The following is a 71,159-nucleotide window of genomic DNA, read 5'->3' on the forward strand; positions in this document are numbered from 1 at the left end:
TGTATTACAGTTTCTGTTCAGTGTCTAGTCTGTCTCTCAGTGTCATGTCTGCATCCGGTTTAGTAATTCTTGTTTCCTGTTTTATTGTGAAAGTCTTTGTCTTAGGTTAGTGTGTGCAGCTTAGCTTCCCCGTCTCGTTAACCCTGATCTCTCCCAGCTGTGTCTCCCTCCTGTTGCCCATTCGCTGATTACCACCCTGTGTATATTAGCCCTGTGTTTTCCTGTGCTCGGTGTCGCGTCGTACCCTCAGATTATGCCTGTGTGTTTCTTTGGTTTTTGTAGTCACGTCACTTCACGTTTGGTTTTCATGTCAGCAATAAAGCTGAGATTCTGATTTACAATTCTGTGTTCGAGTCCTGCGTTTGGATCCTCCTCTCCGCTTGCCCGCACACAGAGCCCTGACAGTAATAAAAGTTATTGTTTCAGGTCATGTTATTCTTTGCCGTTGGTTATGATTAATCATTCTATGATAGAATGTCTTTATAGTTCCAGTCAATCAGCAATGGATTTCCTAACTGAAACATTGCATCACTGCCAAGGAAAAAATGACTTCTGCGAAATCCAGTCAAAAGGAAATAACACACAGTTTATTTGACTGGTTTTACTGCTTAAATGTCCATGAACCCAGAAACAGATTATGTTTTTCATAAACAGATCATTGTGCTCCAAGTAAATTTGATGTTTGAGTATCATGTCTAAAGTTTAGAGTTAGCACTAAGACCAGGTTTAGCTTCAGATTTAGACCACTGGTTTTGCAACTGTTCCACTAATGTTATTTGGTAACTAGTCCTCTTCATATGTCATAGCTTGTGTATATTTTGAAGAACCATAATTCATTGTTGTTCTCTGTTTGTTTGTTTTTGTTTTGACAGATCTATCTGATCTTAGTGTGAAAAAGTCCTGTGCTATATTGTAATAACATGAACGTGTCTTTAATGTCATTGTTTAGTAAGACTGATATGAACTTATTAAGTCTAATCTGACTTTGTGTCGATCTTGCTTAATGACCCACGTTGATCAGAACAGTGTTGGAAGTTATTCTTTTCTGCCCCAAGACTTGTTTTTGTCCTGAAAGCTGACACTAAATTAGGAACAAGGGTGTTCCGATGCAAAATGAACTAAATCTAAAGGAAGTGCTTTCACTAAAAGGATTTCAGGTAGTTTTTATATGTATGCAGTTATACCCAGCTGCAAATGTTTTGCCTGACTATTACTGCCCCTGTGGGGTTTTTTTTTTGTTGTTTTTTTTGCCTGAGATAATGACCTTTTTTAGCTTCATTAGTGTGGAAGTTCATACATCATAGTTGTTTTTGTGTTTTGCTCTTTGTTTCAGACACATTGGTAGACTTATTTTGTTTACTTTTGCTGTCTGTGTATTTGGTGTGTTGGAAGTCTATGCAAATAATGATTAATAAATAAAATACACATAATCTAAAAGCTTACTGTGATGTAGGCTCAAAATATATCAACCTGGTAGATATCTCAGATCTAAGAGCTAACATGATGAAATAGCTTTCTGAATTTTACAATCTGGAAGCATTTTTACCCTTTCATGCATGAATTATGACAACCTCAGTCAGGATTTTTATTCATCTTTAGGCATGAAAACATGAATAAAAATACTTCTATCCTGACTGAGGTCGTCATAATTCATGCATGACAGGGTAACAATAATTACAATGAAACACGTCATACATCTGTGGTAACATTAAACGACCAGTGGGTGGCAGGGTATGGAGTTACACATCAGTGTCCAATGTAGTGGTTTATGTTAAGTATACCATCAATACTGACACAAATACAAGCAAACAGCCTTCGAGTAGCCGTCCACTGTAGTGACCATTATGCGCGAAAGGGTTAAGACGTTTCTTTTCCCAATTGCTTAAATAAAATCAAATTCTGTGACACTTTATTACATTGATTTTCATTTAAACATGTCTAGACTTTAGAAAAATGCTCAGTCTGTGCTTTTGTTTCTGATTTGGACCTTTTACTCTGCTCTGATCATTTCATACCTTGTGATCTTCCTTTTCTTTAGTCAGAAAGGGCAGTATGGTGCACTGCATTTCCACACACTCCAAACCGTTTGAGTTAAAATTAACCCTAAATCAGATCCAGAAAGCAATACTGAATGTTTTATTAATGTCACTATCTCTGGTACATGCTGTTAACAGTTAAAACTTTACTTTTAATACACAAACACCCTGTTTAAATTCCTGATTTACTGCAGAGGTGAGCAGCATCAGGAATTACGATACTCAAATAATGCTAGCCCTCAAGGACACGTATTTCTTTAACTGTAATAGTGATAGGAAAGAATAACATCCAAGTTAGAATATGAGGAAATGGTGTGGTTTGTCTTGGTAACTATGTTGAGTAACAGAACAGCTGTAGTATTTAAGATGTAGTAGTGGTTCATGTACAGTTTTATGTTTTAATACAGTTTTAATACAGTTTTATGGCAGTACCAGAATAACGTAGAAGCAACCGTTCTGGATGCCTTTTCTACTACAATATCTACAAATGTCTGCTCTTTACACTCCATTAAATGGTACTTTTGTTGAATATGAGATTCATGTCATTAATTAATGTCATCATGCTTACTGAGAGTAAATTGATAAGTAAAAATACATTTTCGAGACAATGAAGTTTGCAAAAAGGTTTAGGGTGTCATTAACTGGCGACCACTATTAATGTTCAGTTCATCTCAGTTCAATTTTGTTTACTTCAAGCACAATTTTTGCTACTGCACCAGAAAGAAGACGGCAGAGTCATTTCATGACTTATTTGTCATTAAATTAGTGGTGCAGATTTAAAAATTTACCTGAAATATAGCACAAGTGTAAACTGTTCCTATAGTGTGGAGACTGTGTCAAAAATGTTAACTAATTTAGGCTAGATCACTACAAATTGGTAGCTACTTTTAACTTTCTGAGCCACTTTTCTGCTGCCATTTTGCTTGTTGCCAGTCAAGGAGCTGAATTCTTAGAGTTTCTTAATGATTTCTATTCCTGTTCTGCTGGGATTTGGTTTCATTATTTGAAACCAAATCCCAGCAGAACAGTTAACATGATATTAATTGTTAATCTCATATTAACAGTTAAACAGTTAATATGAGATTATATTTTCATGTTGTCTAGTCAAGTTGTCTAGTTGAATTTGTGTAAATCAGCTTGCCAAAAATTGTCCTTTAACCTCCTAGGACCTGGCGTCCACATATGTGGAGACCACATTTTGGGTTGTCTAGACCACATTACTAAATTTTGCTCTGTGAGGGCCTGATATCCACTTACAAGGACATTATACTGCCACTGTTCTATCAAAATTTGAAACGAATGTCCTCATATGTGTATATCAGGCCCTCACAGAGCAAGATCAGGTAAAACAATAGTTCTTTGTTTTTACATTCATCAGGTCTCTTTATGGTTCCAATAAATCATTAACGGATTTCCTAACTGAAGTATTGCATCAGCAAGGACTTCAATTAAATACAGTCATAAGGAAATAAGACGGTTTATTTATCTGGTTTTACTGCTTAAATGTCCGTTAACAGTGTTTCATAAATGAATCATTGTGCTTCAAGAAAACATGATGTTTGAGTATCATGTCTAAACTTTAGCATTAACACTCAGACAAGTTTTAAAACTTTAAAGACAACTTTTAAATTTATACCACTTGCCTTGTGATTGCTCTGCTAATATTATTTGGCTAATGTTATTTTTTTATTTGGTAGTCAGTCCTGTTCATATGTCATAGCTTGTGTATATTTTGAATATATCACAAGAACCGTCATTCATTGTTTTGTCCTTGTTTTCATTTACTTGCTTGTTTGAATCAAGTATTGTTACATGCCTATCATGTACAAACTAACAGGTGGAAATACATTTTCAAGACCATGAATTGTGTCATTTTTTGACGACAACTGTTAATGTTCAATAGATTTCAGTTCACTGCTTTTGTATTGCACCAAGTCAAAACAACATGAGGTCATGTATCACAATACATGTGCCAGATACAATTTACACATCAATAACTTCCTGTTTACCAAACAGATCAGAGTTCAAGTACATACCTTTATGTGCACTCTGCAAATATCTTCCTGGCCTGCATACGCCCACAGGAACGTGACCTGATGTGACTCAGTTTACGTATATAAAGACCAGAGAAGTTCCCCGTCATTACTGCATCACTCAGCTGATACTTGAACAACATCTTTACCTGACAGGTAAGAATCCTACTTTTCATTCACTGACTTCATGCCTGTGCTCTTTCTGGATATTCATTGGCTGTTTTTGTTTATTTCATAACAGAGGATCAACATGAAGACTGTCCTGCTCCTCTCCGCTCTCCTCTATGCTGCACTGGCAGGTAATATTCAGCACACACAGACTCAAACAAACCTGCTCATCAGTCAATCAGCCAACCCTGAAGAAGTGATGGGAGACTCACTAATGCACCATTTTTACTGACTGTGTCATTTTTCTCTGCAGTTCCAGCTGAAGACAATCAGCAGACTTCAGGTGAGTGTTGAAAGTGTTTCTTTTAAGACGTACAAAGACAGTGAGAACAGAATCTAACACCAACACACGTGTGGTCAGTGTCCCCTTCGCTGTTGGCTTTTGTGTCATACTTAGCCTGCACTGTGACAGACAAGAGAACCCACAATAAATAATCAAAACAGTCTGACTACAGTTCAACCAGCGTTTCAGCACCACAACCTTAGACTTCAATATGATCTCAAATTTCAAGTGTAGTATCTTCAGTACAGTTACAACTTGAATGTTGCTTTGAATTTCACTGTTACACAGTTTGAAGGTTAGCAATGTGCATCCTTAACCAACTCACACATATTTAACTTGGCCTCATTACAAGGCACATAAATGACCTGTATGCAATTTCAGTTTCTCATGAAGGCAGCTGAAAACATTCACAATAAATAAGGTGATGGTGCCTGACGTAGTCTTTGAAGTCACACGTGCTCACAGTCAGCTAACATATCTAGTTTAGAGTCAGTCACATTGTAAAGTGCTTCACATGTTGTGTGTAGGAACCAATGAGAACATTCTTAAAATGATATATATCTTCCTTTTTATCACTGATTGTGTTAATTTGTTTTTGTGCAGCCCAGGAGTTTGAAGGAGCAGCCAAACCTCAAGGTAAGACTCTTTCACTTCCCTTTTTGACCTTGTTTAGTTCACTGGTAAATAAGCTTTTAATTAACAGCAACAAATAGTCAAATCAAATTCAAACACCTCTCTCTGCAGGCCACAGTAGAGAAGTTTGGATATGTATGAATGTGTAAGCTTATTAAATATAGTGCCCATATTTTTGGCACCCCAACTAAGGATTGATTGGAAAGAATGCTGTGGTGAAACTGATGAGCAATAGGAATTTTACCTTTTGTCAAATGTCTTTACTTACTTTACTTTACTTTAAATACATTTTCTCTCCCATTAAAATGTCATTTTAATATGGTTTTTGAGGCTGTTAAACATGCTATAAAAGCATGATCAAAAGTAAAGAAACAAAAGTAGACACAATAATGAAGTATTCATCACTGTCTGCCTGCAGCTCGTTTTAGCTTCTGTCCAGATGGCTGGTTCAGCTATGGTCCTCGCTGCTTCAAGTTCATCAATAGTCCCAGGTCCTGGTTCTCTGCTGAGGTACTGTCATTGAGCTCAACTATACATTTACACCCGAACAATGAGATGTTCCATGGTTTTTGAATTAGCTGAGCAAATTTTTAGAAACACCCTTTCATGGAAATCATAGAAATGGCGGTCTCTGCTTCACCTGAACTAAAGCTTTGGTGATTGTATATATTTGTAGGACAGTCAGTCTCCCACATGACTCACAGAGCTTTAAGTTCACACTGCAGCTTAATGATACATCTCTTTATGTTCATCTATCCAATAGGAGTACTGCAATAGTCTGGGTGGCAATCTGGCCTCAGTTACCAACCTCAGAGAGTACAGCTTCCTCCAACAGATGACACAGACAGCGGGTCAGATTACTGCTTGGCTGGGAGGTTTCAGCCTGCAGGTAGAGTTTTAGAAAAAAAGAAACACCACCTCAGTCAGTCCAGATCAAACTTTGGTCCTGGTCGGAAGTGGGTCTAGACTTACACAGAATGGATATGAGAATAAATGAAGAGACTAAGTCAACACTCCCTCACACATATGTTCTTTGCATCTCAGAACCAGTGGCTTTGGATTGACCGTGAGGGTTTCTATTACACCAACTGGTACAGCCAGTCCTCTTCCAGCAGCTACCCTTGCCTCTTCCTACGATCCACCTGTGAGTAATATCAGCATCTGAAAATGTTATATTATTTTATTTTCTTACATAGAGCATTGCCTGTAGAGTTAACCTTGATATGTCAGTTCAGATCAAATTTGATACATGACTTCTTTCAAGCTATGAGACTGACACACCCTGTGTTTAAATGTATGCCATTTTGTTAAATCTGATATACAGTGTGTCAGTAAAGTGTATTATTGTGCCCAAACACATAAGGGTTTGTTTACTGGGAATAACGGTGCAGAATTTGTCAGTCTGCTGCAGAGAATGCCAAACTGCTGGGGCACAGGGTAACTGCAGGTGGGGTGTTAATCTAGGTGAAATATTTCAACTTGGATGAAATGAATATATTTTTAAATAAGAATCAATAGGTGCTGACCTCTATTTAAATGCTGTTAATTGCTGATAAAAACCACTGCCTTGATTAATTTAGTGTTAATTTTGATTTGTCTCTTTCTAATTCCAGATGGTTGGGGTAACACTCTGTGTACTTCCAGTTATTCTTTCATCTGCTCTAAGAATCCATTTGGTTGTTAACATTTATGCTAAACATCTGAGGCCTGTGGGTGGACCACATTGTATTTTTTTTCTGTTTAAAAGCATAAACTCTGTTGTATGTGTTATTGAATGGGAGATTTTTTTTAATTTCTAAAAATGTATTCTTCAAAGACTTAAATAATGAAGTGCTAGTAAATTTTAAACTTTGTTGGTCAGTGTAACAATTTCTTTTCTATAATAAAGACAATGTGTAATTTCCTTTCTTGTACCTCTTGTAAGTCTCCTTAAAATTCTTTCAAACCCAAATAACAATAAACAATACCAATACCAGAAATTAAAGGGGCAGTAAAGCCATACATCCCAAAATTAGATTTATGTGATTTGCCTCTGGTCTGTAATGCTCCTTATGAATCTAGGTTGTTTTGTGTGAGAGATTTGGTTAAATTAATAGATGAACACATGCATGCAAGTGCAGAAACACCATCAGGGATGTTCACTGATAACAGGAAAGAGGATCTGGGTTGAAATACCCAGGCAGGCAGGAACTGTTTAGGAGGTTTATTTAAAGTCTAAAATACAGAGGAGAAACAAATGAGCATGAACCAGAGCAGAAATCCAGAACAACAGCTAGGCAGCATGACATTGGTGTGCATAAAAGACAATCAGATTATAAGATGGTAATTCATTTCAGTTTTCAAGTTTATTTACTTTGTGCAAAATCACATTAACAAAAACAAAATGAAACCTTTGGAGTGGTCTAGTCAAAGTCCTGACCTGAATTCGTTTAAGATGCTGTGGTATGAACTTATGAAAGCGATTCATGCTCAAAAACCCCCCAAAGACACGTGGGCCAAAATTACTCCAAATGTTTTTCCAATGTGATATCTGTCCTATCAGCATTTTGATTACAGCACATGTTTTGGCCTGTGAAAATTGAATCATTGCGTAATAAAATAATTGTTAAAAAAAACCAAACAAATAACAACAACAAAAAAGAAAACAAACCCCCCAAAAAACAGAAATGTGCAGTCACTCTAAGAACATCTTTTAGCACCCCTACTAGGTCAAGAATTGTTTATGGTAAAATGGTAAATGGCCTGCATTTGTATAGCGCTTTTCTAGTCCTTAAGGACCCCAAAGCGCTTTACACTACATTCAGTCATTCACCCATTCACACACACATTCACACACTGGCGATAGCAAGCTACATTGTACCCACAGCTGCCCTGGGGCGCACTGACAGAGGCGAGGCTGCCGGACACTGGCGCCACCGTCATAATCCTGGGTCTCTGACCCAGTTTTTTTGAGTTCTGTAAAATTTATGGTTGTTTGAGTATTGTATTTTCCATGAACTTTTGAGTTTTCATCATAGGCTATATTTAGGTCCTTGAATTTTCTGTTTATTTTATCTCCCCTGTGTTCCTTAATGTGTTCCTTAAAGTTTTTCTAGTAGAGATCACAGTCAGACACTAGTAGGGGTGAGGTACCATGCAAAGCAATCCCAAATCTCTAGTACCACAGGCCCTTTGCCCCTCAATCCAGTCAGAATAGCCTGATATGACAGTCTCACACATTAGAACTTTCCACTCTTGGAATGTTGGGTTTGTGGGCAATGTCTCAGTATAATTCTGGCTGCAGAGACAAACCTGACTGTGCACCATTTTTGCAGTGGTGGAATTACTGTTTTATCTCGTAGAAGACCTAAACATAGGGACAGTGGCTTAGTCTTACTCATTTCTCTTGGAGCTTTATATTCTATGCCAAAATAGCTTAACATTGGCACATTCCAATATGAAATGTGTTACACCCCTCAAAACAGGGAGAAAAGAATCACGAGAGTGATTATGACTTGCGTCTCTCATGCAGTCGTTTATTGCAGTGAGGAGAACGCGCGAAAGCCCCCTAGTGGAGAATAGAGACACTACTAATCAATCCCAAAAAAGGCTTACTAGCCGATCAGAGATGTATAGATTGTAGTTCTCTTAAGTAACATGAAAGCCATTAATATAACATGAAAAATAATAAACTCTTAACCATTTTCTTACCATATTTACATTATTTTCGTCCTTATATCAACTGATATGAATTAGTATTAACTGAACAGTTTTATATGCAGTAGTCCTTCAACCTGTCACAAATACAGAAAGGTGGCAGTTTCCTTTTCACATTTACAACAGACATTTTTATTTATAAATCCTGTTCTAAAAAGCCTGCATGATGTCCATGATGTTATGTCTAACATGTCTGTTACTTTTACCATTATCAGCCAAGATATATTCCCAGGTATCTATTTCACAATTCTATTTCTCTCTACTAGATAATTCTTAGATTGTCACATGTGCTGGTGGTCATGTGAATTGAGTTACTGTGGAATAGTAATGCCTTGTGATTAGATGGGGTTGGGTTAACTACTGAATTATCTGCTTTGTTTGGCTGAAAATTTTCTATGCAATGTCTAATCTGCAAATACTTCCAGAAGTCACCCCTATCTCATAGGTTGTACTCTTGAACTAACTCAACAAAAGATTTAAGAATACCATCTTTACAGAAGTCACTAATTGTATGAATTCCATTACCAAGAGTTCTTTTTCAAAATAATATTTGTTTCTCTATTTTTAATTCTGGGCTATACCAAAGTGACGCATATTGCTGTTTGTAATCGGAGAGTTTGTACATTTTGTAGCCTTTGCCCAAACCTCCTGAGAGTGTTCAGTAATTGTGTCTCTTTACCACTGGATTGTTGTGATGACATCTGTATAGGGTGAAAGGGTGTGACAAGAATCTTTTCTATGGTGGCCCACTTTAGGCTTCCTCCCTGCCCAGAGAAATTCTTTAATGAGATTGTGGTATTGTTTTAGTATACAACCAGGTATGCTGTGTAATGGATACATAGTTAAACAGGTAAACTTTTGAAATATTTCAAAAATGAAGCCATAGTCTATTTCTGACTGATTAGTAGACAGGTTGATTATAAAGGGTTGTAGTCCAATGTGAAGATATTCAAAGTGTGATCTTACACAAATGAATTACAGTTATTTGGATAACCAGTGGTGGTCCTAGCCTGTTTGGCGCCCTGGGCGAACACTCCCTCTGGTGCACACACAGACACACACATAAAACATATTAAGGATTGTACATTAACATAAAGCTAAAACTGTTGTCGGAACCATACTGAATTTCACCAGAGAAACACACACACATATGAAGAGAGAGAGAGAGTATGCATTGTATGCAAACGGCTACAAAACAGCCATCAAAATACGTCATACAATGAGAACAGGAGAAATCAACAATTGACAATGACTAATTAACAGTGTTGGTCAAGTTACTTGAAAAAAGTAATCAGTAGCTAATTACTGATTACTTCCCCAAAAAAGTGATCCCGTTACTTTACTGATTACTTATTTTCAAAAGTAATTAATTACTTATTAGTTACTTAGTTACTTTTTAAAAACACGATTTACAACCTGAATAGGTGATAAAGCGATAGATCTTTCAGCCCAATTCTACTTTTTCTGCATAATCCATCATACAAAATGTAATCAAATGGAAAAGTATCTTTTTAAAACTTGTTTTATTAGTTTTAATCTTTTAACTTTATGCATCAAGCAAAAATGTAATTATATGCAACATTCTCTGACTGGAAGAAATTTGTTTAATATTTAAACCTATTTTCTGCACATTCCAGCTCATAATAAATAAAAACACCCAGCACGCCCCTGCGGGCGGTTTATCCTTCAAGCTCGGGTCCTCTACCAGAGGCCTGGGAGCTTGAGGGTCCTGCGCAGTATCTTAGCTGTTCCCAGGACTGCGCTCTTCTGGACAGAGATCTCCGATGTTTTTCCCGGGATCTGCTGGAGCCACTCGCCTAGCTTGGGAGTCACCGCACCTAGTGCTCCGATTACCACGGGGACCACCGTTACCTTCACCCTCCACATCCTCTCGAGCTCTTCTCTGAGCCCTTGGTATTTCTCCAGCTTCTCGTGTTCCTTCTTCCTGATATTGCTGTCATTGGGAACCGCTACATCGATCACTACGGCCGTCTTCTTCTGTTTGTCTACCACCACTATGTCCGGTTGGTTACCCACCACCATTTTGTCCGTCTGTATCTGGAAGTCCCACAGGATCTTAGCTCGGTCATTCTCCACCACCCTTGGGGGCATCTCCCATTTTGACCTCGGGACTTCTAGGTTATACTCGGCACAGATGTTCCTGTACACTATGCCGGCCACTTGGTTATGGCGTTCCATGTATGCCTTGCCTGCTAGCATCTTGCACCCTGCTGTTATGTGCTGGATAGTCTCTGGGGCATCTTTACACAGCCTGCACCTGGGGTCTTGCCTGGTGTGATAGACCCCAGCCTCTATGGATCTTGTACTCAGAGCTTGTTCTTGTGCTGCCATGATTAGTGCCTCTGTGCTGTCTTTCAGTCCAGCTTTGTCCAGCCACTGGTAGGATTTCTGGATATCAGCCACCTCCTCTATTGCCGGTGGTACATACCGTGCAGGGGCCTGTCCTTCCATGATGGTTCCTCGTCTCCCTCCTCATTCTTGGGTTTCTGCTGCCTGAGGTATTCACTGAGCACTCGGTCAGTTGGGGCCATCTTCCCAATGTATTCTTGGATGTTCCTTGTCTCATCCTGGACTGTGGTGCTGACACTCACCAGTCCCCGGCCCCCTTCCTTCCGCTTAGCGTACAGCCTCAGGGTGCTGGACTTGGGGTGAAACCCTCCATGCATGGTCAGGAGCTTTCTTGTCTTTATGTCAGTGGCTTCTATCTCCTCCTTTGGCCAGCTTATTACCCCAGCAGGGTACCTGATCACGGGCAGGGCGTATGTGTTGATGGCCCGGATCTTGTTCTTACCATTCAGCTGACTCCTCAGGACTTGCCTGACCCTCTGCAGGTACTTGGTGGTTTCAGCCTTTCTAGCGGCCTCTTCATGGTTCCCATTTGCCTGCGGGATCCCCAGGTACTTGTAACTGTCCTCTATGTCTGCAATGTTGCCTTCTGGTAGTTCAATCCCCTCAGTTCTGACTACCTTCCCTCTCTTTGTTACCATCCGACTACACTTCTCCAGTCCGAACGACATTCCAATGTCATTGCTGTATAGCCTGGTAGTGTGGATCAGTGAATCGATGTCTCGTTCACTCTTGGCATACAGCTTGATGTCATCCATGTACAGGAGGTGGCTGACAACTGCTCCGTTCCGTAGTCGGTATCCGTAGCCAGTCTTGTTAATGATCTCACTGAGGGGGTTCAGGCCTATGCAGAACAGCAGTGGGGACAGGGCATCTCCTTGGTAGATCCCGCACTTGATGGTAACTTGTGCTATGGGCTTGGAGTTGGCCTCTAGTGTTGTACGCCACATCCCCATTGAGTTCCTGATGAAGGCTCTTAGGGTCCCATTGATCTTGTACAATTCTAGGCATTCCAGTATCCAGCTGTGGGGCATTGAGTCATAGGCCTTCTTGTAATCAATCCAGGCAGTGCACAGGTTGGTCAGTCTGGTCTTGCAGTCTCGGCTGATTGTTCTGTCTACCAGTAGCTGGTGTTTTGCACCTCTGGTATTCTTGCCAATTCCTTTCTGTGTCCCGCTCATGTATTGACCCATGTGCCTGTTCATCTTAGCCGATATGATGCCTGACAGGAGCTTCCATGTAGTACTGAGGCAGGTTATTGGTCGGTAGTTGGAGGGGACCGGTCCCTTCTTGGGGTCCTTGGGGATCAGGACCGTCCGGCCTTCAGTTAGCCATTCCGGGTGTCTTTCATTAACTAGCAGCTGGTTCATTTGTGCTGCCAGACGCTCGTGGAGTGCAGTCAGCTTCTTCAGCCAGTAGGCGTGAACCATGTCGGGCCCTGGTGCTGTCCAACTCTTCATACTGGAGACCCTTTCTTGGATATCTGCCACTGTGATGGTTACTGGACCCTGTTCAGGGAGGTCGCTGTGGTCTGCCCTCAGATCCTCTAGCCACTGAGCATTGCCGTTATGGGTTGCATCCTTCTCCCATATGCTCTTCCAGTATTGCTCCGTCTCCAGCCTTGGTGGTGCTGTTCTCTTATTGTTCCCTTGCCACTGAGAGTACACCTTTGCTGGTTCTGTGGAGAACAGCTGGTTTATTCTCCTGCCTTCTATCTCTCTGGTGTACCTCCTCAAGCAGCTGGCCAAGGCTGTGAGTCTTTGCTTGGCAGTTTCCAAGGCCTCAGGTATGGACAACTTGCTGTATTTCTTAGGCACCTTATTTGTCGCACCTTTCTGCAACTCCGTTAGTTGGCTAACCTCCCTCCGTGCTACTTTGATCTTGCCCTCTAGCCTCCTTCTCCATGGAGGGTACTGCCCCTTGTGGCTGTTCAACTTGTAGCCAAGCATCTCACTGATCACTGCTGCCGTATTGTAGATCAGCTTGTTAGTGTCGGTAATCGTGGTTGTAGGTATTGCCCGTAGTGCTGCATTAACATCATCTAGCAGACCTTCTGGGGGTACTTCACGTAATCTTGGTAACCGGCTACGGGGGATCCAGGTTTCAAGCTTGGCCATGATCCTATTTTTCAGGTCAGTTCCTCTCGCACTCAACGATCCTTCTCCTATCGCACTTGGGGCTATGTACCCAATCTCGGGTGGGGGTGATGATATCTCCCCCCTGACCTGGCGTCCTGACTCCTCCTTGCCGTAGCATTTGTGTTGTACCTCGTCAATCTCTAGCTGTGAGAGCAGTCCCTTCTTTCGAATGTTGGAACACTGAGCTACTAGTTGTTTCGCCGTCATTGTGGATGTTGGGTATCGAAGAATCCATAGGTCCCTCATCCTATTCATGTAGCCCCTTCCGCCGGGGTTACTTGCGTAGTAGCATTCCAACAACGCCCTGTTTTCGTCCCTTGCCCACCGATGCCTTCTTGTTCCAGTAGCCCACTTTTCGTCAGGGTGCCCTGGTTCCTCAACACCTGACGCGGACCTTGTTGATCCGGGCGACGTCCGAGCCGGCATGCCTTCATATTTATCTGTCTCGCTCATGTCTGCGGTAGGCTTGCTTAGCATAGGGGGTCTAGCCTTAGGACCCTTACTGGATACAGACGCCCCAGGCAGGAATCGAACTTGCGATCCTCTGTTCCAAAGGCGTGTAGTTTAACCACTACGCTATCCAGCTATATATATATATATATAGAGAGAGAGAGAGAGAGAGAGAGAGAGAGAGAGTCAGTCTAGAGAGTCTAGAGAGTCTTGTAATCGGAAGGTTGCCGGTTCGAGCCCCGGCTCGGACAGTCTCGGTCGTTGTGTCCTTGGGCAAGACACTTCACCTACCGCCTACTGGTGATGGCCAGAGGGGCCGATGGTGCGATATGGCAGCCTCGCCTCTGTCAGTCTGCCCCAGGGCAGCTGTGGCTACAACTGTAGCTACCTCCACCAGTGTGTGAATGTGAGAGTGAATGAATAGTGCTATATAAATGCAATCCATTATTATTATTATTTAGATCTCTGTCCAGAAGAGTGCAGTCTTGGGAACAGCTAAGATACTGCACAGGACCCTCAAGCTCCCGAGCCTCTCGTAGAGGACCCGAGCTTGGAGGACTGACCGCCCGCAGGGGCGAGCGGTCCTAGGTATGTAATACCTGGCAGGTAATGTCCCAGGTATTTAAGCCCTAGTGGGAGTTGTCCCTTAAGAGGGTTGCTGACCCACTGTTGATTATGTGCCTTATCACAAGGTGTGAAAAAAGGAGTAGTGTGGCGGACCATGTCGTTGTTACATACCTCCACAGTAGTTCATTTTCGATAGAAGTTTGGGGTTAAACCATTGCGAAACCTTGCCTCACCCTATCATATGATCCATTGAGATCATTTGACACAAAATGTGAGTGGGGGTTTTGGGACCTGGGAAGGATGTCAAAACTGCATTGAAGGTGGCAGAAAGCTGTTGTCCCTTACGCTCTGTTTGAGGATGGTCGTTCAGAGCGTAAGGGACAACCCCCGCTAGGATTTCAATCCCTGGGACTCTCCACCATTTGGTTTTAGAACTGAAGAAGCTTCTCAGCTAAGAAGTGAAATGTCTTCAAGCATCTTAAAGAAGTCCAGTTGTTTTCTTTCCAAGCTTCTCTTATCTAACCAGAATATTGATGCTTGTCTCCACAGTGTTAAATTTGTGTCACGTTCAGTGTGTGGAATAAGGAGAGAAAGGACCCAAACGCAGGACTCGCCAGCTGGTTTAGAATATGCACACTGCTTAACCCTTTAAGACCTACCATAGAACCAAGTCCGCCAGAGCTTATATTATATTTTTACATGCTGTGGTGCCATTTTTGGGAGCATTTCAAGTTGCTATACATCAATACAACAATTATAGCCCAGATTTTAATAATATGTATTCATTAAGTGCATAGTAATTACATAAATTGCAAAAAAGTGCAATAAACTACAAAAAAACTGAAAATCGTTTTTGCTTTTTTAACATATATTTCTAGTTAGAGAAATTTAAGAGGCTTATCCCTCAAAACTGTAAATACAAAAAAGTTGCACAAAATGGTTTCCCACCACAGGAAATTTATTTTGAGTGTCTTCATAGTTTTATTTTTGAAATACACCAATTTTTATACACTGCAGGAAAAACGAAAATAAATATTATACTGCAAATTTGCAAAAAAGCAGCATATGCATCAAAATCAACTATTTCCAGCAGTGCAATATGAGTCCTAAGCATCCCAGAAACGACACAGAAAGTCATGAAGTCAAGCATAACTTTTAAAAAGAGCAGTATAGGCCCTGAGGCCCTGATGGTAAAAAAGACTATTTCCGCAAAATGACGTCACTTCCGGTTTCGGGCAGGTAATGGCGGACATGCAAAAGTTCGCGCTGACGTCTATTCCAACATAGGAAGTGTTATGAACAGCTGATCGGATCGGCAAAGCGTGTTTCTGGAATATTATGTTTTTGTTGCTGCAAGTGCTTTTTATGCAGTTTTTGCAAAGCTATATGTGGAAGGAAACCGTGACCTAGGACAAGCTGATGGCATAAGATGTAAGTACAACTCCTCCGGTTTCATATGCAAAAAAAATTATTGCGCTAGCTTACGTGGTTGCAGAGCTACCGGGATTTTAAAATAGTTACGTAAAACAGGGCGTGCCCGCTCCGACCGGCTCTAAAGGGTTAATGACTGAACTAAGAGGACTGCACATGACTGAATGAACAGGAAACACACATGAGGAGTTGACGACAATGAAACAAGGAACTGGGAGAAACTGAGGGCTTAAATAGACAGGCTAATGAGGATATACACCTGGGGTAAATATAACTAATGAAATAGAGGAAGTAGATGTCACGAAGTACAAGGTGGACTCACGCGCTGGACTCCGGGGATGATGCACACAAGAGAATTTATTAAAGAACAATGTCCAACGAGTGTATATACACAGATGCGGGGCAGTGCTATGTACAAAAGGTGAGGGGGGCAGGGCTCCGTGGAAAATCCAGGGGAACACGCTCGTCTCTCTCCACACAATCCAAACACGAATCCACTCGCACACCAGGGAAACAGTCCAGGGAATCTGTACACAAAGAAACGCTTGTTAGATTCTAAACACACACTGCACGGGAAAATACTTGCTGGGACGCTCGACTTTCACTGACACGATTCTCACAACGATCCAGCGAAGAACAGCCGTTGCTTCCTGTAAGCAACGGCTCTCTGTCTCTCTGTCTTTCTTTCTGTAAGTCAGAAAGAAAGACAGAGAGAGATAAGGTGTGGGTGGACATTGTGTGCTTACAAACAACTCGATTGGATGGCCAAAATATGTAGATGCAGCGTTCAGTAGATAAAGCCGGGGTGATTGTGGCTCAAGAGTTCGGAAGGTTGCCGGTTCGAGCCCCGGCTCGGACAGTCTCGGTCGTTGTGTCCTTGGGCAAGACACTTCACCCGTTGCTTACTGGTGGTGGTCAGAGGGCCCGGCGGCGCCAGTGTCCAGCAGCCTCGCCTCTGTCAGTGCACCCCATAGTCCAAAAAGGCCCAGATGGACAAGTTCAGGGGGCCGACCCGGAGGCCGACAGCAACGGCGAGGAAACAGTTCCGGGGGCCGACCGTGCGGACGGCAACGAGGAAGCAGGTCCGGGGGCCGACCGTGCGGACGGCAACAGCGGTGCGAATGCAGTCCTGGAGGCCGGCAATGCGGAAGGCAGTGGCGGCGTGCAGGAGGTCGTCCACGCAGAAGGCGGGGGTGGCAACAGAAGTCCGGAGGGCGGTCACGGTGGTGATGATGCCCAACAAGCGGCCTGACAAATGCTCGAAGATGTTGCGGCGGTAGTTTGGGACCTGAAGGTGGCGTGATCCCTGCGGCACCAGGCGAGGCGGAGGCTGGACCAGGCGAGGCAGAAGATGATGAAGCTGAGGCGGAGGCTGGGCCAGGCGAGGCAGAAGATGATGAAGCTGCGGAGGCTGGGCCAGGCGACGCTGATGAAGCTGCGGAGGCTGGACCAGACGAAGATGCGGAGGCTGGGCCAGGCGACGCTGATGCTGCGGAGGCTGGACCAGACGAAGATGATGAAGATGCGGAGGCTGGGCCAGGCGACGCTGATGAGGATGCGGAGGCTGGACCAGGCGACGCTGATGAGGACGCGGAGGCTGGACCAGGCGAGGATGAAGCTGATGGTGACGCTGAAGCTGGACCAGGCGACGGCGTGGGTGAAGCTGAAGCTGATGAGGAGGCTGCTGCAGGCGAGGATAACGAGGCTGCAGCTGGCGACTGGACGGGCTCCTCGGGCCCTCCAGCTGACGAGGCAGGAAGCTGGCTAGGTTCTCCTGAACCTCCAGCTGATGAGTCTTGGGGCTGGAAGGGCTCCTCGGGCCCTCCAGCTGACGAGGCAGGAGGCTGGACGGACCCCTCGGGCCCCCCAGTGAAAACAGTCTCAGAACCAGTGGGCACTGAAGCCCCTGGCACACACAGAGCAGAACCAGCAGGTGCGGGGATCTCTGGCAGGGACAGAGCAGAACCAGCAGGCGCGGGCACCTCTGGCAGGGACAGAGCAGATCCAGCAGGCACAGTGGCCCCTGGCAAACACATAGCAGGCTGCAGCTGCCCAGAGCATTGACTCTGCTCAGGCAGTGACAGCCGGGTGCAGTCCTCAGCTGGGTTCCCAGCCTCCAGGGGTCCAGAGTGGGCTGAGGGCTGAAACTCAGCCTCTGGGGAGGCCCTGTCCCAGTCTCTGAACTAGCCAGTTTTTTAGGACAGATTACATTATCATTAGGTTTGTCTCTCTGCTTAGAACAAATGGATGAAACACAGTTCCTTACAGATCGATTTGACTGAGCTTGTTGTACCGGAGTAGCAAGTGACACGGGATGCAGGGCTAGTGGCTGCTGAACAGGAGGCTGAACTGAGGGTGACTGAAACAATGGTTGGGATGACGACGGTGGTGGAATTGGAGACTGAGCTTGAGGCCGGGCGGCTAACTGAGCTTGAGGCCGGGCGGCTAACTGAGCTTGAGGCTGCAGTTCAAAAGAATAAACAGTCCTGGTATTATCAGAGCTGGTGTTAATTGTCTCTGGGATATATGCCACAGTTTTAGCAGACCCTGGGTTAGCTGACATGGGTTTAACAGGTTCAGAAGAAACAGAAGAACAACAGCCCTTTGCTTTCGCTGAAGTCTTAAAAATGCCAACCTGGGAGAGATCGGTTACCACGAAGGTAGGTAAGCTTTGCGAATTAGCTCCCACTGACACACCCCGAACAACCCCAGAAGAAAAAGTCTCAAAGTTCAAATCGGAGCTGTTATCCTTTTTACTCACCACAGTCGGCCGCTCTGATGTCCCGGGGTCCGACTGTGGCGAGGGGCGTCGACGGCGTGAGTGCCGTTTCCTATTCGAAGGCTGGACCGACGGGCCGGGCAGAACACTCTCCGTCGGGTCAGGAAGTGAAGCATGAGTTGCAGGGTGGGTGGTAGCAAGGGGGAGAAGATGAAGCTCGTTCAGAACAAAATTCTGTGTGAGCGGGTGAAGTGAGCTGAGCAACCAGGGGAGACCAGAAACTAAGCGCTGTAGCCGAACAGCTATGCCTTGGCGGAATTTTCTCCCCTCATGCTCCAGCCATAAGTTAATTAATTTGTCTACCGAGTAAATAATGTCCTCGCCCGAGGAGTCAACCCGCTCCTCGGGCGGGTTGACTGCTGCTGGGTCCATAGTGGTCGGATCGTGGCTCTGTGTTCCCTCTGTCTGTCCATGGTGTTATTGAGTCTGCCTGTCAAGTTCGTGGCTCAAGAGTTGGGAGTTCGCCTTGTAATCGGAAGGTTGCCGGTTCGAGCCCCGGCTTGGACAGTCTCGGTCGTTGTGTCCTTGGGCAAGACACTTCACCCGTTGCCTACTGGTGGTGGTCAGAGGGCCCGGTGGCGCCAGTGTCCGGCAGCCTCGCCTCTGTCAGTGCGCCCCAGGGTGGCTGTGGCTACAATGTAGCTTGCCATCACCAGTGTGTGAATGTGTGCGTGAATGGGTGGATGACTGGATATGTAAAGCGCTTTGGGGTCCTTAGGGACTAGTAAGGCGCTATATAAATGCAGGCCATTTACCATTTACTGTCACGGCTGGCGGGGTGAGCCGTGTGGTGTAGGAGAAAAAGGACCCAAAATGCAGGCAGTGGACTGGTGATGAGAGCGATGATTTATTTACAGAAGAGGAGCGACCGAACAGGCAGTGAGAAAAGACAAATGACTGAAAAAAACCTAGACTGGAAAAACTAAATGACAAACCTAAGCATGAACCAAGAGCTGAGAATGCAGAGAGACGTAGATACACCGAGAAACACAGACGATCCAACGATGAACAGAAGCCAACACACACTATAAATACACGCTAGGTAATGAGGAGATGACATGCAGGGGTGGACACAGCTGACACTAATGGACATGATGAGAAGCAGACCTACAAAGTAAAACCAGAAACACACAGACTGTTTTGCAACAAAAATGCAGGGACCTGAACAGAGCACAGAGGGGAGACACAGCTGGGAGCAATTAGGCTAACGAAACAGGGGAGAGATAAAACTGAACACACTGACATAAGACATTAACTTTCAGAATAAAACAGGAAACTAACAGACACAGAGAACCAGACAGGACACTGAACTTGACAGGCAGACTCAATAACACCATGGACAGACAGAGGGAACACAGAGAAGTGGGAGCAGGCAGGCAAAGAACAGAAACCTAACAAATGGCAAAATCACAACAAAATACACACTCGGAATGAACAAAAGCATAAGGAAACACAAAACACTGAGTCCTCAGCCTCAGGACCATGACAAAGAGTTTCAGGTTTCTTCTCTGTTGTCTCCTGCGAGATGAACACACATTCCTTCAGTAACCCCTCTTGAGGGTAATAATCGTAGAATCATTGGTTTACACATATAAATATCTGAGTATCTTGATTGATGACTCGCTCGTTGTATTTTTACTCAGTTGTATATAGCATTCGTATTCTATTTTTATCTTATTGTATATTTTTATTCTATTTTATTCTACTGTATATAGTATATTATTTTATTCTATTCTGTACAGCTGTGTACTGTATTTATTCTTATTGTATTCTAATTTTTGCGTCATAACTTTTGCACTGTCCACTTCCTGCTGTGACAAAACAAATTTCCCACGTGTGGGACTAATAAAGGTTATCTTATCTTATCTTATCTCACCTTCAAACCACATGTAAAGAAACTCATGAAGAAACTGAAGTTAAAACTGAGATTTTCAAAATAAGTTCTGTTTTTCTTTTAATACAAAGAAGTTGTTGCTACAACATTTTTACATGTGATGGTAAAAAAAAGGTATGAGCATGTACAGCATGAAACATGTGCAGCATTACAGGTTTAGTACCCTTGGCTTGGAGAGAACTGCAGAACAACTGGAAAATGACTGAATTCATTTCATTAAGTGATTTTAATTCAAAACTAGGCCAAGTCCATAACATGCAACTGTCTTTTGACCCAGTGTTTTGTGTTTTCTATTATTGTGATGTTGGTTGTGGTTTTCAAGCTCTTTGGTTCTGTTCTTCCTCAGTTTGGTGTTTAGTCATTCCTGCATATGTGTTCCTCTGTGTAAAGTCTGAGTTTCTCAGTCTGTGTCTTTGCATGTGTCAGTCCCTGTTTTATTTTGAAGGTCAGTGTCTCAGGTTATTGTATTCTGTTTTACTTCCCTCAGTATCGTCAGCTCTGATTTCCCCCAGCTGTGTCTCCCTCCTGTCTCCCAGTCCCTGATTGCCCTGTGTGTATTTAAGCCCTCTATTTTCTACTGTTCGTTGTTGTTTCGTCTGTGTGGTTCCCCTGCATCTCCGTTCGTATCTTAAGGTTTCAGATATGTTTTATGCTTAGATTTCCCTGTTTAGGTTTTGTCAGTTCTGTTCTCGCCACCCTCGCCTTTTGTTGTATGTCATCCTCCTCAATAAAGCTCACTCACACCAGAAGTGTCTGCATCTTGGGTCCTTCAATAATTCCCACACGGCTTGCATCGCAAACCGTGACAGTTTCAAATAGATTGTCATTTTAATTGAATTTTATTTTTATTTTTTTATTTTGCATGTGTTCTGTTGCTGCCTGTGTTTAATTGTATAATTTTTGTAACCGTGCTGCTGCCTATCTTGACCAGATATCCCTTGAAAAAGGGGATCAATGGGATCTTCCTGGTTAAATAAAAAAACACTGAAGAATGGCTCTAAGAGTTTCACTGTTGACAGTTTCAGATCTAGTGTGCCTTTTCTCTCCAACGATGTGAATAAAATCAGCATTAGCTCAGAGTAGGTTAGTTAAGTATAATTCAAGTTTATTATAATCATTTTGCTTTATTATTATTTTTTATTCTGGTTTGCTAAACTGCTTTAATAAAATATCCTGCTATTAAGGTCTAAATTGTGAACATTCAGTTTTTAACTTAATAGTATTAGTTGTAGTGTAAATAGCTCTTAGATGTTACTCCAGCATTTTAAAATATAAGCCTCTTGGGGCCGACTGTCCAGGCCACTAAAATGAACCCTGTAATTAACAGCTAAACTGGTAAATTATCTAGAAGGGAACAGGTGTGGCAGACATAAACTGCACCTGCTCTCAGGACCACCATTTCCATATCAGAGGCAGGAAAGACACCTGGATGGCCTTGCAGCAGTTTGAGCTGGGCGAGTCCTCTCACCCACATTGGTTCCTGTATATGGGTGCTGGCTCTGCAGGGTGACAAATTTTTAACAGTGAAAAATGACTTAAATCATTTTCTGAACAAGCTCTTAAAGTCATTCAGTTTAGTTTTCAGTTGTTATAGATTTGTATTATCCACATGCATTCTGACAAATTAAGAAATTGGTGTGGGGACGTTTGTGTTTTACTTTTAACCCAATCATGATGAAGCTCAGTGTTTAGGTGCTCACCAGTGTTTCTAATATTTTGTCTACTACACATATACAGAGACTAGAATAACTCACCCGGTGTTATGTGTTGTTTAGTACATTGGAATCTGTTTTTTAAGGGTCATAAATAATGCTAATGCTGCATTTTATTAATAATAACAGAATGATGGTGATAAACAGAGTTCATAACTGTATTATTATTGTTGTAGCTCCTCACTTCGACCACTGGAGGGCAGTGAACACAATATACAGTCAACACAAACACCACAGAGCAGTTTCTCTGCTTATCACATGACATCATACATTCTGCATAACTCAGTATTTATTATGGTGGAAGATACGGCATGGTGATATAATATAGCAAAACCAATTTCATTATTTGATCTGATTTGCACAAAATGTTGACATTAAAAATTAACCAAATAATTAAAAAGCATCATAGCATCAATCCAGTAGCTCTTCTCCACAGTACACAGTTTATGAAAAATAAGATCACACTTGTTTCTGTATTAATGTGATGAGGGGAAAACAGTTACTATGTTGTTTCTGCTCTGATGAGAGGAAATGAGTCTTGCTGAGGCATCTGGTACACAGATCAGCTGTACCAGGATGCTGTTCACTGAAATCAGTCAAATTGAAATCAGTGAATGATTCTGTAATTGTTTAAAAAAAATATCAAAGCTTGTTTGCACACTGCAGCTTAAAATGTAACTAGTAGCTACTTTACTTTATAGTAATCACACTGATATGTTCACACCCAGAGCTCTGTTAAACACCCTCTGAGCATCATCAGCAAGCTGGTTAAGGAAATAACTCAGAGTGAAGTAGGTTGTTGTAAAAGAGAGGCTCATTGATGCTGCAGTTACAAATAGGAAAGAATTTCTGGATACTTTCCCTGCTTCCATTAATGCAGCTTTACCTTGAACTGAGATAAACGTTTTCATGAAGAACTCTGCAGGTATTTTAGCCAGTTCTGACTTGATGACAGCACACAAATCATCATATGACACACCTGAGCTGGCAGCAAGTTTCTTCAGAGACTGCTTATCAAGACCAAACCCAGTTACATAATCTGTGACAACTGAAAGCATCATGCTGTAATCAACATTAACAGACAGCTCAGGAACTGGAACAGCTGCTCCAGCTGCAGACAGAGTAGAGTAGTATTTTATTCTGGACTGAAAATCTTTCTTCTTGTTGATAATCTCCTGGTTGATGTTGGACATGGCACGCAGCAGAGCATCACTCTGGTGTGCAGGAAGTTCTCTCTCTAAGGTCTGTTGTAATTCAGAGAATTCATAAATGTGAGGCTCAAAGCTGGACACCAGGAAGACCTGTGGAGACTCAAAACCTTCTTTCTGAAGACCTGTGTTATAAAAGATAAAAAACAAAAAAGGCTCAGAGTTTAACTTTACTAACTTAATAAACAAAGAATGATGTTCACACTTGTTTGCACTGAGGTATAAAGAAGAGAGAATGAAAAAAAAAATTATTTAAACAAATACAAGGTAAGACAGAGTTCTGTGAAGGCTCTCAGTCATCCAGGTCATGGTACTCTAAGGAGCTTGGTAAGAAAAGGGTATGGACTTCTTTAGGTTTCTTGAAGATGTTTCATCTGAGAAGCCTTTTCAGGGCAAATTGATGGAGAGTCCCAGATTGTTATGCCTTATTGGGAATGTCCCTAAGAGGGTCGCTGACCCACTAATTTAGAGAATTCATAATAGTGAGGCTCAAAGCTGCACACCAGGAAAACATGTGAAGACTTGATGTCTACATCTGAGTCCTGTTTTACAGAAAATACATGCTAACATGAGGGGGAAAAAAATCAAACTAAGTTCTGAATATTTTTAAATAGTAAATTCACAAAGTGATATTACTTTGGTAAAAATGATTAGATAAGAAACTCACCTTGAACAGAGTCGTCTCTGATTTTTCTAAGAGTCCCCTCTTTACTGAAGTCTCTCTTTCTTTCCTCATCACGTATGTTGTTGTCGATCTTTGAGCGAACAAAGTAGAACTTTTTCTTCATCTTCTGAATCTCCTTTGCAAGTTTCACGTCATTTTCTCTGAAGCGATCAGCTGAGACGATGATGAAGACGTCAAAGTTCTCAAATCCAACAAGCTCCAGGTACTTCTTAGCTGGAAACTTGGTGGTGCCGATTCCAGGAAGATCCCATAAAGTAACATTGGGATAGTTTGGATGGAGGTACTCTGTGACCTCTGAGGTGGTTTCCACAACACCAGTGGGTGCAGCGCCCTCATCTTCATCACCAATGCTCTTTATGCCTCTTAAGGCACTAACAAAGGTGGATTTACCAGATTTAGATTCTCCTGTGATGGCGATTTTTAGTGGAATATTATTTGGTTCTTTTGAATATCTTTGAATCTTTTCTACTGCTGCAGCAGTGTCATTGGTCAGATCATGTTTAACTGAAGCAAGTACAGCCCCCATGTGGACCCTTAAATAAAAGAAAAAGCAGTTAGAATCACTGCACTCTCATCTCTGAATACAGATGATATCATAAATCCTTCATCACCATATAATCTTGAAAATTTCTTCGTCTTTGTTTCCAGCTGCTCTGTCACATTTTCAGACTCACAGGCAAAGAAAGTATGAAACAAATCAAACATGACACTCTGAATTTAAACAGCTGATCTTTGATTTCTTCCAGAAACTGATCAGTGGAGCAGAAACTCAGTCCTAACTCAGACTTTATATTTAAATGGAGACCAGAGAGCATGGGACCATGAATCTGTGCGTTTGACCTGATACATGTGGTTACCCCAGTGTGTATGGATTGCAAGGAGTGACAAAATTAATTAAATACGCCTTTATGTTTCATTAACATATTAAATTTGGAATTAATTCATTATTTAAATTTATTTAATGAATTAAATGCTCATTCATGTCATTTAAAACATTTAAATTATTTATTTCCAATGTTATTTAATGAATTTAATTATATACATTTAATTTTATAATGATTAATTATTGAAACATTTAATTATTTATTTTTTCACATTTTAATTAATTACTGACACATTTAATTAACTATTTAATTTAATACACCACTCCTGGCCCTCCATACAGGTGAGCCTCCTGATGTGATGGAAAGGTACTTTATGCATACTGTGACCCCCCAGGGAGCTGACCAGAAATCTGAAGATTTTCACTTGATTAATAAATAGTTTCAAGTTATTTCAAAAGAAACAATGTTTGATATGACACTAGGGTTTCCAACTGTCCCGTCGTTTTAACCGGGACATCCTGTAAAATGAGCAAAACTGGTTCGTCATATATGTGACCAATTGTCACAGTGCATATTTACACTATGCTGAGCTGGTTGTGCATTGTGCTTCTGGTATGCCAGTGTGTCCCTTATTTAATAATTTAACAGTTGGAAATCCTATGTGTGCAGGGTCAGTCCAAGGACAATCAGTTAGTGCTTATTACTTGTGTTTCTCTACACATTTATAAACATTACTACAAACGCGCAAGATTTTGCTACAGTAATAAGAGCCCCATGGTTAGCGTCACTCTCATTGTTGTGTGAAAAGCTTCATATTCATCCTTCAGGTGCATCTAGATCCGTAACAGGTGTGCAGGTGTTTTCTTTGACCGATCGCGGAAGTCGTCCATGTAGAGTCGAGTATGACTGCAGAGATTCACAGCTCACAAACTCAAAAACCAAAACAAAGAAACCCAACAAAAACTGTAGCACCGATGTGTTCAGATTAAGGAAAGGTGAAAAAAAACACCACAGGCTGAAATTTGAGTGAATTTAATTTTGCAGACAGAAAGTTTGATACAGTGGTGGAGGTTTACCTGCGTGTGACGATGGTGGAGCGATGATGAGTGCAGTATGCAGCAGTAGTGCAGCCTTGTATTCGTGGTGGGCGGAGTCATCCAAACGTCGATCGTACCAGTGCCAACGCTCGTATTGGTATCGGATCGATAGTAACACGATAGGACTGTTTATCTCCTGTAAACTCACTTCTTTGCTCCCGGAAGCATGCCTGTGGAAACGCCTCCTCTCAAGCAGGACCGCAGTCAAGCCAGCCGCCTCTTTTCAGCCGCATTAAGTTTTTTGCGCTTCCACACCGCCCTTTACGGCAGCGCCTTTTCTCCTTATTTCCCGATCAAAAGCATAGACCCGCGCACAAGTACACGCGCGCGCGCACTCACACATGCACGCCCTCGCGTACAACGCTTTGGGACAGCCCAATACAGCCATCGGGAAAGTCTGGTTGCATTTTCAAAAATTCATTAAAAATCAGTCTTGGTAGTTGATGTCCAACTTTCAACACAATCCTCCTCCTGGACACCTACTGTACCTCTGTGCCAAGTTTCATCTCAATCCGCTGCATCAATAATTGTTTAATATTAATGGATCAAAAATGCTGCTGAGAGAGTCATGACAGGGACTATAAAGAGACAGCATATTTCAACCATATTTTCTTGTCTTCACCAGGGGCGATTTTAGCCCATTTTGGGGGTGCTTTGAATCATTTTGGGGGTGCTGAAGCAAAAAACCTGTGTTTTCCTGGTTAATAGTTTGTTCTTAGGTTTAGTTCAGTGTCTAGTCTGTGGTGGTTATACTTCCTGTTTTACTTTGAAGGTCCGTGTCTCATATTATTGTGTCCAGTGTTACTCTCCCCTGTATTGTCATTATGTTTCATTTGAGTCAGCTGTGTCCTCATGTGTCGCCACTTCTCCTGATCACCTCGTGTGTATTTAAGTCCTCAGTCTTCCTGTGTTCAGCGTTGTGTCATCTGTGTTTCCTCCTTTCATGCATTCATAGTTATCATAGTTCCTCTGTATTGTCTCTGTTGGCTCACTTTTCTCAGTTTTTCCCAGTGTAGGTTTTCAGTTAGCTCTCTCCCATGTTTGCCTTCGTTTGAGTTGTATTTATGTTTCAGCCACAATAAAAGCTCGCTTTTGGTTTGCAACTCAAGTTCCGTCTCCTCGCCTCTGTCTGCTCCTGCGTCCACCTCCACTCGGTCTGCCCCACTGACAGGGACAGGATAACACGCAACATGTTTTTAAAACTTTAAGCACTTATCTCCAAAAGTTGATTCTGGACGTAGCGTTTTGTGGGAGAAACGTTTCATCATCATCCAGGTGACGTCTTCAGTCTCAGCTGACTGCAGGTTTCAATCTTATAAACAGTACATTTGCATAATGACTGAAACCAGCCCACTGAAGGAACAATGGGCTGTGAGGTCAGTTCCTTAATCTTAATCCAATTTGATAGTTAAGATCATCCACTCAGCAAACAGATAATTTAAAATTCAGCCAATCTGCACAAATTTGCTTTTTGAACAGGTTTGTGCCTACCTTTAAATCTCTTTAGACCGGTCTTCTGTTCGCCTCATATCAGATCCAACCTTCGGCCACATTTGTTCTTTCTGTCACACGAAGAACCGGGCGGAAACACCAAATATTAACCCCGATTCTTTTGTCCCCATGATAGAACAGAGAAAACCGACTCATAGTGTGTTAAAACATTTATATTTCTTTTTATTCTATCATCTTCCGGAAGAGAGAGACCCCTGCACAGCTCAAATGCCAGTTGTAGATCTCTAGCATTAGAAGCCAAAATGTGTATCATATAGGTGTTATTTTGGTCCTTTACACAACTCCTCCTGACCTGACTTGGGGGGGGGGGGGGGTGTGTGTGTGTGTGTGTGCGTGTGTGTGTGTGTGTGTGACGTAGTTCTGCTTTTTCTGTCTGGTTTCCTGTTCTTAATATATTGCCTCTGCAGCTCTGCACTTCCTGCATATTAGTCTGGCTGAGCACTTGGTTTATGAGTCAAAGCTGGCCTTTCTTTATACAGGCCTTTATTATTAAAGTACATAAAACAATATAATCAGAAAATAAGCACTAAGAATATATATTTATTCTTTAACAGCTCCCCCTTTTTAACTCATAAAATTTTATGAGTTAACCTAATTAACTGACTCCCTCATTAACCTTAACTTAGATCTACTGCTCCTAAAATGCCTCAGTCCACTGCAGGCAGATGGTGATAAGGAACTGCAGGAGGAACTATCATGGAAGACCAGGCTCCAAAATGGATGGAAAATAGAAGAAGTGGCTAACGTCAAGTAAAAAGACAGCACAGATTTTCTGATCCACAGAGGCAGGAGTCTACCAAGGCACCAGGACCAAAGATGCAAAGGTGCCCTGGAGACTATCCAGGACAAATAAACAGGATGTAAAATGCAAGCTAGGACAGCATACACTGAGAGGCACCACCAAGTGGCTGGGATAGTGTAGAAGAACATCTGTGTCACATATGGACTGGGAGCACCCAAGTGCTGATGGGAGACTCAACAAAGGTGGATGAGGACAACAGGGCTGAGCACCTCTGGGGCTTCTAGTTCCACACAAACAAGCAGGTGCTGCAGAACCAACCAGACAAAAGGCAAATGCTAACAAACGGCAGTGGCTGTGAGTCCTAGAAACACAAGCAGGGAAATCAAAGCAGGAATGAAGCTCAAAAAGGCTAAAACTCATTATATCCTAATAGTAAATACAAACAGAACTGTAGAGGCCTGCTGGGAAATCAGGAAGTTCTATCAGAAATAACAAAGTCCTTAAAATGAGGATGCAGTAATTATTTTCACCTGCTGAAACAGATTTTCTAATTGTGTTTTCTTCGGGTATCTGTTAGTGTCCAATAATACTGCAATATAGTGTCTGAGAAGATGTGCCTGATACAGCAAACACTCACGTATTCATTCATTATATCAGTGAGATAAGCCATGGAAATGTGAGCCTGAAGCTCTCTCAACACTCAGACTTACAACTCTAATGTTAAAGGTTATTTAACTGCTGTTTCAGTCGAATCATTTCATTTGTCATATCATCTAATGACTACGATCATTTCAAATCCAGCTGATAAAAGTAATAAATCTGTGAGAAGAATTAAAGAATCAATGGACAGAAGCCATATGGAAAAAGACGTTCATGGTTATAGAATAATATTCTATTAAATACTGATGTCATCAGAGAGTGTAGCTCTCATAGATTTACACGTATTATTGTCCTGAGAGGCATTAATATATGTGAGCAGATATGAAAGAGTGACGGATCAGAGCACATATGCAGTAAAAGATCCGTCCAAATATTTTTTGCCTTAATGAAATATTATTGTCATGGGATACAAACATTATACGATACGTGCACTTATTTAAAAGTTCCTTCACAGTTCTCTCCTGCAGAAGGAGCAGTGTGTAAAGACTTTGTGCTCTGCTGTGAATACAAGTGTGATCTATACTTAAATCAGCTGGTTTACAGTCAGTGCTGTGACCCACACAAAGACACATTGCCTGGTTTGATCACTGGTTCAGGTCATAATCTAGAATATGAAAAACATAAACATTTCTTTACTCAGCAGCGTGTAGAGAAACACAAACAAATGAGAAGGTCATTTGTTTGAGCAATGATCAGCTGATCCCTGCTCAAACAAATGACCACAGCTCTGTGGTCAAACCAGTTTCACCGCTGTTTTCAGAGGGCGTGGTTAGAGATATTTACCCTCCACCAGCTCATCTATCATCAGACTAACTGCTTCATGCAGAACTTTTCATCACTCCAACAGCTCAGCACGCAGGTAAACCTTTGATTAAATGAGTTCTGTCTATAAAGTTCAATTCACTCAAATTCCAACCAGTGAACCTCTTCAGTCACCTGTTCTTTACCTTTTGCATGCTGGTGTTACGTTGTTGGTGTTTCTTAGTTTTGCCCTTTCTGTCTTTCGAGCAGCAGCTCTCCAGTCATACTTCTCTCTGTAAAGACTTGTTTATGTTCTGTGAGTGAGCCAAGTGGAAATGTATGTGTGTTTTCAAGACTTTAATTTTTGCAAGCAGCAGGTGAATCAGAGCACAGAGCCAAAGACTCAAAAATTGTTTGTTCTTTTTAGATCATTTTCTAAGCACAGTCATTATTGAATCCTTATTCATAGCTAATTTAAACACTTACTGATTCTCCTTAGACTGACTCTAATGCCAAAGAAATCAAAGATTAGCTGCTTAAATTCTGAGTTTTATGTTTGATCGGTTTGATAATTTCTTTGTCTTGAGTCTGACAATGTGAAAAAACTTTCAAGATTATTTGATGATGCTGGATTTTTATAGTCTGTATTCAGAGATGAGAGTGCAGTGATTATAACAACTTTTCCTTTTATTTAAGAGTCCACATAGAGCCTTTATCTGCTTCAGTTAGAAAGGATCTGATGAACAATGAGCGAGCGAGAAGAAACATGTGATATTTCACTACATATTGCCATCACAGGAGAATCTGGTTCTGGTAAATCGACATTTGTTAACGCTGTCAGAGGATTACGTAATGGAGATGGAGGGGCCGCTCCTACTGGTGTTGTAGAACACTCAAAGGAACCTATGCCATACTTCCATCCAGGCTATCCCAATGTCACTTTCTGGGATCTTCCTGGTGTTGGCACCATGAAGTATCCAGCTCATAAGTACCTAGAATATGTTGAATTTGAGACTTATGACTTCTTTATCATCGTCTCAGACACTGGTTGCAGAGAAAATGATGTGAAACTCGCTCAGGAGATTCAGAAGATGAAAAAAAAGTGCTACTTTGTTCGCTCAAAGATTGACAACTTTATGCGTGATGAGAGAAGAAATGAAGACTTCAGTGCAGAGAGGAGTCTTACAAAAATGAGGGAAAACTGTGTTCAAGGTGAGTTTCTGTTTTGTTAAGAAAACACTTTATTATCCGAAAGTTGGGACTTATTTACTTTAACTGTGAAAGATGTGGTTTCTTTATATTTCTTTATCACGCAGTTCTGCGAGAACAAGGCATCGAGTCTCTACAGGTCTTCCTGGTGTCCAGCTTTGAGCCAAACCTTTACGACTTCTCTCTCATACAGCAGACCTTAGACAGAGACCTTCCTAAAAACAAGAGGGACACTCTGCTGTTCATCATGCCCAACATCAAGCCAGAGATCATCATCAAGAAGAAAAAAGCTTTTCAGTCCAGAATAAAATACTGGGCTGGTTTGTCTGGAACTGTAGCAGCTGTTCCAGTTCCTGGCCTTTCTGTTGCTGTTGATATTGGGTTGATGGTTAGAGTTGTTAAAAGTTATGTAACTGATTTCAGTATTGATAAGTCATCACTGGAAAAACTTGCTGAGAGAACAGATGTGCTGTATGCTAATCTTTGTGCTGTTGTCAGGTCACCACTGGCTGGAGTAGAAATAACTCGAGAGCTCCTCACGAGGGTGTTGACCCAACTAGCATGCATAGCTGTATTTATGACAGCAGAAGAAGGTGTTAGATGGATTCCAGTAGTCGGACTTGTAGCATCAGCCGGTCTGTCTTTTGTTGTAACCTACAAAGCTCTGAATTCTTTCCTCGACACACTTGCTGATGATGCTCAGAGGGTTTTTGAGAAGGCTCTGGGTCTGAACTAGTAAGTAAATGATAATGTGATCCTGTGTTCAGTCTACAGCAGATCTCATTTTCTCTGGTCAAAGCAACAAGAACAGAGTAATTCTTCACAGCTTCATGCTCTCAAACTTTCCTCCTCATCTGTGCCACAGAGGGACTGGAAACCCCCAAGTACCCAAAGGGAGACACAGATGGGTGGTTGAGGACAACAGGGTTATATATAAGACCTCTAGTTCCAGCCCACTATATCAGAATTGTAATCAAAACTAAAGGAATTGTGGACACGTTCCACCCTGTGGATCCTTCCTTTACTTTCTCTTTCTTTCTCCTTAAAATGACGATGCTGTAATTAGAAAACCTGCTCCAGTGAGTGAAGCTACTTGTGTGAGAAGTTTTCTTGTGGTTTCTGTTAGTGTCCAAAAATACTGTAATTTAGACTCTAATAAAACTCTAATGTTAAAGGTTATTTAACTGCCGTTTCAGTTTAATCATTTAATTTTTAATATCATCTACTGACTATGATCATTTCAAATCCAGTAAACTGATTAAGGTAATAAATGTGTGAGAATAATTAAACAACCAATGGTGGTGGAGTGAATTTACAAACCATTCAGGAACAGAAGCAGTAAAACCATGAAAACACCTCCATACACACAAAACTGTATTACTGGAAAACTGGACATAAAAGTGTCAAAAGTACAAATAAGTATTCTGAGAAAAAACTTTCCCCATCATTTCTTATGGCTTAATATTAGTTCTGCAAATGCACAATGGCTGAATTAAAAGGCTTGTTAGCAGGATGTGACATGATTAACTGCCAATATCTGGACAACAGACATGACCAACTTCCTCGTTTCACTGTCACATGATCAGTAGTTACAGGCCAGGTGTGGCACTCTCTGGAATGGTTCCAACATGGAGAGCAGCACACCTGGAGGGAAAGGTGGAGCAGATTAGGTTCCAGATTAGAGCTCAACAGGTATGAAATCTGACCTTGGCCAGTTGATGAGCCGTTTTGGTGACAGCTTATCCTGATAGTCGATGTTGAGTGAATCCAGATTATTGAAAGAGATCCTGGCTTTATTTAACTCGCTCACAGAGCAGGTTTGCATTAAATATCATGTTTTCAGTTTGGTCTGAGATTGTTGGACACAAGGAGTCCTGAAGGGTGTGACTATGAAGTTCAACACAGCCACACGTCCTTTGTGTTAGCTGGCTCCCAACCAGGTATGCAACATTATTACTATGGAGATTTAGCCAGATGCAAAGAGAGACACTTTGGTGACACATTGTCAGGTCTGCAGCTTGAAATTATTAGGGAAAAATGTTAAATGGATGAAAAATATAAAAGATTGTGCTGCTGATTTTTGATGTGATGTAAACCAAATATTTGAGAAAGAATAACACATGAAAATGATCCTTCCTATCTTCATCACAGCTGTTGTGGCTGGCCTCAAAGAAATCAAAACAGATCTGATGGCTCCGGTTTGTTCATCCTGTCTTCCTTCTCTCACCCCAACCAATCACAGCAGATGGCCCCGCCCCTCCCTGAGCCTGGTTCTGCCGGAGGTTTCTTCCTGTTAAAAGGGAGTTTTTCCTTCCCACTGTCGCCAAAGTGCTGCTCATAGGGGTCATATGATTGTTGGGTTTTTCTCTGTTTGTATTAACAATCTACTGTGCAATATAAAGCACCTTGAGGCGACTGTTGATGTAATTTGGCACTATATAAATAAAAGTGAATTGAATTTAATTGAATTGAACCTGAGGCACTGGTATGGGTAAAGGGAAAGGCACCTATACCAGCAGGTGCTACGAATTCCTACAGGTGTTCCAAACTCAGTTGGTAGTATCTGAAAATATTCAGGTTTGTGTATTTAAAATATCATAAGTTTATTTGGCTCACTGCAGTCCAGTTTGTGGTAGAAACAAAGTGTTTATTCTCAGAGTACCAGTTACAGGAAGCACAGAGATGTCATACCCCTCACTACCCACATTACACAAACAATATTTCCACTTCATGTGCCTGAGTGAGCACGTGTTGTATATACATAAATATTACAAGGCACAATACATGACCCTATGACTTTATGTTCGTGTTTCAGTTGTCCTTCAGTATTTTCTCCTGTTCACTGCGTAAATCCACCTTGCAGTCCATTGGTAGATTGATTGTGATAAAAATTGTTGTCATTGTTGTACTTAAAACTGTAAACCTTGTCCTGAACTGCATATTCAGATATTTTTCTGTCCATCCCCCACATCTAGGATGGTGGGGCATGCAATTAGTTATAGTGTTTAAGTGCAGGCACATTCTATGTAAGGTTCTGGTTTCCTTATTTGGTAAAGAATGTAATTCCTGCCATTTATGGGCTCACCTGCGCTTGTATAAGGTGGACCGTTAAAGAAGTTGAGCCATATACGTGGGTGAGGGGAGATGACCCCTTTGTGATCAGCAGGAAGTCACACACACACACACACACACACACACACACACACACACACACACACACACACAAGCTGCAAGGGGACACTGTTTTTTTGAAGTTGGCTGGGATCAGGTGAAGAGCTTTCAGCGCCAAGATGCTGATCCAACCGGCTTCCCTCCAAGTTTGAAACCGATCGAGCTCTGTCTTGTATCGCTCATGGGGATAAGTCTCTGAATCAGCAGGGCCTACGAGTGCAGACCTAACATCCATCTTCTCCTCTTTTCTGTCTCATCATTTCTCTTATTCTGCTGCTGTTTGCGGCTACAACTGATGCTCTTCACTGACATCACAAACAGTTAGTTTTACATGCTTCCTTTAGGCAGTATTATTGGAAGGCTCACAAGGCATTTGTAGTATTATGCAGATGACACCCAGCTCTATCTGTCCATGAAGCCAGATAACAGACACCAATGAGTTAAACTGCAGGAATGTCTTAAAGACATAAAGACCTGGATGGTCGCTAACTTTCTGCTTCTTAATTCAGATCAAACTGAGGTTATTGTACTCGGCCCTGAAAATCTTAAAAATATGGTATCTAAGCAGATTCTTCCTCTGGATGGCATTACCTTGGCCTCCAGTAACGCTGTGAGGAACCTTGGAGTCATTTTTGACCAGGACATGTCCTTCAATGCACATATTAAACAAATATGTAAGACTGCTTTCTTCCATTTGTGCAACATCTCTAAAGTTAGAAATATCCTGTCTCAGAGTGACGCTGAAAAACTAGTTCAAGGTCAAGCTTATTCATATATATTTCCAAACTGTCCATGCTGCACAAAGTGCTTAACAATGTAAAATGCCACTAAAATAAATAAAATGCACAACAAAGATGGAGTAAAATATAGAAAAACAAATAAATAAAATAAGTCATGTATGACTACATTATCGTAGTATTAGCTATTTAGTTGTATTAATGATTTTAAGGCATTATATTCATTATTCAGTTAAGTAGGTCATAGGTCAAGTTGCTAAACATTCACACATAGAGCACATAGAACTGGGAGAATAGGTCAGAGGTGCATGTGAGAAGCAGAGACGACAGAGCTGCCGTTAGTGGGATAAGGAGTTGGTAAGCCAAAGCAAGGAGAACATAGTGTGCGAAGAAGTGGGCAGAAAGGACACGAGATAGGGAGGCAGGAGATAGAGAGGGCATTAGCAGGCATCTAGTTTTGAGAGACAAAGGTTGTTGATTTCTATGTATCAATATGTGCTTCTGGGACTGCCCCAGCGGATTTTGATGTTGGATGCTAAGCTGTTAAAATCCCCATGTACATGTAATAAAATTAATTGATTGTTTATTTTGAGAAAAAACAGGAATGGAATATTACAGTGTTTTGTGATGCATTATTCTGCTGATTTATACAGAAATAGTGTTTGCAGAGAATCATGGCCTTGCTTTTCTGATTACAAAGAGAACAGAATATACTGCACGGGAAATTTCGAGTTACTTTTCACCAAATTTCGAGTTAGCTCTGCCAATCAGTAATCTACGTGAATTAGGTCACTTTCTTGTTACCTGGAAGCATATGGCGCAGAGTAACGTGCACTCAAAACCGTATCGCAACAAATTGGCGCTTTCGTGAGTACGTTTCTGATAGTAACACCATGTGATTCAGCTAATAAGACAAGGATTTCATCAGTTTTGAAGCCACGCTGAAAATACTCAGCAATCTGTGCATTCATGACTGGATATAATACCGGTAGCTTAGCCGTAGCGTTTGTAGCTGAGGGCTTCAGCTTCCGGGTAACAAGGAAATGACGTCATTCACATACATTATTGATTGGCAGCACTAACTCGTTGCTTTTCTCAAAATTTTGAGAAAATAACTTGAAATTTCTAGTTATGGATCCTTTTTCTTTTTTCTAAGTGGTGGAAACGGGCTTCCATACAAGTCCTTGTAACACTCACAATGGTGTCTCTTTAATGTAACATAAGTCGAGGGTTTATGATGTCATTAGTGTGTGCCACTGCCAGAGATGGGCAGTAACACGTTACTTCAACACTGGATAATACAGTATATCGAGTGCGGAGAGAGTATGCCCGTGCAGCGTTTAAAGCGTGGAAGTACTGACCTTACTTTGAGTTTGATTCCGTTAAAAAGTGACAAAAACATTTGTGTCCGTTGTTCACTGCGTGGGACGAAAACTTCTTTTTACAGCGACAAAACCCCTAAACCTCCGAGTCTGCTACCACGTAATGGGAAATTCACAGAGAAACTTGCGGATTCTTCCACCACTGCAGCACACCTGCACCAGGGCAAACCTCCGCCTGCCCCACTCCTGCTTTACAGGTGAAAATAGAGCAACAGGACCGCTGAGTCTTTGATTTTATTTATTTTCTGCTGTGTTTTACTTGCATCTATTTAAAAGAGTGAGTGTAAACACAAAAAACAATTTTATTTTATGTGCTGGAATATGCAGAAAATAGGTTTAAATGTTAAACGTTTCCATTTGATTGCATTTTTATGATGGATTATGCAGAAAAAGTAGAATGAAAGATCTATCGCTTTATCACATATTCAGGTTGTAAATCATGTTTTTAAAAAGTAACTAAGTAACTGAGTAATTACTTTTGAAAATAAGTAATCAGTAATTAGTTACTGATTACTTTTTTCAAGTAAGTTGACCAACACTGGCCACTGCCCTCTCTGTGAGTTATGGGAGCAATGTACTTGCACGCGAATACATGGAGAGAGACAGACTTTATATGATTTACCTCTCCAGAAACCTTTGTAACGTTATGAACACTGTATGTCATGTTTGATAAGCAGCAGCCGTTCAACCGGGCCTCGTATGGTTGATGAAGAGAATGTGCATTAAAGGACATGTTGTGGAATTCCCAGTACCAGTGTGATCGTGTATTCTTCCTACTATCCTGCTAAGGTTTCTACCGCCTCCTCTCAACCACTGAACACAACCCAACGTTACATCCTGATGGGAGACTCTACCAAAGGTTGATGAGGACAACAGAGTTGAGCAGCTATGGGACTTCTTGTTCCATACAGACAAGCAGGTGCTGCAGAACCAACCAGACAAAAGCCAAATGCTAACGTATGGTAGTGGGTCACAATCCTAGAAACACAAGCAGGAACAGTGATGAAATCAAAGCAGGAACGAAGCTTAAAAAGGCTGAAACTCAATATATCCTAGTAGTAAATACTGCTGGGAAATCAGGAAGTTCTATGAGGATGCTGTAATTAGAAAACCTGTTCAAGTAAGTGAATAATTGTGTGAGAAGTTTTCTTTTGGTATCTGTTAGTATCCAGTAATACTGTAATATAGTGTCTGAGAAGATGTCCCTGACATGGCAAAACACTCTCATACTCAACTATTATTCATTATATCAGTGATATAAGTCATGGAAATGTGAGCCTGAAGCTCTCTTAACACTCAGACTTACAACTCTAATGTTAAAGGTAATTAAACTGCTGTTTCAGTCGAATAATTTCATTTTTCATCTGATCTACTGACTACGATCATTTCAGATCCAGTAAGCTGATAAAAGTAATAAATCTGTGAGAAGAATTAAAGAATAAATGGACATAATTCCTGTGGAAGGACCTTCATAGAGCCATGGGTAATATAGTCTTTGGTCACAGAGGGTCATATGATTGTTGGGTTTTTCTCTGTATGTATTATTGTAGGGTCGACCTTACAATATGAAGCATCTTGAGGTGACTGTTGTTGTGATTTGGCGCTGTGTAAATAAATTTGGATTGAATTGAATTGAATGTGCTACGACCGGTTGATGAGGGAAAGAAGAGGGGATAAAAGACATGCTGTGGATGAGAGCCAGAGATTTATAACAAATATTTAGTTCAGAGAGGTCTATGACACATAGTGACTGAGGAAGAAACACTCAATGTGCAGATAAACAGCATCTGCTTTCTGCCAATTGCTAAGCATTATGATTGAGCATGTGTCAACACGTCTCCCAACTCTACTGGTCCATTTGAAATCGAAACAATAATCAGCTATGTGACTGTCAACCTAAGGCTACCCAGGCATACAAATACCCACAACTCTTTTCATATTTCCCAGTTAAAATCTGTCCATTCCAGTCCTCTGACCATGCAGGTCTGAATCTGAACCCAGACAGATAGAAAACCAAACCCAGCTAAACAAACAGCCTCAGAGATGTGGAACCAGTTTTATCTCACTCATCTTATTTGCGTGTTGTGTTTCCTGGTCTTTGGTCTCTGTGTTGTGTGGGAGAGCACACAGTTCCTACATTGTTTGCAAAGAAGATGTACTGAAGCACAGGTGTTTTCATAAAACAGTGGGCGTTGCTGCCTGAAAAAGCAGAACAGATCATGTTGCATGAACTAACATCCTCTTTAAAATATCAGTTGTCAACCGATGGCTTTGTTAAACACAAAAGAACAAGTACCTACAGTATAGTATTACAGTACATCTCACAGAATGACTGGAACAGTTTTCAGTACTCACAGTGAAGAAAGGTGATTAAAAGTATTTGTGTCTGACCTTTATTCCTTTACTCCTTTCCTGATCTTTGAGTTTGCTGGGTTTGAGTTAGTTCTTTAAATAAGTCACTCCCTTGTTTTCACTCTATGAGCTCCACACTAAAGTTTCCTGCGATCACTGCACATCCTACTTTATTTTCACTCATGTCTATCTGTGTGATGCTAAATCCTCCACAGAGACCATTAGATGAAAACAAACATTAGCCAGTCGAGTATCCTCGCAGGTCGGGCCTGGATCAAACAGATTCCAGAGGTGCTGCTATAAATCATGTCGTCAGCAACCTGCTGCTGTGAAAGGAGTGACACTCGTTTCAACACAGTATATTTTCACATTGAATACACATTTTCCTCCGTGTAACATCTAACATTTCTCAAAAATACAGTGTGATACCATAACCAACACACAGCCAATAAAAACAGTGTCCTTCAAACAAAATCAGTAACCTCCTCAGCTCTTGCTGGGACAGTGGCGCGGCTGCCCCTCTGTTGGTTTTCCATGGTCTCTTGCGTTCTGGGGGCCTCTGGATGTCTGGAGTTTTGATCTCCTCCATACCTGCTTCATACCCTGGAGGACGGGGCTGTGGCCCCCCCCACACTCCCTAGCAGATCGTTACATGGAGAAACCTTTGGAATACAAGCATGCTGATCCACACAGGTATGCACACGGGTGTTCACTGCTCGTAGACTTAAATTATACCTTTCTTGGCTACTACTTCGAAGCACATCTGTCCTGCGTGCTGCACAACAACATTGAATATTTAGTATTTACTGCTGTTTACACTTAGCTAGATTAATGCGATGGTGTTGTGTTTAGTATGTTGCTTTGTTTTTTTTTGTTTTTTTGCTTGTCTTCTATTCTTCTCTCAACAGGTGATCCAGGAGATTTTTATTTTTTTTCTCCCCCCCTTTCTCACTGTCCCTGTTCTGTCACCATGTAACCGTATTCTGTTTAAATAGATTTTCCCTGAGAAAGTTACTCTTTAGTGCCCCCTTTTGGCATGACCTGGTGTAACGTGCTCAAATCCGTCTCTGTTCTATGATGTCATCAGAAAGCGCATGTTATTGTTTGGGGAAAGGACTTCTCCCGTTCTCCCGTCCGCTGCTGTAGTGGCATTTGTCTCCCTTAAGACGGTCTTTAAGGGCATTGTCGGTATGTAATTCTGTTCCATCTTTACTAATGAACAATCTACTTGAAGAAATGTGATTGCAGTGTTTGCTTAATAGAAACGTTTGTAAAGAGGGAATTAGCTAACGCTTTCGGCTAAACAAGTCATTGTACTGTTATTGTGTATTTCTCCTCATCTATGATTTCTAAGAGCATTTCATGTCATGTTGTTTCTCAGTTTTACCCTACTTCAACTGGCCTAAGTAAAGGGAGTGAAGTCAAACCCTCTTGTCTGCGTGGTCATTTTGAAGAGGAGTTTAGTCTGAATGTCGACTCTAGCAAGGCGTTAGAGGCAGAGGACATTACAGTAAAACGACAGCCTCTCAAAGACCAGTCTCGTGGGGAACTGGACAGCAATTAGAGCTATCCTCCGGAAACAGCTCAGATGTAGGAAGAAATCCAATCGACAGCAACATGTCGCAGAGAACCAGCGCATCAATGAAAACCAGATCTAATATATCTGGCTCCTCCAGGCATACCAGGAGCTCAGCTGCAAGTAAGGCAGCCGCTGCACAAGCACGTGCAGAAGCTGAGGCGGCTAAGGCTGAAGCAGCATTTGTGGATAAAGAGAACGATCTGAAGCTGCAGCAAGCGGAACTGGAAGCTTCTATGCAGCTTCGAAAAATACGTCTTGAAGCGTCATTAGATAAAGTACGCATGGAAAAAAGGGCTGCAGCTGCAGAAGCAAAAGCAGAAGTTTTGGAGGCTGCAGCGATCCAAGATGATGGCGAGGGTCTTAGTGAGATAGATGTTCCCGCTGACGACCCAGTAACGCGCACAAGAGAATATGTGAAGGGTGCCTCACACGGCAGCCAAACCACGCCCATTCTAGAAACCTCCAATGATAACACGGAGACGAAACTCCTTCAGCATTCACCGACCATAGACTCCTACTCCAAGATCTTTACGCCAGGATCTGATGTACATTTTCGACCAAGCCTCAAGCCAGTTGCGACACCACACATCCAAACCCAAACCACACCCATAATAGCAAATCTAAAGGATCATTTCCCAGGCAAAGCTGATCAAAGTGAGACCTACACCCCTAAACAAGAACCAACGGTCAATTATGCCTCTGGACAGCGGCTACACCGGCGCGGCGTATATCACAACCCCAGACAACTCCAGTCACCCACATGAGACCACATGCCGGGAAAGGGGCCCACTGTACACTCCACTAGAAATGGAGCAGAACATGTCAGACCTTGTTAGATTTATGGCTCGACGTGAACTGGTGACTACAGGGCTCCTTCACTTCAACGACCGTCCCGAATGCTACAGAGCCTGGAAAGCATCGTTTATGAATGCCATCAGAGGTCTCAACCTCTCACCAAGTGAACAGCTTGACCTCCTCGTGAAATGGCTAGGTAAGGACTCAGCTGAACATGCCAGACGAATACGATCCGTGTATGCGAACCAACCAGCTAACGGACTCAGAGCTATGTGGGACAGGCTTAATGAGTGCTACGGTGCACCAGAGGTCATCGAGGGTGCCTTTTTGAAAAGATTAGACAACTTTCCCAAGATTCCAAACAGAGATGGTCGTAAACTAAGAGAGCTGGGAGACTTGCTGTCGGAGATACAGGCTGCCAAAGAAGATGGTGACTTGCTTGGGCTTAGTTATCTGGATACCCCTCGTGGTGTTACCCCTGTCGTCCAGAAGCTGCCATTTTATCTCCAGGAAAAATGGCTTTCTTTAGGCTTTAAGTACAAAGAAGATCGCGGGGCTCCCTATCCCCCATTCGGTTTCTTTGTAGACTTTGTGTGTCGGGAAGCACGGATGCGCAACGACCCTGGCCTCACACAGACAGCATACAGTAGTGAGTTATTAGGCAGTAAGCAATCGTCTAAAGCCGAAGGTCACAAAGCTGTGGCAGTTTTTAAAACGAGGGTCTCGCCGGATCCTTGGCCCCTTTTCAACAGTACAAGGACTGCATCGTTTCGCACCCAATCTGGAAGCGAGTCATCCACTAGAGATGATCCAGCAGAGCGCTGCCCGCTACACAACAAACCCCACCCCTTACCCAGGTGTCGCGGGTTTAGAGAGAAGCCAATGGAAGAAAGGAAAGCACTCTTAAAAAGGTACGGAATATGTTACAGGTGCTGCAGAGCCACACATTTGGCAAGGAATTGTGAAAACGACATCTCCTGCTCAGAGTGTGGAAGCAAGCGCCACATTGCAGCCCTCCACCCTGGATCTGCCCCATGGTCCACCAACACAGCACATTCCGCACCAGATCAGGGCGGGGAGGGAAATTCCAACCTGAATGAAGGTGATGTTTCCACAGCATGTACTGAGGTCTGCGGAAATTATTCCGCAGGGCGTTCCTGCTCAAAAATATGTCTGACCAGGGTGTACCCAACCGACTGCCCTGAAGCTGCAGTTACGGTATACACAATATTAGATGATCAGAGCAACAGATCACTTGCACGTACCGAGTTTTTCGACCTATTCAACATTGCAGGGCCTCCTTCACCATACACTTTGAAGACATGTGCCGGAACACAAGAGACAGAAGGCAGACAAGCACGTGGCTTTGTGATCGAACCCATTAACGGGAGTGTCACACTCTCTTTGCCGTCACTGATTGAATGCAACGAGATCCCAAATAACCGCGCAGAAATACCAACACCAGAGGTAGCATTAAACCACAGTCATTTGAAGGCCCTTGCAAAACACATTCCAAAGCTGGACTCCCAAGCTTCCATCCTGCTCTTGTTAGGCAGAGATATCATCAGAGTTCATAAGGTCAGAAGACAAGTGAATGGCCCACAAAACGCACCCTATGCCCAGAAGTTGGATCTGGGTTGGGTTATTGTAGGAGATGTGTGCATTGGAGATGTCCACAGACCTACGGTTATCAGCTCTTGCTACACTAACGTACTGAAAAATGGACGTCCTTCTCTCTTTCAGCCATGCCCAAACGATTACTATGTAAAAGAGAAGTATAGTAGTGGTAGCTCCCCTTCATTTCCCCTAACATGCAAACATCTCCCTGCTAGTGAGAAATGGGCCACCTTAGACTGTAATGTGTTCCAGACAACAAAGGACGACGACAAAGAAGCTCCTTCAATCGAGGACGGACAGTTCATCCACATCATGGAGCAAGAGGTCTATAAGGACCAAGAAAACAGGTGGGTGGCTCCCCTGCCTTTCAGATCTCTACGACCAAAGCTCCCTCATAACCACGAGCAAGCACTTGAACGTCTCAAATCTCTACAGCGGTCCTTCAGAAGGAAGCCTAAAATGAAGGAAGAGTTTGTCTCGTTCATGGCAAAGATCTTTCAGAATGGGCACGCTGAAGAAGCCCCACCTCTGAAGCCTAATGAGGAGCATTGGTACCTACCTTGTTTTGGGGTTTACCATCCCAAGAAGCCCTCCCAAATAAGAGTCGTCTTCGACTCCAGTGCCCAGCACAAAGGTTTGTCTCTGAACCAAGTACTCCTAACGGGACCAGACCTCAACAACACCCTGGTAGGAGTCCTCCTTCGGTTTCGGAAAGAACAGATCGCCTTCACTGTGGACGTGCAACAGATGTTTCATTGTTTCAAGGTGCGTCCTGAAGACCGGAACTTCCTCAGGTTCCTCTGGTTTAAAGAGAACAACCCAGAGAAAGAGATTATGGAGTTCCGTATGAACGTGCACGTCTTTGGAAATAGTCCTTCGCCGGCTGTGGCTATCTACTGTCTTAGACGTGCAGCACAGGAAGGCCGGAAGGAGTATGGGGAGGACGTAGAACAGTTTGTCACTCGTGACTTTTACGTAGATGACGGGTTAAAGTCCTTGCCCACAACAGACGCAGCTATCGACCTGCTCAAAAGAACTCAAAAAATGCTGGCTCGCTCTAACCTTAGGCTGCATAAGCTGGCTTCGAACAGCAAGGAGGTCATGAAGGCCTTTCCCAGTGAAGATCATGCCACAGACCTGAAAGATTTGGACCTTACTGCTGACACTCTACCAATGCAGCGTAGCCTTGGGCTGTACTGGGACTTGGATTCAGACTGTTTTACTTACCGCGTCCAGGACGAGAGAAAGGCATTCACTCAACGAGGAGTTCTCTCAACGGTGAACAGCCTGTACGATCCTCTAGGATTCGTCTCCCCCGTGACAATTCAAGGGAAACTGCTGCTTCGAGAACTGGCCTCACAATCTTCAGATTGGGACACCCCATTACCAGCAGAAAAGGAAAAGGTGTGGGAAAGTTGGAGAGATTCTCTGCAGGAGTTAAGACATCTGAGGATCCCCCGACCATACTCAAACATGTCACCATCTACTGTCAAGTTAACAGAACTCTGTGTCTTCTCAGATGCCTCAGAGAAAGCAGTAGCTGCCGTTGCCTACTTGAAGACTGTGGATGCAGATGGGGGATGCTGCACTAGATTGGTTGCAAGTAAAGCCAAACTGGCCCCACGTCCAGAGCATACTATACCTCGGTTGGAGCTTTGTGCAGCAGTCATGGCAGTAACTCTGTCTGAGGTCATCACCTCCGAAATAGACATTGTATTTGACGCAGTCACCTACTACACAGACAGTAAGGTGGTGCTCGGATATATCTACAATGAGAAGAGAAGGTTTTATGTATACGTGAGCAACCGAGTCCAGAGGATCAGACGAAGCACTACGCCACAGCAGTGGCGATATGTCTGCTCAGAAGACAACCCCGCAGACATCGCCTCACGGTCTATCACAGCAGACCACCTTGAGAACACAATATGGTTCTCTGGACCGGCATTCTTGTCTCGACTTGAAGGGGCGTCACCGGTGGTACAGAGGTTTGACCTTTTGGAACCAGATCAAGACAGTGAAATCAGGCCTCAAGTCACAACACTGTCGGTCACTGTCCTCAAACATCTCGGCTCTGGGCGGTTCAATCGCTTCTCATGCTGGGGTTCCCTCATAAGGGCTCTTGGTACCCTTATTCACATTGTTCAGAGCTTCAAAAAAGGAACGGAGTGTGTCGCTCAGAAATGTGAGGGTTGGCACCAGTGCAGCACACCCCCAACCAGGGATATTCTTGAACAGAGTAAGCTAGTCATTATCAAAGCAGTTCAACAAGAGGTCTATAGGAAAGAACTGGAGTGTCTTGCATCAAACGCCAACATTCCCAAGAGCAGCCCACTCGTTGCCCTGGATCCTTTCATTGACTCAGACGGGCTGTTAAGGATCGGGGGTCGCCTCATTGAGGCAAAAATAGGATTCCACGAGAAACGGCCACTGGTCCTGCCTGGACGGCATCACGTAACCACTCTCATAGTGCGTCACCTTCATGAGCAGGTACGTCACCAAGGACGTCTTTTCACTGAAGGGGCTGTCCGAGCTGCAGGTTACTGGATCGTTGGTGGCAGGAGATGCATTAATAGACTCGTTTTCGAGTGTGTCACTTGTCGAAGGCTGAGAGGGAGGTGTGAAGTCCAAAAGATGGCAGACTTGCCACCTGACAGGCTCAGCATGGAACCACCCTTTAGCAACGTCGGCATCGATGTGTTCGGGCCCTGGTCTGTATCAGCCCGTCGCACGAGAGGAGGCCACGCCGAAAGTAAGAGGTGGGCTGTCCTCTTTACCTGTCTGTGTGTCAGAGCTATACACATTGAGGTAATTGAGTCATTGGATGCCTCCAGTTTCATAAACTCATTCAGAAGGTTTATGGCGATTCGAGGACCTTTGAAAAGCATACGCTCCGACCAGGGTACTAATTTCACCAGAGCTTGCAAGGATATGGGGATTCCCTCGAATCTTGATGGGAAACACATGGAGAGGTTTCTGTCAGAACACGGATGTACGTGGACCTTCAACACACCACATTCCTCTCATATGGGAGGAGCGTGGGAAAGGATGATCGGCATCACACGTCGTATCCTGGACTCGATGCTTCTTCAGATGGGCTCCTCCAAACTCACGCATGAGGTACTCACAACATTCATGGCTGAGGTCTCGGCCATAGTGAACAGTCGACCATTGGTGCCCGTGTCAAATGATCCTACAGATCCTTTCATTCTTACACCGGCTTCATTGCTTACTCAGAAAGTAGGTCCATGCCCAGTACCAGAAGGAGATTTTGGACATAAAGACCTATTGAAGCAACAGTGGCGCAGGGTCCAAAGCTTGTCTAACACATTTTGGGACAGGTGGCGGAAACAGTATCTGTCAACACTACAGTGTCGAACAAAGTGGACTTCTGACCGGCCAAACCTTAAGCAAGGAAGTGTGGTGCTTCTTAAGGACAGTCAGTGTAGCAGGAACGACTGGCCCTTAGGTATCATCGTCGATGTGTATCCCAGTAAAGACGGAAGGGTGCGCAAAGTGCAAGTGAAGGTCATTAAGAAAGAGGGACCAAAGCTTTACGTCCGACCCGTGAATGAGATGATCTTGCTCATTCCTCCAGATGACTGAAATGTGTTTGACCTTAATAGGTGAAACCTGCTGAGTTTCAGACGGGGAGTGTTCTGTCACCATGTAACCGTATTCTGTTTAAATAGATTTTCCCTGAGAAAGTTACTCTTTAGTGCCCCCTTTTGGCATGACCTGGTGTAACGTGCTCAAATCCGTCTCTGTTCTATGATGTCATCAGAAAGCGCATGTTATTGTTTGGGGAAAGGACTTCTCCCGTTCTCCCGTCCGCTGCTGTAGTGGCATTTGTCTCCCTTAAGACGGTCTTTAAGGGCATTGTCGGTATGTAATTCTGTTCCATCTTTACTAATGAACAATCTACTTGAAGAAATGTGATTGCAGTGTTTGCTTAATAGAAACGTTTGTAAAGAGGGAATTAGCTAACGCTTTCGGCTAAACAAGTCATTGTACTGTTATTGTGTATTTCTCCTCATCTATGATTTCTAAGAGCATTTCATGTCATGTTGTTTCTCAGTTTTACCCTACTTCAACTGGCCTAAGTAAAGGGAGTGAAGTCAAACCCTCTTGTCTGCGTGGTCATTTTGAAGAGGAGTTTAGTCTGAATGTCGACTCTAGCAAGGCGTTAGAGGCAGAGGACATTACAGTCCCTCTCCCCTTCTGTTTTTCCTTTCCTTCCTCTTTCTTTCTCCCTTTCCTATCCCTCACTCATGTCTGTCCCATCTGTAACATCTGAAAATAAAATATAATAAATAATAAAAACAAAGATCGACCAAATGGACCAATACGGCAATGCCACGAAGATCCATTTGGCAAAGTAAATCCATTGGGTATCCTTGTTGGTCTTCAGACAACAATTCTGATGGCTAAAGAACCAAATGGGACAGGCAAAAAACAAAAAAAACAAAAACAAAATCAGTAACACAGAAAAGTGGCAGCTAAAGGGTTAAGTCTGCAGGTCCACACACTCATGTGAACTTAGAATCTCTCTCCTCTTGGGTCTGTGTCATTCTCCTGCTCCTGCAAATAAAAGACATCCATCCACCCTTTTTGCACTATTTGGGTGAATTAGGCACTAGAAATGAAGTCTCTAATCCTAAAATAAGTCAAGTCTTTAATCTCCATTTGAAGTCAGTCAAACCTTCAGTCCATCACAGTCCAGTCACATGCATTTATACCAATTATTGCTGACAGTGGAAACCCGCGCACTCATTTGAGTATCCACTGACAGCAATCTGATCTAAAAAAGAAATTAAATAAAAACAATTCTTTATGATTTTGTTATGGATTGAATCGCTACAATCCTTTTAGACCCATTGGATGTGGTCAGTGTCCCAGACAGGTGTACCTCTGCTAAGCCCATTGTAATCTGAAGAAGCTCACCTTGTACCTGCTCTCAGTGAAATATTTCATAGCACTTTTAATTCCAATCTTGGAGGCCTGTGTGGAGAGCAGGGAAATTATTTTGCTGCTATTGTTAATAATCATCATCCTTACCATTGCATTGATAATATAATCTACAGCATTGATATTGCATTCAGATGTTTAAACAGTGTGTGTCTTTCAGAAAGACTAAGTTGCAGGCTGACAGGAAATTGCAGGTTTGCAGAGCGTGCTTTTGTAGAAGTGAAACCGAGAGCAGAGTCTAAGTGCAGGTTATTCTGAGGAGCTGGTTAGACGAGGCTATTTGAATAACCAGGTTATTCAAATTGTCTTTTATACTTTTACATTCTTTGATTAAGCTTTCAGTAGAGGTTCTTGATTAAAACATTTATTCAACATAGTACATACAGTTTCAGTTAGGTTGTTACACATAAGGATGAGCCTCTGTTCTCGTAAAAGGTCAGAAGTGCAATGGGTGAAATGAGAGAACATGTAAGGTCGACACATACACACATACACACACATACACAGTAGATAGACGCATTTATAGGTGAGAGGTTAGTCATGTTTGTCTCTGCAAAAAGAGGAACAGTTTCTTGCAGGATGTGTGCCTTGTGTTCAAGACGAGAAGTGAAAGTCAGAAGGGACAGGAAACACCTGCCGTGAAGACGGAGACAATGTTCTTTTTAAACTGTGTTAAAAGTCATTGTGGCTTTGATTTGACGTATGCATATATTCTGTCTGAGGACGCATGAAGGGGCGTCATTAAATTCAAACCCTGATGGTATAAAATATCTGCTTATGCTTTGAGTAGTCGGAGATCAGCGCTGTCTGCGAACAGAGCTGGTCCCCCCACGCGTGTATTCATTAAAATCAATTGTTTGACCAAGCTCTTCTGGACCATGGTTGTTTGTACTCTCCTTCCTCAATATTTGAACCTTAACACCTGCTTAAAAGAGAGATGATTATTAAATCATCAACACAGAAAATATCATCACCGGAGGGATGACCCCTGACAGCTTTTCTCTAAGTGCACTGTTACAAAAATATTAGGCCCAGTTCCAGACATGTCCCAAGTATGAAAAACACTGTCCCTCTCTCAGAAGGAGAAAACAACCCAAACCTAACTGGCAGAATCAATCTAATTGTTGAGTCGCAAATTTTAGAGACCAAGTACCGCTCAGGTTAGAAGGAGTTGATTTCTGTGTCGACATTCCAATTAAAAATCAAAAACAAAATGATCACAGGTGAAGAGCAGAGTTCTGTGCCAGCTGTTTATTGAAAGATCAAATTCAGCAAAAGATCAGAAGAAGCAAAAAGCTCCCCCGGGGTGTTCGCCGTAAGAACATCCAGATCAAAAACAAACAGACGAACAGCAGCCAAAAAGCTACCCAGGGCGCATCTGACCCATCTTTTTATCGGGTCAGTGACCCCTCCTCCTGCTTGATAGTTTTCCATTCCCTGTCCGTCTTAAATTCAAACTATCAAGTTTTCCCTTAACTTTACAAATCTCAATATCACTCCCTTTATCAATGTAAAACATTTGTCAGTACTTTGCCCTAATCAGTTATCCTACTTGCACTTTGTACATTTTCTTTAATCTCCGTCGCTCAGGTTACATAACATTCTGGCACTACTCCAGGACTTTCTGGGCGCTGTTCTCACACGCTGTCGTCCATCATTTTTAATGGACTCCCTTTGACAGTTTTTGGCCAAAGTGAGTCCAAAAGCCCGCAAAATTGCAGATATCAAGCCAACTGCAGGGTAATAACAATCAATCCTCCTGACAACTTTCCCGGCTTTGGAGCCAGGAGTACTATATCCACTAAGGAAGGGTTTTCCCTGCCTTTGGGCAATTAAGGTAGCCCAGGAGCGTCCTCAGGTGTGCCCAGTCCTCCTGCTGTATAGGCCAGTGCACTACGTTTGGCAGTGTAGGCTGGCAGCAATGTTCCCTCTAATGTTTCATGTGTCTGAGCGAACACACAAACTCCCTGAGCGTCCCTTGGACCACTGTGAGCAAGAGCAGACGTGTGCACTGTGGTCACGCCAGCATCGAATCCATCCAAGTTACATGGTTCATAAAAGTTATCAAACTACAGCATTTACATTTATGTTAGACTACTTTTAATTAACTGCTTTAGCCCACTTACAATGAAAATTAAAAAAAAATCTTGTTCATGACCTGTGTAGGATGTTAACACTATTGGAAGTAAAAATAACTTGAACTCCAATTTTGAAAACACAACTTTCTTGTTTTTAAAAATAAAGCTCTGACTTGTATTATGAGTCTGTGGTCTGGAAGATAGGTCTGTAACTCTGCAAAACAGAATTGTTAAGGTCCATCCATCCATCCATTCGCTTCCGCTTATCCTTTTCAGGGTCGCGGGGGGCCCTGGAGGCTATCCCAGCTGTCATAGGGCGAAAGGCGGGGTACAACCTGGACAGGTCGCCAGCCTGTCGCAGGGCTAACACACAGGGACAGACAACAGACAGACAATTGTTAAGGTATTTATTTTAATAACATTTAAATTCAAGTTAGATTTTTTTTTGTGCGCAACACACATTTACTGTGTGCAGAGACCGTGCCAGCAGTGCGCAATTGCGCACGCGCGCAGCTTAGAGGCAACATTGGCTGTCAGAGAGGCTCCCAGGTGCAGCTTGAGCCAGGTTGAGTTCATGTTCTGTCAAAATGTAAAAGAACCCACCCACCACTTTAATCACACTCTAGATCTTGTTTTAACATATGGCATAGAAACTGAACATTTAACAGTGTTTCCTGAAAACCCTCTCCTGTCTGATCATTTCCTGATAACATTTACATTTACAATAATTGATTACACAGCGGTGGAGAGTAGACTTTATCACAGTAGATGTCTTTCTGAAAGCGCTGTAACTAAGTTTAAGAATATAATCCACCCACTGTTATCATCTTCAATGCCCTGTACCAACACAGAGCAGAGCAGCTATCTGAACACCACTCCAACAGAGGTCGATTATCTTGTTAATAATTTTACCTCCTCACTACGTACGACTCTGGATACTGTAGCTCCTGTGAAAACTAAGGCCTCAAATCAGAAGTACCTGACTCCGTGGTATAATTCTCAAACACGTAGCCTAAAGCAGATGACTCGTAAGCTGGAGAGGAAATGGCGTGTCACAAATTTAGAGGATCATCATTTAGCCTGGAGAAACAACCCCAACCCCAGGTTTCTCTTCAGCTCTGTAGCCAGGCTGACAAACAGTCAGAGCTCTGTTGAGTCAACCATCCCTTTAACACAGAGGTGGGGGAACTCCAGGCCTCAGGTCCCGAAGGCTTTAGATGTGTCCTTGATCCAACACAGCTGATTTAAATGGCTAAATTACCACCTCAACATGTCTTAAAGTTCTCCAGAGGCCTGCTAATGAACTAATCATTTGATTCAGGTGTGCTGACCCAGGGCGTGTTATCTAAAACCTGCAGCACACCGGGCCCTGGTACCTGGTACCTGGAGTTCCCCACCCCTGCTTTGACTAGTAATGACTTAATGAACTTCTTTACAAATAAAATGTAACCTGCAGTAGGTGCTCGCAGGAGTACCAAGGGTCCCTTCATGCAGCTGCTCAAAGTATCAGAGGAGATGAAGACAGACTTTAAGTTTGACTATGTTCTAGTGGTGGACACTGAAGGTCTGCAGGCTCCTGAGCTGGACGGTAACAAGACTTGTTACCGTGACAACGAACTGGCGACATTTGTCGTTGGTCTGGGAAACGTGACACTGATCAGCATCTTTGGAGATGATCTGTTGAAGATCCAAGATATTCTGCAGATTGTTGTTCAGGCTTTGATGAGGATGAAGAAAGTTCAGCTTTCTCCCAGATGTGTGTTTGTTCAGGATGTTCCAGATGTTGCAGCAGCAAAGAAGAACATGGACGGAAAGAGACGCCTGCAGGAACATCTGGACCAGATGACCAAACTAGCAGCTGAAGAGGAGCTTTGTGATGCTGAGCGCTTCAGTGATGTCATTGAATTTGATGTTCAGGAAGATGTGAAATACTGTGGGCAGCTGTGGGAGGGCAGTCCACCCATGGCTGCTCCTGATCCAGCTTACAGCGAGAGCCTCCAAGAAGTGAAGAACACCATCCTCTCTAAAGCTTCAAAGTTTGCTGGGATCACTCTCTCACAGCTCTGAACCAAAATTCGGGACCTGTGGAACGCCCTCCTCAGTGAGAACTTTGCTTTCAGTGTCAAGAACACACCTGAAGTTGTAGTGTACAGAAAACTGGAGGCCCTGGCCAGAAAGCAGACCTGGATCCTGATAAGAAGCATGAAGACCACTGAAGACCAGCTTTTTAACACAACTGAGAATGGAACGCACTACGAGGCAGCAGTAAGTTATCTTTATAAAGAAAATAAACTGAAGATATGAAATATTTACAAATTCTTCATTCTAACATAAAATTTGAATTTTACTTATTTTTCTTTTGTTTAGGATCAGCACGGAGGAGCCAGAGGATTCAATGAATCAGAAGAAATTCCTGGACATAAAGAAGCCCTGCAGCACAAAGACATTGCTGCAGCAGCTGCAGAGATTCAACAACATTTAGAAAAACAAGATAATATTCCACTAAATATCGCCATCACAGGAGAATCTGGTTCTGGTAAATCCAGCTTTGTTAATTCCTTCAGAGGTGTGAGTGATGATGAGGAGGGAGCTGCTCCTACTGGTGTGAAACAAACCACCTCAGAGGTCACACTGTACCCCCATCCCAACTATTCCAATGTTACTTTGTGGGATCTTCCTGGATTCGGCACCACCAAGTTTCCAGCTAAGAAGTACCTGAAGCTTGTTGGATTTGAGAAGTTTGACTTCTTCATCATCTCAAACACTCGCTTCACAGAAAATGACGTGAAACTCGCTCAGGAGATTCGGAGGATGAAGAAAAAGTTCTGCTTTGTTCGATCAAAGATCGACAACGATATAAATGCTGAGAGGAGAAAGAGAGACTTCAGTGCTGAGAGGACTCTTAAAGTAATCAGAGACGACTGCGTTCACAGTGAGTGTCTGATCACAGCTGAGTGAGATCTGGATTCACTTTTTAAACATATCCTAGTTTTAAATTATTTATTCTTTGTCTTGGTTCCCGGGTCAGTGACACAGTGTTTTGAGTTTGTATGAGTTCCGTGGGTGTTTGTTCCCTTTGTGGTCGTGGTCTCCTCAGGTGTGTCCTTGTGTCTCCGTGTTCCCTCTCTTGTCTTGTTAGTACGTCTCTAGTCCTACTCTTTGTTTCTCCCTTTCCTGTTCCCATGTTCTTCTCTCTGTGTTTCATCCTTTGTCTACCCAGTCTGTCATGTGTCTCCATGTCTGTTCATCCTCAGTCCCAGTGTCAAGCTCACGTGTCTTTGTCAGAGTCGGTGTGTTATTTCCTATTTTATTTTGACAGTCTCATGTGTGTGCCCTCATGTGTGTTAACTTCCTGTATCATCAGTTAACTACTGTAGTTACTATTTCTCCCACTGTTCTTTGTCATGTTGTCATCATATCTGCTCCAGCTGTGAGCTCTGTTTGGAGAGTTCCCTGATTAATATTCTTAGGTTTCTGCTGTAGTTTATCTTGTGACCTGTAAATCCAGCATCAAAGCTTCTCTTGAGTCCTGCATATTGGATCCACGACTCTTCCTTCCACACAGGATCCTATGATATTATTTTATAAATCTAACCATGTCAACATGTTTCTCTATCACACAGGTCTACAAGGCATCGAGTCTCCACGGGTCTTCCTGGTGTCGAGTTTTAAGCAGCACTGGTGTGATTTCTCTCTTTTACAAGAGACCTTAGAGAGAGAACTTCCTATGAAGAAGAGAGATGCTCTGCTGTGTGCTATGCCCAACATCAACCCAGAGACCATCATCAAGAAGAAAAAAGCTTTTCAGTCCAAATTAACATACTGGGCCACTCTGTCTGCACTTGGAGCAGCTGTTCAAGTTCCTGGTCTTTCTAGTGCTGTTGATGCTGCTGTGCTGGTTGGTGCTGTCACACATTTTGTTCATGTGTTTGGTCTCGATATCCCGTCTCTAAAGAGACTTTCTGCCAGAACAGGTGTGCCCTACGCTGATTTGTGTGCTGTCATCATTTCACCACTGGCTGCAGCAGAAATAACTATAGAGCTCCTCTTGAAGGTGATGACCCAAGTGGGATGCACAGCTTCATTAATGGCAGCAGAGGAAGTATCCAGATTTATTCCATTAATTGGAATCCCAATAGCCATGGGTTTCTCTTTCACTACAACTTATAAAATTCTGAATGTTATCCTCAATCAGCTCGCTGATGATGCTCAGAGGGTGTTTGAAAAAGCTCTGGGTCTGTAAAGATAAAAGACAATGAAGCTGATCAGTGTGTCCGAGGCTTCAGCAGGTCTCATTTCCTCTGATCAGAGCAGAAACAGATTAACTTCTCCCAGCTTCACACACTGAAAGTTTCCTCTTCCTCACATCAACACAGGAACAAATGTGATCTCATTACTCAGATATGAACTGTGTCAACGTTATAAACTTTGTAATATATAGAAGAGCTGCTGAATAGTGTTATTGTTGTTGTTGGTTTTTTTTGTGTGTGTAATGAGTTTCAACACTATGAACAGTAATGTTCATCTTCATCATTCCTGTCTGGTATTAATAAAATGTATTTTAGCGTATTTCATAATATCCTCCTAAACTTGGGGGGGATAAGTAAACCTGGTGAATCACTGAACTCTCAGCTTCATTAAAATGGATCATTATGGGTAAATGTAATATAGGTCCCCATTTACTCCATAACGCAATGATTTATTTGGTACATGTATACAGATCTATAATTATAATCTGAAACTAAACTGAGCGACTTTCAGTGAGTTGTTCTAAAAAAAAAATCAACCTACCGTCATTTTACAGTCATCAGAAATATGAGTCTTGGTTTTCCTGCAGAACATTTCAGGCTGAGCAGCCAATCCCAGTCAGAGAGAAGTGGCTGTGACAGAAACACAGCAGAGAGAAGGACAGAAGGTCAGAGCTCTGAATTCAAGGAGCAAACACACAAAACAAGACAGGAAGAAATTTTATAGGCTGGAAATACAAAAAGCAAATGAAGGACAAGCTGGTAAAAGGTGGATGAGGGTCAGCAGTAGAATGAAATGGATAAAATAAAATAAAAATAAAATGCAGTTGGTGGCCTGGTCTGAAATAATGAGAAACTGTGACTGCAGTTTTTAAATTTAACAATTATTTGTGATGCTGTGTGTATTAATAATAGCAAACTATATAAGGACAATAAATAGAGGAAAGATTTACAGGAAAATTAAACATTCCTCGTGTTTTCATCTAGTTTCAAAAATCTGATCTTAAACATCAAGAACCCTGAACAGTTTTTATTCTCCTGCTGCAGGTTTGGAGGATGTTGTTTTATTCTTGTCACACAGTGGTGACAATTATTGAATAGATTATATTAATGGACCAACAGGTTTGATTACAGGAGCACAGCCGTGTGTTTAAATGAGACACAGAGGCAGGGATGCAAATTTAAAGAACAAGCTGGCTTTAGTGAACCGAACCACAGATTTGACAACCACAGGTTTATGCCACAATGATGAAAAAGAAAATTACAAAAAACATTTTAATACATAAAACTACCAGCATAAAGACTTAGCCACGTGTTAGTCCTCAGGTCTCAATGTCGGGCGCACCCTGGTAACCTGACTTTGAAACGCTTCTAGAAAAATCTGATTACATAAGTTGAATTTCCATGAAAATCCCAAACATCACTCACACAAAGAGAACATCCCTCACAGCAGCTTATTGTACACAGACCCAAATAAAAACTTATCTGAAGGGTAGAGTCCAAAAATCTCTGGGTTCAAAAGAAAATAAGAATCCAAAAATGTGAGTCAGTGGTCTTAAGCATCACCAGCTGTGTGTGAAAGTGTGGATGAGACAGTGGAAAAGAAGGGAATCAGTCTCTCTGTCTCTGTAAGTAAGTGGGCTAAATCACAGGAGGAGTCCACCTCAGCACCAGAGGACCTGTCAGCAGACAGGGTCAGAGGAATAATACAGATATTAATTATGCTGTTCTAGCTAAAATCCACAACTTAGGTCTTTGCAGACATCATATTTCACATCAATTTGTAGGTAAAATATCAACATTTGCAAAAAAAAACCCTTGTACAAACTTTGCATTGCTGCAATATATCTTTGAAAATCTTTTTTTGTTAAAATTTAGAAAAACAAACACTTTCCAAACACAGTGTTGGAGCCATATGGACTTTGTGGTGATAAAGTGTTGTGTGTATGGTGTTGCTTGTCTATTCCAGGGATTACGGTTAGCTTCTTTGTCACGTGGGAGGTGTTACCCTCATGCCTCACTGTGTTCAGTGGAATATAACCAAACTTGTCAAAAGATTTTTTTTTTTTTTTAATTTTAAAATTTCAGTGTGAATTTCTTAATGAACGAGTGGGAAATACATTCACCTGGTTACCGGTCGGGCGGCCTGGAGAATGGGTGAGTAGGGACAGTGTGGTTTTTGTTGACCGTGTTCGCTTGTGCGTGTCAGTCGTCTTGTCTTGTCTCGAGCCTTCAAGTAGTTTGTACGTGCTCGGGTTTGACTGCGATGTGGATGGATTGCTGAAATATTCGATAAATGCTCAGTGGAAAATGTTTGGAGACTGATTAAAAACAGCAAAGCAGCATTCCCTACTTCATCCTTGGAGTGGATTCATTGATATCAAGTCACTTCATCCACATTGAAATACTGCAGTTATTTGCTTTTATGGATTTCAAGAGGTCATTGAGAAATGGAATCACTTCAGTGTGAACAGACTCACGCTGCACTGAAACTGTAATTGTACACACAGAATCTCAGCTGTGGAAACATAAAGCCAGACATGCAATAAACGGCTGTGTATGGAAGAAAACACTGATTGCAGCGGTTATTTGTGACGTGTCCACTGGTGAAAAGTCTGCTGAGCTGTTTATGATGCATTAAAGACGTGTAACTTATCGCGTTCATTATGAATTTGAAATGAATGATTTGTCAAAATGTGGTTTGAATCATCTGTAATAAGCTGAGTCAGGGATTTTTCTAAAGTCAGAATGACTAGAAAAGTCTCCAAAAACTTGAAGCATTTGAGGGTCTGGCTGCAAAACACAATGTCAAACTCACTGCAGAGTCTTTGGGAAATAAAATTGAAAGGTTGCAAAAGGAGCATAAAATAAATGTGAACAAAATTAGAAATCTGATTCCTTCAATGAAGGTCTTGATGGATGCTCAGTCATCCAGGTAAGTAAATCGCAAAAGGTTCACATTCAGATGAACAGAATCAACCTTTATTTCTGCAGCATTCATCCTTTGTCTTTTTAGTTGCTGCAGTTCTTCAGAGATTTTTAATCACTGTTTTATCGTCATTTCTCATTGGAGGAGGCGGCACTCGAATCATTTCATGCAGAAGTAAATGATTGTAGATTAGACGCAGGAGGGGGAGGAGACGCAGGTGAATGTAATTAACAACAATCAAATCAACAACTCTGAAACAGGAGAATAATAAACACAGAGATAAGAGGACTCACACTACATTCAGCCAAACGATGAGTCTGATGTTCAGACGTGTGGCGTGTAAGACAGCACTGTTTGTGAATGAAGACATTTGACTCAATGAGAAATGAATTTAACTGAAATATTATTTTCATTGAACTAAAATTATATCAGTGCTCTACTTAATATTGTTCTTTTTTAAATTTTGTATCTGCAGAATTTCACTTCAGCATAGATCAAATGTTTGTTTTTCATTTCATTTTTATTAACTTAATTGTGACACATTAAGCAGAGTATGCTAAGTTTTAAAATGTTATGATATTCACAAGAATATCATAACATTTGTTCTTGTGAGCATGCTCACAAGAACTGTTCTGCTTCGTTCGCTCAAAGATTGACAACAATATACAAGCTGAGAAAAGAAAGAGACTCAAGCAAAGAGGAGACTTCCTATAGGAAGGTGAGTTTCCTATGTGATCACTTATTTCAGAGTGAGACAAATTTTGGGATGTTTTCTGGGATGCGTCTCCCTGGAGGAAAACGGCCCTCTTCCTAATGAAAATGCAGCTTTTTTTTTTTTTTTCCCCAGTGGTTTTTACACTCAACACAAATTAAAATTATTGGTTTGGCTCCTCTTAGCTTGCTGATCCTTTCTTGATATATTTTAGGCTGATAACAGCAGATTTTCTTTTTTTAATGTATTAAAGTAGCTTTGCATCAGCTTTAGGCAAACATTACTGTTTGTTAGACTCCCTCGGTGTCCTTTCTGTAAAGGGTCATTAATGATTCTGTAACCTGATTTCTTGTTACTGCTGTTCAGACTCTGGGCTGTGGGTGAAGGCTGAGCTACTACAACTAACTTTCCATAATAAACACCAACACAGCAGACCTCAGCTTTGCTACCTCTGCTCGTGCATGTACCCTAACCCTAAGCTCTGATATGGTGAGCTGTATTACGCGAGTTGTGAGAAGGTGGTTGCTCTGAGAACAAGACTGACACACTGTTTAAACCATATGTCAAAACATTTTTGAAATTCAAGCAGCAGGCATCTGGTTACCCAAAAAATGTGAAAGCAGCTGAGAAACAGCAGAAGTTTGAAGACAAAGGACATCAGAACCCACTAAGATTGTTTTGTTTTTGTTTTTTCTTTAAACACAAATCAGCAGTTGTAATAAACTGCGGTTCTCCATGTGAGCAGAAATGCCATCTTGTGAGCTGATTACAGACCCTGACAGATGATTAGTGATGTTTAGTGACCACTATGACATCAGCTTTGTTTCATCTCTGATGATGTAGCTATGGTCCAGTGGTGTCACGCTGATGGTAGAGGGTCGCCGGTGAAGGATGTGAATGTCTTTGTCAATGACAACAGCTTATGCAAGGCTCGTGTTGTATGACTTGTTACAGATTCAGTTGTCTTCACCTCTCATCCCAGTGAGTGGGTGCTTCCATTAGGCTCATATCTCGGCGAGCTGACTGATGAGCTCAGTGATGGTGGGTCTGGAGAGGAGGATGATCACAGTACAGAGTTTGTCTCCGGTGGTCCAAAACCCTATGCTTTAGCACAAAAAAGGGTAAGACTCAGGTTAAGTGTAAAGGTGTAACACTCAGTGCTGTTAACTCTAAAGTCGTTACCCCTGAATCATTGAAAGGCTTAGTCCGGGTATTTGTGGCCAACAGGGGATGCACATTTAGTTGCTGTGTCTGACACCATCAGGTCAGGTGGTCTATAACAAGGGAAGGTGCTGCCTGATTATACAACGCTCCCTCATGGATACTGAGCAGGATCAAGCCTTTGATGGAACGCTTCAGCACCCATTTAGTCTGGTTATTAGTGGGCTGAGTAATTGTAGAAAGACTTTCTTTGTCAAAAGCGTCATTGAAAATGCGTCCAGCATTATTTCAACCAAAACTGATAATATTGTTTACATCTACTCCTGCTGGCAGCCTTTAAACAGCTTCTCCAGATAAGAAAAATCACCTTTGTGAATGTTGTACCAGAATCTCTGCGTGACGATGACCTTTTACCTCCCGATAAAAGCAACTTGCACATTATCAACGATGTTACAGCTTCTAACAGCGTAGAACTTCAAAACATGTTCACACAATACGTTCATCAGAGGAACTTGGGCTGCATGTGTTTAGTTCAGAATTGGTTTAGGCAGGGAAAATCCAGTAGAACAATTTCACTGAACACTAGTTACTTAATTCTGTTTATTAACCCTACAGATAAATACCAAATCTCAATTTTAGGTAGACGGATGTTTCCACGTAGTACAAAATACTACTTAGAAGCTTTTAATGATGACACATCTACCTCATACAGGTATTTTCTAATAGATTATAAATCGAGAGTGCCTGACTATTTAAGACTTGGAACCAAATTGTTATCAGACCGTCAAGTTGTTAAAGAGGTAAAAAAGGATGTCGTCTTCACGGATGTGGAACAACTTTGCACTGCTGGAGGAGTTGTATAAATCCCTGCCTAGTGTATGGAGGAATATTATTAGTAATGCCTAACATGGATTTTATTAATGGGCTGTGTGAGATGGCTCTCAGTGCTTTGAAGGGTAACGTCCTGCTGACTGACCAACAGCAGACAGCAAAAAAAAAAAAAAAAAAAAAAAAAAAAAAAAGGGGGTGGGGGGGGGGGGGGGATCAGGCTGGTTGCAGACAAAAAGGACAATTTTGAAAAAGATGAGATCCATCAACTAATCTGGAGGATTTTTGTTGCCGTTATTAGGGGCTGCCATACCCTTCATCACCAGACTTACAGCAAAAGGTGAAAATGGAGCACACACAGAAAATGTTTTTGGTTCCACAGCAGCAGTTGGACATGTTAAACCATCAGCAGCAAAATGCAGCTTCCATCAGACATGTAGTGCAAAATGAGCTCAACAAAGCTATGGCTGAAGTGCTGCAGCTATCAGATTTGGAAGTATATGAGAAGGCTGAAAAGTATTCTGGTATTCTTCAGAGATGCCTTTCACTTGTGAGACAGGGCAAGAGTGGAAAAAATGTACTGACTCTCTTTGCCCGATGATGCTAATCAGGATGCGTCTGACTGTCAAGCTAATGTCGGCGGAGGTCGTGATGGTGGTGACAGACAAAAGGACATGTTCGTGGACAGAGATGGGCAGTAACGCGTTACTTGTAACGCGTTTTTTTTTTTTGCTGTCTGCTGTTGGTCAGTCAGCAGGACGTTACCCTTACTTGTAACGCGTTACTGTTATCCGATTACTTTTTTCAAGTAACGAGTAAAGTAAGGGATTACTATTGCAAAAACGGTAATTAGATTACCTTTACTTTCCCGTAGGAACGCTGCGTTACTAAAACCGTGATTTTTTTGCGAGAATGTCTCACGACAGTGACGTAAGCGAGTGCGCCGTTAGTGACAACAGCTGTGTGCAGATCAACAGTGGATCATATATCGAGTACGGGAGAGAGTATGAGCGTGCAGCGTTTAAAGCGTGGAAGTACTGACCTTACTTTGAGTTTGATTCCATAAAAAGTGACAAAAACATTAGCGTCCATTAGCATTGTGCGTGGGAAGAAAACATCTTTTTACAGCGAAAAAAACCCCTAAACTTCCAAGCAAGCTCCGAGTAGCTACGACGTAATGGGAAACTCACAGAGAAACTGCCGTATCCTTCCACTGACTGCTGTGGCACACCTGCACCAGGGTAAACCTCCGCCTACCCAACTCCTGCTTTACAGGTGAAAATAGAGCAACAGGACCGCTGAGTCTTTGACTTTATTTATTTTCTGCTGTGTTTTACTTGTATCTATTTGAAAGACTGAGTGTAAACACAAAAAAAATATATTTTATGTGCTGGAATGTGCAGAAAATAGGTTTAAATATTAAACAAATTTCTTCCAGTCAGAGAATGTTGCATATAATAAAATTTTTGCTTGATGCATAAAGTTAAAAGATTAAAACTAATAAAACAAGTTAAAAAGAGACTTTTCCATTTGATTACATTTTGTATGATGGATTATGCAGAAAAAGTAGAATTGGGCTGAAAGATCTATCGCTTTATCACCTATTCAGGTTGTAAATCGTGTTTTTAAAAAGTAACTAAGTAATTAATTACTTTTGAAAATAAGTAATCAGTAAAGTAACGGGATTACTTTTGGGGGGGGGGGTAATCAGTAATTAGTTACTGATTACTCTTTTCAAGTAACTTGACCAACACTGTTCGTGGATGAGGTTTTATCATATATGCCAAAAATGCAGAGCTTATTTTAACAGCCCTCACCCGTGCATCGGGTGTTTCGTGAAATAATGGGGCGAGATTATTATTGACAAACAAGTAATCAGAGGTTCTCTTTCATAGCATTCGTTCCGTGTCTCACTATGGGAACGCCTCCTGTGTGACCTCATCAGAAGCTCAAATACCATTACGCCAGCCCTTAGAGGCTGACTAAGTGATCCCCATGTCAGGAGGGCTAGTGCTTCCCTATATAATAGGCTGACATAGCATCAGATGTCATTGAAAAACCTCTTCTCGCTTCTCACAGACGCCTGTAGACAACTGTGCTATTGGGTGCTAAAGCTAAACTGTCCACAGATTTGAGTGAACAACTCGGTCACCGGGCGTTTTGTTCCCAGCTTTTCAGTTGTCCACTAGCATACAAGCAGTAGCAATACTGTTCAGTAGCTAGTGCTGGTGTTAAGTAGCAATACTTTCCTAAAGCGAAGTAGCAACACTAATAAAGGTACCACTAGCTTCACCATCAGGTAGCAATACCCTTTGGCGCTAGCAGTTTCAGCTGTTAGGTAGCAATACCTGTAGAAAAGTAGCACTACTTTTCACCCCACACTAGCTGAGGAATAGCAATATTCTCCACACTCAGTGTCGGTCTCGCTAACGTGCGCAACCCTCTAGCTAGCCATGGCTATGACTGACAACGAAGTTGTAAGACATTGTCCTTGCGGCCCCATACGGTAAAAAAATATATTTTGAAATGTATTTTGAAATATATTTCAAAATATACAAAAATTGGCCAAAAAATATATGCGCTAAAATACATTTCAAAATATATTTATATATTTTGAAATGTATTTTAGCGCATATATTTTTTGGCCAATTTTTGTATATTTTGAAATGTATTTCAAAATATATTTTTTGAAATACATTTCAAAATATATAAATATATTTTGAAATTATTTTAGCGCATATATTTTTTGGCCAATTTTTGTATATTTTGAAATATATTTCAAAATATAATTGAAAATTAATTAAAAATCTTTCAAAAATATATTTTACCCTTCATATATTTCAGTCGAAGAAAACACATTCACATGTAACAACTGAAAATCTTTATTTGATATCTAAAACAAACACAGCATATAAATCAAGCTAGGAACATACATTATACAACTTTATTTTCATAACATTCTTAAAAATTGTAAAATTTTTAAAAAATAAAAATTATATATATATATATATATATATATATATACACACACACACACACACACACACACACACACATATATATATATACATACATTTTACTATACAAAATGCAACTGCAACAAACACTTATAAGTAACGATACTGTGAATTTGATGTGAACTGCTATTAACACAATAAAAATGTGATCACTCAAAGATGTTTACTGATCAATAACAAGCAGAGGAATACACACACACATATATATATATATATATAGATATATATATGTGGGTGTGTACGAACATAAAACATATTTAAAATGTAACTTTTTTTTTCTTTTCCAACAGTCTGAGTTCCCCCAGCTTTGAATTGACTGCAATCCCCAAAGCCCCTCTGGATACATTGGGGAACCTCTTCCTTACCGCCACTGTAACAAACAAAAGTCACAGTTCTAGTACTTTTATCAGAGTTAAAATAAAAACATGATTTAAATTAGCTAGCTTCATTTAGCAAACAGATATTTCCGTTTATAGAGATACAGATATATTTTCCACATAATTTTACCTTTTTTTTCCCCCTCGATGGAAAGTCTATCCAGTTCACATTACAGTAATACTAACACCCCTTTTGGTCATCTATCCTTACTCTCCATCATTCAATCTGTTGACCTTCTTTGTCTGAGTCCAACCACTTCAATGCTTCATCACCTATCTGTGCAATTTTTATTGTTGCAAAGTGAGTTACTTGTGCAGTATGCAATTTTAGATACACAGTCTTCACTTACTATATATGGCTGTCATGGTTTCTTTATCAAGGGCAGTTCTTCGCTCTGCGCCGATGTCTGTTTTGCTGTGTCCTCCTATAAAAAGCATTAACATTTGAGTGTCTGGCTAGTTAAATTTCCAAAAATCTGATCTTTGTTCATCTAAACATTTGAACTACAATATTATGCTTTTTGGTAAAGAAACTGGTGACAGAGAAGTAGGCTTTTTAAAGTACTATTAGCTAACCATTTGAACTGACTTTCAAAGCTGATTACCTTTTAAATTGCTGTGGATCAAAACCTCCAGTGGGAAGGCGGCCATTAGAAGAACACGCACCATTGAACCTGAAAATAACAAAAACAAACAAAAAACAGAACAATATATAGATACTGTTTATATAGGGTAATAAATCTCTTCTGAAGCAATATAGTTCATTTTGGGTGAAAAACAAAACATTCCTCTAAAATATATATACTGACATCAGCAATCAACATCATGATTGTAATTATTTCCTTTTTAGTACATCTACTGCTGTTTGCATGTGTCAAGCACTACGACTGTATCTATGCATATAAATTCACCATATATATCCAGCAAAAATGTTTTGTTATAGTCAAAAGGAAAACAAACAAAGGCATTCAATCAGAGGTGAGAAATTAATTGGGAATATGAATTATAGGTGAACTATTCTTTACCTACTAGCAATCAAGCTTCTTTAACCAAGAAGCTTGAAATATTTGAATGTAAAATAAAATAAATAAATAAATAATAATAAAAATAACATGATGTAATTAAAATGCACAACTTACATTAAGGAAATCTGCATTTGTATCCACAGGCTAAAAGTAAAACAGTAAATGTGTTAGTGATAGTACAGGTATTTGTAAAAAAAAAAAAAAAAAAGAGGCAGTAACTGTGACGCTTCTAGTGGGATGCTAAATGCAGAGATTTATATTTACAGTATAATACTGCATGTACGGGTAACTGTGTTGTGAACTGTAACTGAATATTAGAGAATCTCAGAGAAATTAAATGTATTTATTTTTTGAATTTATCAATCATAAAACCGTCTGTTTTGAAGGCCTGTTACAATAGCGACTTTTTGTTGGTCGGTATATTGCCCCATAAACAATTGCGACAAGTTATGTCATTGTCATTTTAAGACCATTTTATGTCTTTGAATGTATAATCATAATATAACACCATAATAATGCAAGATCTACACACTTTCAATTGACAAACCAACATCTAATTCTTAAAGTATTTAGATCATTGAAATTAGGAATCAAAATATTAGATACCTTAAAAACTTGAATAAATAGTAAATTTTCTAACAAATAGAAAACAATGTTATTTAATGTTATTGTTATGTTATCATTATATTTTATTTTTGTAAATATAATGGCGGATAAATTACATCATCAACAATTATTGAGGTCATGTACATGTATTGTGTGTTAAGTCGATATATCGATTATTGTGATAGGCCTACTGTTTTGGTATCATAACGAGCTTGTCAAACATGCATGACCACTAAACAATGTCTAAGCAGTAGTATTGGTCTGAATGACAACAAACATAACTAGTGTTTTGGAAAATCTGTTAGAAAACAGTTATTTCAATAATTATGATTAGCATGTGACACAGACACCGCATAAAAAACTACAACAACAAATACTTACTTTAGGAGGATGGGGGAGGGCAGCATGAGGTTGAGACTTTGACATCTGTAAAAAACAAATTCATGTATTACAAACAAGTCACTTAAAAATACATTAATGTGGCAGACTGTTCCCTGTTCAGATGCAGTGTATAAGTACAATCAGGGCTGTCACAACAATGGGGTGGGGCCAAGTGGCTGCAACCCTAGGTACAATGTGCAGGTATATATAATTACATATAATATATGTGAATAAAGCAAGAATCTGTTTAGGTTAGTCACTGTGCTGACTGATGCTTGCTAGGTTTATATGATTGCAAACTGCACAAAAACAACAACAGCAACAACATTAATGACAATGACAAACAAAATTACTTACATTTATGTAAATCTCACATTAGGAAGATCTGCATTCGATTTCATGGGCTGAAATAAATAGGCAGAAACATTACTGCTAAAAAAATAAAAAACAAAAACTCTAAAAAGCCTAAAAATGACTTAAAAAGCAAGGAAATGTGGAACATTGTAATTAGCGAACATTAATAAAGCATAACTGTTCTTTGTTTCTAACCTTGGTAAGTACTCTGTAGCCAGAAGGAGAGGTAGGATTTCTGTGAAAGCCAAATTAAATGTGAATAGGCTTTGATAGTTATTGAGAAGGCAGAATAATAAGAAAAGGCAAAAGTACGTCACAATATAATTAATTAAGTTACATATTTTGATTACCAAATTATGGAAGCGTGGAGCTGCCACCCAGGCAAAAGAAAAATAGAGCTGTATCACGTTATGACGTGAAATGTTTATTGTTCTAACATTATGCTTTTCATGTTTGTATAATATAATATCACGTTATTATAATATACATAATTGTCACGTTCGCACAATATTGTACGGACGTGATAATTATGTACATTTTTCGTACAATGTTGTTCAAACATGTTGTTCAAACATGATAGTATATTGTTAGAACGATAAACTTTTCACGTTATAACGTGATATACTTATATTTCTCTTTTGCCTGGGTGGCAGCTCTACGCTTCCGTTCCAAATACACGAGAATAAAGTAATATTATATGGGAAAAGGCACCTGCTAGCTTGATGATGGAGGCTTCTTAGACTGGCCACCCGCCTTGGCTTCTTGTCGCCACTCCACGAAATAAAGGTCCGTTTCCTCCATGCCGGCTAATTATTCATCCTCATTAAAATCTCGTATATGTTCAGTTGGCAGAATTGAGAATTTTACATCTTCCAACCACTTAATTAACGCGAACATAATCGGCTTGTTTCTTCCCGTCTCCTGTATCCGGCCGTTCCTCTCGCTGTCAGATTTCGCGCCTCAGAGACGTCGTTATTTTTCAAAAAAAAAAAAGAAGAAAGAAAGAAAGAAAGAAACAGCAACAACTACTAAAGAGAGTTTTTGCACGTTCATTGCACATTTGTGGGAATGTTTAAATATTTAATTTTTATTAATTACTTTTCATTATATCTTTATTTTTTAAACCACCGTGGCAATGCGCATGCGCATACACTCCTGCACGCAAAGGGCTTTGGAGTTGACGTAATGTCGCAATGCATTGTGGGAGCGCAGCACCATCTTGGCAGGTCACGAATCAAAACAAGATTGCTACGAACCATTCTGAAACGTAGCTCAAAAGAAAATGACGGTATAGAGACAGATTCTGTCCAGATGCAAAGAGACGGTACTTGATTGTTGAAATGTGGACCCGTATGAAATATAGCCGTGGAGTAGAAACCCTGAAGACCAAACCGCTATTGACTTAGCATGATCTACTCTCATACCTTGTCTGTGGAGTCAGAGCATACACGGCGCACCAATTTCGCAATTATAAATCTCTGGAGGCGCACATCCAATTCACCAAGGACTGGGTACAAGATTTGGCTATTTTTAAGCCTCCACGTTGTGAGTACGCCGTCATTCAAGCAAAGGTAAGTCAGCTTGAGTACTGCGAGTAAAATGCGTTTGATTCCCCCCAGCATTCAAATTAGTGCTAGCAAAAATTCATTCGTGAGGGGGAAATTACAGTGAGAACATGTAGAGGCTCTGTTAGAGGGATAACATAGTGAGTTCAGTGCATTGATGTGACATTGTCCTGAAGGATTTAGTTATTCTTTATGGTTAAAGAAATTGCCCTAATTAATTCATATTTATTATAAATAATCCTAATTACACATCTTGCTTCCTTGTTTGTGTCCTGTGTCACTAAAAATACATTCTGTTTTAGTTTTATACATTGATTAATGACCTGCAGAATCTGCTTGTCATATTAGGTGTCCATAGTTGTCACTTAAAGTCGAACTTTATGTTTTCTCCCTCTTGAAAGTGATTACATCCTTGCATTACATACTTTAGATTCATTTTTTGCTGATAGGTTTCTAAAAAGAAACATGCAGATTTAGAATATAACATGCAGCGTTCTATAGATGGATACATAAAAACACTTTATTTGTTACATTTATGATAAATGGATTTGAAAGTAAATAAAACACATTTGTGTCGGACTTGGCTTATTAAAGTTCTTGTCTTTAAATGAACTTTGTCTGTGTGTGTTTTAGGTCCTGCACTCTTAAAGACTGAATTGCAGCATTGCAGCCACAGGTCATTGTGAGCATCACAGGGAAGGTTGAAGCCGCCCACTGCAGCTGTATGGCTAGAGTCGTGGAGACTTGCAGCCATGTCACTGCTCTTCTGTTTAATGTAGAAGCAACAGTGAGGATCTGTGGCACAAGGACTGTTACAGATGAACCTGCATACTGGGTTTTGCTGGGTAATATGACCAAGATACAGCCAGAGGTTGGCCATAAGATAGACTTCTCCTCTTCAGCTGCCCAAAAAAAAAGGTTCTTGATCAAAACATAAACAGACCATTCGTTGTGACAGGTAAAAGAAGCCATCCTCAAAAAAGAAAGGTTCCACCTGCTACTGTGGAGGAGTTGGATCAACTGATGGGACAATATTTTTCCAAGCATAGTTCTGTTCTGAATAACCCATAATGTTTTAATTTAGGGGGCCATGTAAATACTTTGCATTTACTGAATATGTACTTACTAAATACCACTGTTCAAAAGTTGAATAAAGAAACAAAGAAATGTTTGCCTATTTTTAATTAAAAGCACTTTGTCGAACATCACATCAGTTACAATGTAGAAAAAATGTTATGTATAGTTTACAAATGACAAAATGTTCACATAAAATCATGACAGCATTTGTATAATATCACCCACTACTAGCATTCTGTAATTTACTGTCTCTTTTGAAAACTTATCACTACATAAACAGCACAAGACTTAAAAGTATTTAACAAGAGCATTTTTCCCTGGTTTTACTACCACACTGGGGCACATGTTCACCAAAACGCAGCAAACCTTTGCCATCTTATCCAGGAAGGTCACCTTTTTACCCTCACATGGAAGAAGTAATCTGATTGGCATGGTGGTATGTAGCATGTAGTTTGAAGCAGGGATTTCGTAGTGCCCCATGTGTAGTGTTGGAACCCAGTCAGGATTTGTTTCATTCATTTCATAGGCTGGTTTGTTGCAATAATGCCAAATAATTAGCAACTCTATAAATAGAAGGTAGTTCTGCATGTTTGTTCTAAGTTTGTGCTATTGAAAATAAAATTAACAGGCTATAAATAATAATATGAACTTATTTAGAACTTACCTGAATGAAAATACTGGAGCACACCAACAGATATCTGTGGCTGGTAGAGAACTGAATATCAGCTCGTCTCGCAGCTGCTATCCAGGCTAGACGCCTTCTTTTGGTAACATCCAACACATAAGCTCCCTCATGATGTTTCCAGGTGAGGAAACAATGAAAAGAGAGCCTGTTTTCAAGCTTATTCCTTTGTCGGTAGTGCAATCTAACATTACAACCGACCACACAGCAAGCATTTGTTTGGCCTGCTAATATGGCGCCTTGACCAAAAATCCTGGCTACGTTTGAATCCAACTGTTTTTTGCAGATGTGCATAAAACATGTTACTTTTAGTATTGTTATCATTATCATCATTATTGCACTAAATATATTTTAAATAAAGGATACTTTGATATACATTCTACTGTAAGGTTGGAAATGTATTTTCTTCACCCTAAAATATGTTTTGAAATGTATTTTGGTTTGAAAGAAATATATTTTCAATTTCAAAAATATATTTTTTTGGAGCATCACAAATACAAAATATATTTACCATATATTTGAAATATATTTTGGCCAGGAAAAATGTATTTTTTTACCGTATGGGGCAAGAAGATTTCTGCCTGGGATACACACCCTGTGTGTGTGGCATGGCTAGGCTTATCACACGCTCAGGCTGCCTTGACACCCACACACAACTGTGTCCACTGCGCGGCTTTCCCATGCAAACTACTCCACCGCAGGCTAGCTCGCCAGGCTAACCTGTCGGGTGGTGACCCTTTGCTGTGTGAGGCTGCTTCAGCGCAAGGAGAAATTGAGATGCCCAATGATTTGGCCACAACACCAGGGCCGAGCTGGGCAGAGGAAGACCCTCAGCCCATTGCGACTGCTTTCCCGTCGCTGGAGGCACACGGAGAATGGGAGTTTTTTTTCCCCCCATGCTGGAGTCACCCGGGGAGGAGATGCTAACAAGGATGGAGATGAGTCGGCTGACTCGGAACTCCTGCTGTCTGACGACGACGAGGAAGATTCCACCTCCTTGGCTAGCATGAGCTGGGCTACAAAGCCCTCGGCTACCGGCGAGGTTGAAAAACCGACACCGCCGTCTCCCCTGGATCTCGACATGCAGGACATGTGCAAACGCGCAGCTGCTAGGCTCAACATCCCGTGGCCCGACATACAAATCGAGGTTGTAAAAGCTCGTTTTGACGGTAAGAAATTGCAGAAGGCGACAAAGACAGGGAAGCATGTGTTGCCTGTTTTCCCAGAACTACTCGATGACATAGCGGTGACGTGGCCGCTATCTCACAGCAAGAAACACCCCATCACAGGGAGCTCTCTGCTGGATTGTGAGGGGATGGAGTCTATCGGCCTCCACCAGATGCCACAAGTGGAGCCGTTGGTAGTGAGCCATCTTCACCCGAAGACGTCTCTGTCCTCATCGGCTCCATCCCTCCGCCCCAAAACAGACTGCTTCCAGTCTAGCCTCACAGATAAGTGCTACAAGGCAGCGGCTCTGTCAGTAAAAAAGTCCTGACACGTGCATCCAGGCAGTTTGCCGAGGGCGCTGTCGAGTGTTGTAAAACACATGAAAAAAATCAAACATGGTGAAAAACAGAGCAATGTCTGCCATAACGCAGCCCATGGAGACTCGAATTTCCACGGCTGTGATAATGTAGATGAGCCCGTCACCTCAGCCAGGAAGGTGGTCTCAGATGCCTATCTTTCGGGCTGGGGGGGCACCCACGAAGGCAGAACAGTGAATGGGGAATGGGGCCCTCACATGCACTCCACCCACGTAAACTGTCTGGAACTGCTGGCAACACTTTCTCCCTTGGCTGAGAGGTCATCATGTTTTAGTGAGGTTGGACAATTCCACTGTTGTGGCCTACATCAACAGACAAGGGGGTCTGGGGTCCCCCAAGTTACACACACTGGCACACAGGCTGATTGTCTGGAAGCAGTGTTCACCTGCTGTCACTGAGAGCAGCTCATGTGCTGGGAATCTTGAACTTTGGAGCAGATCTTCTCTCCAGGGGCAACCCACTGTACGGAGACTGGAAGCTTCACCCAGAGGTGGTGAAGCAGATCTGGCTGCGATTCGGTCAGGCGACCGTGGACATGTATGCATCCAGGGAGAATGCTCAGTGTCCCCTGTTTTACTCACTGCGCGATCAGAACGCTCCACTCGGGTTGGATGCTCTAACTCACGAGCAGTGTTGGGAAGGTTACTTTTAAAATGTATTCCAATACAGAATACATGCCCCAAAATGTATTCTGTAACGTATTCCGTTACGTTACTCAATGACAGTAACGTATTCTGAATACTTTGGATTACTTAATATATTATCATGCTTTTTACAACAACGTGAATGTACTATTGCTGTGTGATTTATTACTATTACTGAAGGTCCGCGACTTCGAACTGTAGTAAAGGGACCTCTGACTAATGCGGCGGGGTCCCTGTCGGCTCGTAGCCAAAAAATAGCTTTACTTTGTTGTGTGGGTCAACTTTTCTTGCGAGAGACAGAGAGAGGCGTTGAAAGACTGCTCCAATGGAACTTATTGTTTTCGGAGAAAAACACGAACACGGTGTACAGTCGAGTCTTAATAGCTTACTTACAACTGGGCTCGTCAGGCACTCTTCTTGGCTGAAGTGGTTATTATTATATTTACATGCTTCCAGCTCCCGTTTTTCC

The 71,159-nt window shown here is 41.6% G+C and overlaps 4 protein-coding genes and 3 long non-coding RNA genes across 7 annotated transcripts; 5 read left to right on the forward strand and 2 right to left on the reverse strand.

Moving 5' to 3' along the window:
* The first annotated feature begins 4,114 nt into the window (after positions 1-4,114).
* Positions 4,115-7,056, forward strand: LOC146551763 (ladderlectin-like). Its single transcript, XM_085257942.1, has 8 exons — positions 4,115-4,225; positions 4,311-4,368; positions 4,491-4,520; positions 5,124-5,156; positions 5,572-5,663; positions 5,917-6,042; positions 6,198-6,297; positions 6,767-7,056. The coding sequence occupies exons 2-8, from the start codon at positions 4,320-4,322 to the stop codon at positions 6,835-6,837; spliced, it is 501 nt and encodes a 166-aa protein (XP_085114068.1). The 5' UTR covers positions 4,115-4,225; positions 4,311-4,319; the 3' UTR covers positions 6,838-7,056.
* Positions 7,057-22,429: 15,373 nt separating this feature from the next.
* LOC146551764 (interferon-gamma-inducible GTPase 10-like) lies at positions 22,430-26,103 on the reverse strand. The gene is made up of 3 exons (XM_085257936.1): positions 25,981-26,103; positions 24,063-24,613; positions 22,430-23,520 (listed from the first exon to the last, which is right to left on the reverse strand). Exons 2-3 carry the CDS (start codon positions 24,604-24,606, stop codon positions 22,892-22,894), a joined length of 1,173 nt encoding a protein of 390 aa, XP_085114062.1. The 5' UTR covers positions 24,607-24,613; positions 25,981-26,103; the 3' UTR covers positions 22,430-22,891.
* A 3,641-nt stretch (positions 26,104-29,744) lies between these two features.
* LOC146551765 (interferon-inducible GTPase 5-like) lies at positions 29,745-32,046 on the forward strand. Its single transcript, XM_085257940.1, has 3 exons — positions 29,745-29,774; positions 30,698-30,868; positions 30,973-32,046. The coding sequence occupies exons 2-3, from the start codon at positions 30,748-30,750 to the stop codon at positions 31,599-31,601; spliced, it is 750 nt and encodes a 249-aa protein (XP_085114066.1). The 5' UTR covers positions 29,745-29,774; positions 30,698-30,747; the 3' UTR covers positions 31,602-32,046.
* A 7,123-nt stretch (positions 32,047-39,169) lies between these two features.
* LOC146551766 (uncharacterized) lies at positions 39,170-39,933 on the forward strand. Its single transcript, XR_014890068.1, has 2 exons — positions 39,170-39,695; positions 39,889-39,933. It is a non-coding gene; the product is annotated as an uncharacterized LOC146551766 (long non-coding RNA).
* A 6,328-nt stretch (positions 39,934-46,261) lies between these two features.
* Positions 46,262-46,618, forward strand: LOC146551767 (uncharacterized). The gene is made up of 2 exons (XR_014889895.1): positions 46,262-46,380; positions 46,574-46,618. It is a non-coding gene; the product is annotated as an uncharacterized LOC146551767 (long non-coding RNA).
* A 4,997-nt stretch (positions 46,619-51,615) lies between these two features.
* Positions 51,616-53,983, forward strand: LOC146551768 (interferon-inducible GTPase 5-like). The gene is made up of 3 exons (XM_085256986.1): positions 51,616-51,806; positions 51,909-52,473; positions 53,165-53,983. Exons 1-3 carry the CDS (start codon positions 51,744-51,746, stop codon positions 53,782-53,784), a joined length of 1,248 nt encoding a protein of 415 aa, XP_085113112.1. The 5' UTR covers positions 51,616-51,743; the 3' UTR covers positions 53,785-53,983.
* Positions 53,984-62,672: 8,689 nt separating this feature from the next.
* Positions 62,673-67,234, reverse strand: LOC146551769 (uncharacterized). Its single transcript, XR_014890000.1, has 3 exons — positions 65,890-67,234; positions 64,825-65,413; positions 62,673-63,981 (listed from the first exon to the last, which is right to left on the reverse strand). It is a non-coding gene; the product is annotated as an uncharacterized LOC146551769 (long non-coding RNA).
* Between the last annotated feature and the right edge of the window lie 3,925 nt (positions 67,235-71,159).

This window comes from Mchenga conophoros, linkage group LG19, assembly GCF_057382185.1.
Source record: "Mchenga conophoros isolate Kocher_MC1m ecotype Shallow Benthic linkage group LG19, M_conophoros_male_GT1.1, whole genome shotgun sequence".
Lineage (NCBI taxonomy): Eukaryota > Metazoa > Chordata > Actinopteri > Cichliformes > Cichlidae > Mchenga > Mchenga conophoros.

Excerpts from the sequence above, each read along its gene's own strand:
- LOC146551763 (XM_085257942.1), top strand. The coding sequence starts at position 4,320 with ATGAAGACTGTCCTGCTCCTCTCCGCTCTCCTCTATGCTGCACTGGCA. Across the intron at positions 4,369-4,490 it reads CCTCTATGCTGCACTGGCAG|TTCCAGCTGAAGACAATCAG; the intron begins GTAATATTCAGC and ends TTTTCTCTGCAG. Across the intron at positions 6,298-6,766 it reads CCTCTTCCTACGATCCACCT|ATGGTTGGGGTAACACTCTG; the intron begins GTGAGTAATATC and ends TTCTAATTCCAG.
- LOC146551764 (XM_085257936.1), bottom strand. The coding sequence starts at position 24,606 with ATGGGGGCTGTACTTGCTTCAGTTAAACATGATCTGACCAATGACACT. Across the intron at positions 23,521-24,062 it reads CAGAGACGACTCTGTTCAAG|GTCTTCAGAAAGAAGGTTTT; the intron begins GTGAGTTTCTTA and ends TTTATAACACAG.
- LOC146551765 (XM_085257940.1), top strand. The coding sequence starts at position 30,748 with ATGAAAAAAAAGTGCTACTTTGTTCGCTCAAAGATTGACAACTTTATG. Across the intron at positions 30,869-30,972 it reads GAGGGAAAACTGTGTTCAAG|TTCTGCGAGAACAAGGCATC; the intron begins GTGAGTTTCTGT and ends TTTATCACGCAG.
- LOC146551768 (XM_085256986.1), top strand. The coding sequence starts at position 51,744 with ATGAAGACCACTGAAGACCAGCTTTTTAACACAACTGAGAATGGAACG. Across the intron at positions 51,807-51,908 it reads GAACGCACTACGAGGCAGCA|GATCAGCACGGAGGAGCCAG; the intron begins GTAAGTTATCTT and ends TCTTTTGTTTAG. Across the intron at positions 52,474-53,164 it reads CAGAGACGACTGCGTTCACA|GTCTACAAGGCATCGAGTCT; the intron begins GTGAGTGTCTGA and ends TCTATCACACAG.